The sequence below is a fragment of the Pinus tabuliformis genome, chromosome Q (genome assembly GCF_031772625.1).
Source record: "Pinus tabuliformis cultivar Carrire ecotype Pingquan chromosome Q, CPIR1, whole genome shotgun sequence".
In the NCBI taxonomy this organism is placed as follows: domain Eukaryota; kingdom Viridiplantae; phylum Streptophyta; class Pinopsida; order Pinales; family Pinaceae; genus Pinus; species Pinus tabuliformis.
This window is the reverse complement of record NC_142296.1, coordinates 1,220,917,800-1,220,989,888: the sequence shown is the minus strand read 5'-3', so window position 1 is coordinate 1,220,989,888 and position 72,089 is coordinate 1,220,917,800. Positions and strand designations below refer to the sequence as shown.

At 39.5% G+C, this 72,089-nt stretch overlaps 1 pseudogene; it reads right to left on the bottom strand.

Annotated features, from left to right (window-relative positions):
- Positions 1-48,536: 48,536 nt before the first annotated feature.
- LOC149224175 (putative manganese-transporting ATPase PDR2 pseudogene) lies at positions 48,537-49,992 on the bottom strand (annotated as a pseudogene).
- Between the last annotated feature and the right edge of the window lie 22,097 nt (positions 49,993-72,089).

The following is a 72,089-nucleotide window of genomic DNA, read 5'->3' as shown; positions in this document are numbered from 1 at the left end:
GCTTTCTTCTGAAAACTGCCTCATCATTCTTAGTAATAATGCTTACTCGTTTATCAACGCTAGATTTTTCGAGCTATTTCACTTCTTGGTTATCGTGCTCATCTACCTTCACATTGATGCAGTCAATGATTCTCTTGTTGACTTTCTTGTAGCACATATAACCTTTGTTATTCAAATGATTAACCTAAAACAATTCCTTCATCAGCTCTGGCATCGAATTTCCCAAGTTTTTCATTGTTTCTCTTGATGTAGCATCTGCTACCAAATTTTTTTGAAGTGTTTCACTGTTGTTGGTCTGCCACACCACAACTCATAAGGAGTTTTATCATTGTTGGGTCAAAAACAAGCCTTGTTGAGAATAACCACTGTTGTATGAATTTCCTCTACCCAAAACCTTTGTTGAACTTTCTTTTTTGTCATCATAGCTCTGACTAATTGTTGCACTTCCCTGTTTTCTCTCTCTGCAACACCATTTTGCTGGGGAGTCTTTGTTATGGTAAAACACCTCTTATTTCAATTTGATTTTCAGAAATCATCAAAGTCCTTTGAAGTGAACTCACTTCCATTATCTAACCTTATGCTTTTGATTTTGCAATCAGTTTCATTCTCAACCATAACTTTGAATTCTTTAAACTTATCAAAAGCTTCAGATTTCTCTCTGAGGAATGCAATCCATATCATATTGCTGAAATCATAAATGATTAGCATAAATTATAGCTTACTTGTGGTTGAATGCATTCTGGATTTTCCACACAAATCCATGTTTACCAGTTGTAATAGTTTTCCTGAGGTGTTTTACTTTCCATTGAAAGAAACTTGAGATTTCTTTCCTAGTTGGTAAGATTTTTAAATAATATTCTTTGGCTTTGAAAGCCTAGGAAAATCCTTAAATGCATTTTTCTTGCTAATCTTGACAATCTGGTCAAAATTCATATGTCCAAGCCTTTTGTGCCACAACCAACTTTGTCTTTGATACATATCACTTTTCTATCTTTTCTTTGAGCAGATATACATTATTTTCCATTCTTATAGCTTCAACAACTATTTCTCCTATACCCGTGGACTTGATTTGACAATTTTTAGCTTTAAAAACCACATCATAGCCTTGGTCACACATCAGAGACACACTTAGTAGATTATGTTTTAGTCCATCAACATACAAAACATTCTTAGATTTACCTTTTACATTTGAGAGATTGACCACTCCTTTTGCAATTATTTTTCTTGGAGAATTGCTACCAAAGGTCACATTACCTTTGTCAATAGGTTTCCAAGTAAGAAACTTGCTTCTATCTCCTATCATGTGCCTGGAACAATCACTATCCACATGCCAATGGCTCCCACCACTATGAGCATACAAGGCAATGTCACATTGCTCTATTTTATCTTTCTCTTTCTAGACTTTGGGCTTCTATTCAATTTTCTCAATAACTGGCTTTGTATTCTTTTCTTTAAGCCTGCAATTAACTTCTATATTACCAAAATTTTGGACTTTAAAACATTGCACTTGATAATTCAGGGGAGCAAAGGAATTATTATACTTGGGTCTGCTTCTTCTTTATTGAATTATTCTCTTGGATTCGAGTTGTTTGTAGGAGAGATTAACTCTACAATTTGCTACTTTGTGCCCATAATTTATGCATGTAAAAAATATCCATGGAAGACATCATTGTATCTGGATGGCTTCCTTCAAACTGAGCATAATTTTGAGCAAATTTATTTTCTTGGACAAAGTTCTCCTTTTGCTGCTGCTGTTGTCTTTTCTTAGACTACTTATTATCTTATAGTTGTTGTGTGGACCCTTCTTTTGCTGAGGGAACAAAGGTATTTTCCTTTTTACCTTTTAATTCAGCTACTACGCTAGACTCAACATCAAATCCTAGACCAGTTTGATCTTTAGAAATGCTTTCAACCTCTAATATATCATTTAAATTTTCAGTCCCTTTACTGAATTTCTGATTGAATATGAGTTATGTTTTGGCCTTCTCCACCTCCTTTCTTATAAATACAATCTCTTCTTCCAACTTCACACATACTTGAATTTTTTCATTCAACTACTGGTTCAATGTTTCTTGGATTTTCTTTCCTTCTTCTAATTGCACAAGTAATGGCTCAACACCCTCAACCTTCTCTTTCATCAGAGATTCCTTCTGGATTTTGTTTTTCTTTCTCAGCCTCTCTATTTCTTCAAGTTCACTTACTAACTCTCCTTCACAATCTCCTTCTCCCTCTTCATCATCAAAATTAATAGCCTCAACTTGCAAATTTTCTATAGGCATCAACATAAATTCTTTAGGGATCTCATCATCTCTATCCTCATCTAAGGATTATCTAGTTTCACAATCTAAAGAGCTATATCCTTGAGCATATAAGCCTCTCTTCTTAGCCTTCTTATCTTTCTTAAACTTTTATTTAGGATCATAATCCCTTTTCTTCTTTCAGGACACTTTGATGCATAATGACCAAGTTTTCCACAATTAAAGCATTTAAAGGGAAAATTACCTTTGTACTTTCCTAATCCTCGCTTGAGATTCCTCACAAAGTTAGCTTCTTCTTCATCTTATTCACAACCGTGTCATCATGCTCGTCCTTTCACTTCTTTTCTGCTTTCAAGGTTGATTTTTTAGCTACATACTTTCCTTTAGATCTTGTCATCTGATAGGTAGTGAGTATTCCAAGGAGTTGATGTAGAGTGAGATTGCTCATATTTGGAATTTATTCAATGGTTGACACTTTGGGATTAAACCTTTTAGGAAGAGATGTTAGAAATTTTTGAATTAGCACATCTTCATCTAGCTTCTCATCAAGCCCTCTTATGGTGTTCAAAACTTCATCAACTCTTAAAAAATACTTTGCAATATTTTCGTCATCATGAATGTGTAAAGATTCAAATTTCATCCTAAAACCTTGGAGTTTAGCTTTCTTTACCTTACTGTCTCCTTCATAGAAGTTTCTCATCTTCTCCTAGATAACTTTGGTAGATGTGAAATCCACTACTTTGATAAGCTCTGTTTCAGGTAGGCCAACAAGCAGGGCACACATTGCTTTAGCTTGCATGAGAACGCCAACGTTTGATCGTTGGTTATTAATGTTGGAGGTATTCTATATTATTCTTCCATAACATCCCATACATTAGCTCCAAGTGACTGAATATATGTCCTCATCCTCACCTTCAGATTTTCCATGGTCCTTGATCTTTCGTCCAACTATTAGACTAATCATAAGTAACCTACTCTAATACCAATTGTTGGAAACTGGGATAATACTGAGAGGGGGGGTGAATCAATATTGTAACAATTTTACCAATTAAAAAAATCTATTTTAATTAGTGCACACCATTGAATACTTAATCAATAAATTAAATAAGAATAATAAAGATTTAATATCAATAATAACAAGGGAACACACATGAACAAGTAACTTTCAAAACTTCTCTTCAATTCATTCATGAGGCAAGCTACAACTTGCAATTACAAAGTGCTAGCTTCAACCAACATGAAGCTACAATTTCCTAGTTTATCAACTACAACTGAATGGAGCTACAATCCCACCTATTCTCTAGCACCCACTAGAAGGAGCACCAACCCCTAATTAGCAAGATACAGCTTGCTTCGACACTCATAGTTCAATTTTCATCCATTTTCATACTAGGACCATGAATGACTTCTATTCTTTTCTAACAAACAATTTATACCCGTCACCCCTTAAAAATCACTTACAACAATCTCTGATTATTGTGAAAAAAACCACCTCACCATACCAACACGTCACTGCATTAGAAGCTCTGTCTCAAAAGCGATATGTACATTTTTCCTGATCAGGCATTCTTTCATAGATTTTCTTTTGCTATCTTTGGCTTTGAATTTATGCACGAAGTATTTATTTTTTCCTTTGTCCTACTTCTTTTGTCTTCTAGACTATGTTTGCTATTATAAGCACCATATCTAAGTTAAACTAACCTTCTTTACCTTTTCTACCACTTAAATTGAGTTTTTCTACTAATTCTGGTAAGTTACAGGTTATAGCAGTGTTCCTTCCAATTTTAAATGTAGTTGTATTTTGGCTTAACTACCAAAACTAGCTCTTAACTAGAAGTTCCACCTTTTTTTCTTTAATCCTCTTTCCTTTTGGCCCTTTACATTCTTTTCGCCATAGGACTGGTCTATGCGACCACAACCTAAGCTATGTGCTTAGCCCTTTTTGAGCCCTACGTGGTCCTTTCTTTTTTCTTTTGCTAACAGCTCCACATTGTTGGTCATACCTCTACGTGATGTGACCAAAGAATAACACTTAGTTTCTTCCAAGAACCTCCATAGATCTCTTCAACTACCCAACTATTGTCACTCCTTATGGCATAAGGCATGGCGTGGGTGCTTAGCATGTAACTTTTTATCCCGACTCTTCTATTTAATTTAATTCTTTGAACATTACAGGATTCCAAGATTCAGGGTTGTCCCCACTTTCTATTGCCACCACACCCATGGTCCTCCACTGTTGTATCGAACTTGTGTCTAGCACTAAGGTCAAAGTTCCTTTTAACCGGCCGGGGTCTTGCTGTCAGGTTAATGTGTCTGTGGGGACCACTCGATGCTTTCTCTATTGGTTGTTGCTCTGCCTCTGTGGCCCAGACCCTTATGGCCGATGCTGCCACAAAATGAATTCAACAAACTTGTCGGGGAAATTTATATAGGATGAGCTATCCTATGGGTCCTCCCAATGTCTTTTTAATTGGTTGCCACTGCTATCAACAAGTTGACATGTCCCAACACTCACCACTCGGAAAAACCTCTTGTGCACCATTTTAAATATTTCGGGCTTATTCCACTGGGATGGCATCATCATGACATCACTGCTACCATGTGTCATCCTCTGAGTGGTGTAGGCTTAAGGGGACCTGACCTAGGTTTAGAGTTGTTCGCACCAACCAACAAAACCCTAACTCCTGGCCCTTTTGGCAATAACCTGCATAGCGCAGGCTGCAGTCTCACCCGAAGCAGTATTGGGGGATGCTAGAACTAGGTTTCTGCATCCAGAGACCGTGTGATACGTGATCTTAAGCTCTTGTAGCTCAGATCCACCTTCGTGTAGATCAATATCCTTCTATGGTCCACTACTATAACTATAAGTAAACAACTCTTAGACCTTCACGAAGGTTTGCGATAAGATGTTATATACCTAAAAGAAGTAGACTTTCCACTTTTGCGCACTAAATAGTAACCCTAGATCTGCCTTCATGCATATCTACCTGATTCAACAGAAATCATAACAAATTTAACCTTTTATCTTTGTGAAAATAGATAATTACTTAGTTCATGCATAAATATTAAAGATTCAATAGGTTTGCACAACAATTACACATTATTCCACAGAAAACATATCATTGAATGATAAAACATAACATGAACATAAATAAGAATAAGACGCAGATTCAAGGTATTTGGTCCAAAATTAGTCTTTATTAGGTTCAACATTCAAAATATATACTTTTCCACCCCACACACTCAGCTACATGGGCCCGCTCACTTAGCTGCGGACTTCCCAAGGTCTCCACGCGCTTAGCTGCAGACTTGCCAAGGTCTCCACACACTCAGCTGCAGGAGACTTCCCCTTTCACCTAAGTATAGGAAAACAGAGCTTTCCTACCATAGCACTTGCCCAGAACAATAATCTTCTACCTTAGTTACCCTCTCTAGACTCATAATGACTCAAATATATATAACATTCTTGCTTACAATACCATGGCCCGCTGACTATGGGTGAGTCTCAAAACCGACCTATCACTTACCCAAACAAGGGGCTAGAGTCCCTTTGCCTCCTACTTAGTTGCGCGCTCCACTTCCACATTTCACAAATAATTTACATTGTTTAATAAATCTTTCTCAAAAATTGCTTAAAAACTTAAACTAACCCAAAATTGACCCTAGGGACCCTATCCCAACAAGTGGTGACACATGTCCCACAGAAAAGGGCCAAGTGGGTTCCCAAAAATGCCGAATATGCCTGCCACATGTCCATCTCCTAATGGATAATGCTGACATTATCCTTTGCTGTCATTTTGACCAATCACGAGCTACCATATGTCTTCCTGAAGGAGAGAGAAAAGGTCCTATGAGGCCTTGTTTTGCGACCATTTCCTTTGTTATTTCGTTTTATTGAAAACCGTCAGGTTCAAGACTTTAATATCTAGCACCACTCCTAAGTGGATTGTGGTTTTGGGAGGGGTGCTGCTAGAGTAGCTCTCCACCATTGATCTTCTTGATCAACTATGTGGGAAACCACTTCCAAGACTACAAAGCCAATCTAACAAACTATCCTCAATGCCCCACAAAAATCCACCACGTAGCCCGGCACTTTCCTCTCGGTGCTTATCCGTTTATGATCTCTTATTGAACTGATGCTCTCCTATACTACCTTCTCTGTTATCATGTAGGGATAAGCCTCTAGGGCTCGCCATCTATAGGCTGAGTTGGCAGAGTGGGAATCCTCCTGCTCCCTTTACATTGGTCCATTGCCTTAGCTTCCATGTCCCAACACTTACCTCTTGGTCAATTAGACTTGCGAGATAATATGATTATGCCAGGGTGAACCCTTTATGGTAAGCCCACCGTGCCAACATGTACTTTGGGCTCCTTTGGCCCAATATGATGTTACCAAATCTACCCAGAGATATTGCTTAGAGGCTCTAATGGACTTAGAGATAAGTTTGGCACTTGTGCCAGCTTTGGCTATGTGCCAAAGGCTCTAGCTACTTTTTAACTCTGCTGTGAAGGTCTTGGGGTCACCGGAATTCGATTGGCTCTAACTCTCACACCAGGAGGCCATTTTGGGACTTCCATATATTGTTGGAAATCTCTTTGAGATCTCTATCCATCTGAGAGGCTTCCATTTGATCCAAAGCCTATGCACCTCTTTTCCTCTATGCAGCTCCATATTTCTTCTCCCTTAGACCTTCTTTAACTCATGTGCCTCTTGCTGCCACCTACTACCACTTGCTGCCACTTTTTGACATTAATGACAACCTATTTCAACAAGGGTTTCTATTTCAACTGTGATGGAAAAAATGGAGTAATTGAACTATCGCAGGGTGAAAGATTGTGAACAATAAGGGAGAAAATAGGTTATGATGCATGATGATGAAAGAACTAAGTGTTAGGTTTCCCATGGAGTCTTCTTCAATCCATATGCCAAAATTTTCCTTGATTAGTTTTTTCTTAAAATTGGGCCTTCCTGTAGCAATTGAAGAATTTCTTTTAGTAGTCCATGGAAATTGAAAAAAACATATCGAAAGGAGATGTTCTGAGATGTCTGATGTTGGGGATGATGAAGGTAAATGGAAGATGGTGCAGGGACCCCACCTTGGACCTCTGGGAGTTCTTGGGTTGATGACTTGGACCGTTGATGTAGGATGGACTATTCAATTTTCTTTGTTGTATCCTGTGGTACCTACACATGAATCAAGGTGAGACACAAATATTTTTTCTCTCTTTTTTTTCATTCATCATTTTTTGGGCTTACTAGTTGCCTCATGGAGGATTTTAACTAGTGAGCTTGCTCCAAGTGCCTTGGAAAATATTTTCACCTAGATCTTATTTTTTTTTTTCTTCAAACTTACAAACTTCCTCAAAGGAGGTTTTCACTTGAGGTCATTTTTTTTTTCCTTTTTATTTATTTTTTATCTTTTCTCCCTCTTATTTCTAGTTAGGGACTGGATGGATTGGGAGCTTTGATGCTGTCAATCATATTTAGTTCCTTAATTATTTAATTTGTAAACTTAGCCTTATAGAGGGGCTTATTTTAATTTTACAACCGATATCTATTCACTAGACATGGAATTTGTTCATCAACTGTAGTCCTAATTTTGACTAAGCCATTATCATAACACTTCTCAACTAGATCATGCACCAACCATCTGGTCATGATTTTTTCGTTGAAATCCTTGAAATTGGAGTCATACAAGAGGGCCTAATCAACCTATTGTAAGAATATGGTTTTATTGTGTTTTTCATGCTAGAATTTTCTCTGTAGTTGGACTACTTCATTGTGTAAAAAGGCTTACATTCTATACTCATCTAGTGCATTCAATTGTTGTAACCTATCAACTTGTGCTTTAGTGAAATCATTGTCAAATTAGGCTTGCATCCTAGTGGGTTGTACTAAAATTTAATTGACAATAAAGCCTTCTTTCCATAGACTAACTCATAGGGGCTGAAACTAGTGGTGTTTTTCTAAGTGGTGTTGTAGGCCCAAGTGGCCTCAACAAGCCTTTATGCCTATGCCTTTTTGCTGCCAATGATCACTTTGGTAGGAGTGATATTTAATGCCCCATTAGTGACTTATACTTGCCCATTTATTTGGGGTAGTATGGAGACGACTTATGATGTCAAATGTTGTGTTGCTTCATTTTCCCTTCAATAATATTGGAGGTGAACTAGGAGCCTTTGTTTATGACGAAATCCCTTGGAAAACCAAACTTTTAGAAGATATTTTCCCTTAAGAATTCAACCACTTTCTATTCTATTTCCGCCTTTACTACCTTCACTTCATCCCACTTGGTCAAGTAGTTAGTGAATATAATGTTGTACTTCTTATGCCTGGATGGGGGATCAATAAGACTAATGATTTCCATGACCTACTTCTCAAATGGATTAAAAGACACTTGAGGTTGGAGAGGCATTTCATCCTTTTGAATATGTTTTCCCATCCTTTGGAACTCCTCACATTGTGAAGTATATCTCTGGGCATCCTTGTGAAGGGTTGGCCAAAAGTATTATGCTCGCAATATTTTTTAAGCTATCCTATTTGCAACAAAATGGCCCCCACAAGGCCCATCATGGCAAGATTAGATGATGTCATAAAATTCATCCTCCCTCACACATCTTCTCAGTATTTGATTAGGCTCTAACTTGAATAGGTTATCCCCAATCCAAGCCTAGGAGGAAATTTTATGATAATCTTACTTTTATCCTTTGAAGATATCTAGCAAATTATTTAGTAGCTAGGAAATCGGAAATGTCGAAAACCATGGAGACAAAAGTGATATGGAAAAAAGTCTCTCATCTAGAGCTCTATCACTTATTCATCTATAGACAAGGTTAGTCTTGATAGGAAATCTACAACAACATTCTCTTTTCCAGGTTTTTCAATAATAGTCAGGTCAAATTGTTGCAACAATAATACCCACCTAATTACATGAGCATTCACATATGGTTTATTCATTACGTACTTGATTGCTGCATGGTCAATATGAATGAAGACTTGGTAACTGGTGATGTAATGTCTAAATTTATTTAAAGAATGTACAATTCCAAGGAAATATTTTTCACTTACTATAGTTTATTTCAACCTTGGATATATTTTTTCTAATGAAATAAATTGCGTACTAGAGTTTACCTTCAAATTGTCCTAGAGATTCCCCAAATTCCCTTTTTCATGCATCTATATGAATATGAAAGGGGAGGGTCCAATTTGAGCCTTTGAGGACAAGTATTGTCATTATTTTTTCTTTTGTACCCTCAAATGATTCTTGACATGATTATGGCCAAAAAAAATCGACATCTTTGGCTAGTAATGAAAATAAAGGAGAAACAATCTTATTGAAATCTTTTATGAATATTGGATTATACCTTGCAAGGCATAAGAAACTCTTAACATATTTTTTCTTTTGAGTAAAAGGACTTTCTTTTATGATGACTATTTTACTTGGATTCCTTTTGAGGAGTAGAAATGTCATAAGACAATTCCATCATTCACCAAGAATATGCAGTTTTCATGGCTCAAGGAGAGGCTCATCTTCTCACATCTTTGAAAGACCTTTCTCAAGTTTAAGAGAGCCTCTTGGAGATCATCCCGATAGGGTGTGAATTCATCCATGTATATTTCCACTGAATCATGCACAACATCAAAGAATATAATAAGCAAAACCCTTTGGAAGGTGGCAGTGTCATTGCACAACAAAAATGGGAGGAATATATAAGAAAAAGTCCCTCAAGGACAAGTGGAGATGGTATTATCTTGATCCTTAGGATTGATATGGATATAGTTTTACCCACTGAATCCATCCAAAACAGAGAAGAAAAATTTCCTTGCAAGAACATCAAGGACTTCGTTAATGAAGGGCAAGGGGAAATGGTCCTTCCTAGTGGATTTGTTAAGATATTTGTAGTCAACATAGATTATCCACTTACAATTTTTCTTGGGGACAATGACCAGGGGAGATATGCATTTATTATCCAATATTTGATAGATGAATCTTGAATCTAATAACTTTTGCAATTATTCCTTCACAATATCTTTCAATGCAAGGTTCATTCACCTTTGTTGCTAGAGAATATGTTTTTAATCCTCCTTGACATATATATGGTGAGTGCACACAAAAGGATGTACTCCTTTCATCCCCTTATAGTCACACACAAATACATCAATATGTTATTTTGACATAGTGAGCAGTAGGTATTCTTGGTAAACTGAAAGAAAGGGGCAAATTTTCAATGTTTTAAAGGGGTTGATTTCTACTATTTTCACATTATTTTTGTTAGAACCAATAGCCAAAAAATATTCCCATGAATTGTCTTGGGAACAACTAGGCTCCCATATGGATGATTCTTCTTTTAATCCATCAATATTCATGGAAACAATATATTGGTTTTGAAACAAATTATCAACATATCATCTTCATCAATCTGCTTGCTACTAATGGTGTTTTCTAATGTACACACAAGGTATGATGATGGGAAGCATTAATTCTCTTCTTCTTCTTCCTCTACCCATGTATGAAAGTCATTCTCAACAAGAGGTTGGGCTGGTGGGTATAATACAATCTATTTTTTAGATTGGCCATTAGTGATGGTCATGCTTATAGCCCTACAATTGATGTATGCATAACAATAGCTAAAATTGGTCTCCCTAAGATGAGTGGATAGCCATTAAACTTGGTCTTGGGTTGGATGACAAGGAAGTCGGTGGGATACTCCAAGAATCGTTAGAAACCGAATTGAAAGGCCTATATTTTCCACCAAAGATAGGGGATCTCCGGTGTAAAGTCCCAACTAGACCCTACACTATTCAGAATAGGAGTCCCATCCTGTATATTGGTTCGGCTGCCATCTTGTTTAACTTGTGATATGATTTGGAAAAAAATCAACAACACGTTAGAAAACCACTATCACTTTTGATAAATAAAAGTAAAGATAGATTTGTGAAATACTTACAAATAATGTGCATAAAACACTACTACAAATAAGGTGAATAACATGAACCTTCACTAGAACAATGTTAGCATTACTCTAAATAAAGATCATTTAAATAAAATAATAGTTAATTGATTGGAAAATAGTTTATAGCCAACAGCAATCATTAAAGAACTAAGGCATACAAGTTCAAATAAGATTCGTGTTAGAGATAATAAAATAGTTTGTTTTCTTCAACATGTGTGAATGTAAACACATACCATCAACCATTACAAGAAGAGTCTTACAATGTCTTATGATATATGTGTGAAACAACTACCTAGCTCAAAGAGCTTTCGAGGATTAAGTAGAAGTATTAAGATGCACAGTTACAAGAATTAATCACTCGATTTAATAGTGGAACATGAAAGATACTACTTTCTTCTGAAAAGAATAACAATCTCTCTACAATATGCATATAAGAGAAACAAAAGCTAAAGTCCTTTTGCTTTAGCCATGAGGGCCTGCTTATAAGAAATGAGGTGACATTTCACCTTCCATATGACTATTGGAATTCCCTCATGACTCTTTAACTTCTATGTGACCTTTCTATTGGAAATATGTTTTCATTGATGTCAACAGATGGGAACAGGTGGCACAAGTGTCAGGAAAATGCCTCAACAGAATAGGTTCCAAGCATAAGAAACAGAACTACGGAGCAACATTGATAAGATATGTGTAGAGCCTTTGGAGCTAGTTTTTGTTTAGTAGAACACCTCAAATATAGGTGAAACCAACTTAGATGGAAAGTGCTTGGAAAAATATTTCCATTTATATGTGGAATCTTGAAAATGGCCTCCTGGATCATAAGATAGAGCCGATCAAAGTTTGGTAACCTTAAGTCAAAGATAGTAGAAATAGGAAGATATTTGGGTGAGTCTTGGCACAAAGCCAAAGTTGACAGAAGTGTTAAACCCAACAGAAATAGTGGTGGAGTAACCAAAAAGATTTATGGGTTGACATGGATGGACAATGACATAATGATTAGCGTTTCTATTGGCTCAGGTGGAGCCCACCCAATAGAGACCACTCGACGGAAATACCCCAACAATTTTCAATGAACGCACAAGTTTAAGCACCAAGATGTATGGAGTGGGATGATGCCAACATATGATGCTATCCTAGTGGAGGTGAGCCCAATGGTATAACCTTGACTCAACCTTTTGGCACATAAAAGGTCAAATGTTGGGAGATTGGCGTCGAGACACGGAAACATAGCGTCGTCCAATGAAAAATAAGCAAAGGCCCCATAGAGACAACTAAGCTCATTGAGGGCTAGCCGGAGGTGCATCCCGATAGGATAAAAAAGAGGTAGTGCTAAGGAGAGCTAACCTAGAGGAATTGTGTGAAAGACAAAGAAATGGCTTGAACTCACTGGTTTTTTGTTAAAAACATTAACAAAGAAAGTGATCACAAAATCAAGGATCCGGGGACCCTTTCTCCCTCCTTCGACAAGACAGGTGGCAAAATACAATTATCTTGGATGACGCAAGTGTTGATGTCAACATAGGCCAATAAATAATGGACATGTGGTAGTAATATTTGGCATTTTCAGGTACCCAAAAGGCCCATTCTGGGTGAGACGTGTCACCAACCATTGATTGACACATGGCATAGGTGATGTCATCCCATTGGTTAGAGCTAGGTGGTTTATTGATGGTACACAAGAGGATAACATTAGTCAGTGGGAGAAGGGGCACATTGAAATTGATAGGTTGGAAGATGACAACCAATTAAATGAGGCCCGGAGGACCCTGCAGGATAGCTACCCGCAAGGCCTATCCCAGAAGATTATTAAAGGGACAAAATACAAACCATCAGGCTTGAGAGCTCTAGGCTTAGCACTAGGACATGATGTTTGGTCATTTCATGTAGAAAGAATACTAAAGGTGCAAAACACAAAATAAAGGAATTCAACCCCTGACAGGTAAAAAGCGACTTAGCGCCTAAAGGCCTAGCCAGTGGTCGTAGAGACCTGGTCTAATGGCATAAAACAGGTAAAGGGACAGAAAAAATGGTGCTAAAGGCTAAAACCAATGGAATTGGAAACATTTTAATAGTGGCATAGATGAGTCAGAAGCTATTTTCGGCACCATGTTGAACCATCGGTAAAGTGACAATTCAGTGGCACATTTGACAGTTAAAGACAAATATAGTAGAATGCTAAATGCATGAACAAGTTGACATAAAATTGGGTAGTTAAGTCACAGTTATCTGCAACTGATAATAGAAGAATGTTGGCTTAGTGGGTCCTGACCCAGGTTCAATGTTAAGTTTGCCAAACAAATCCCTACACTACTGGCCCTTTCGGCATCAATCCGCAGAGCGCAGATTGAAGTCTCACCCAAAGCAATATTGGGGGATGCTGGTACCAAGTTTCCACACCCAGAGATGATTGTGATGTCATTTTATGCCCTAAAGCTTCCTTCATGTAGATCAATTAGCCCTTGAGGATTATTGATATAACCCCCTCTTACCAGCTTCTAGACCTTTGCGAAGGTCTACGACTGTCTTTCACGGACCTTAAACAGGCGAATCAACCACTTACATGCCTCTGTAATCACTCCTAGGTCTGTCATTACCCAGATTGGATTAAGTGTCTGATATCTTTAGCATGCATTAAGATATTCTTCGCATAAACAGATATTATTACTTACATTCATATAACAATGTGAATCACGCGGAATCGCGCATCAATATAGTATTAAATCATAAACCCAATATTCATCATAACATAAACACATTCATTCATAACAGAAGTAAATAGGAAAAACACAGATATTTCTAGAATAATCTCTTTATTGATGCTTCATATTTGCTTACAGACTCAAGACTACCCTGCGCACTCAGCTGCAGGGGTCCATGCACTCAGCTGAGACTCTACTCTAGGCCTCTGCGCACACAGCTGCAGAGCCTCTCTTCTACTCTAAGACTCTTCACTCTTCACTTCTAATGACCCATTACATCAACTATGAACTTAACTGAACTACCTTAGACTCTCTAAGACTCTCCTTTTTATACAATCCCATGGTCTGTGGACCATGGGTAGGTCTAAACAAGCTAAAACAACTTACATAAAAGAAGGGAAAATCCCTTTATGACGCTTACTCTCTACGCGCTTCGTGACCATAGCTTATGGAGAATTTACACTTTACATCACAAAAAATTGGGCTTTCTACCCCAAAACTTGGGCTTTTGCCCCAAAATTGACCGCAGGGGACCCTGTCCCAACATAGAAGCACTGCTCAAAACTAGAATTGTAAAAATAACCAGAAAAAAAATCAGAGTTTGAGTTTTGAACAATAGTATTAGAATCTAAAATTTAAAGAGAACATATAGAGGAGCCAGTTGAACATGACAAAGGAAAAAAATAAGAATGCTTGCAACAAACAAAGAAAATAAAACGAATCCAAAAAATATCAAGCCAAATTCTATATAAGAAAGATTGAGTAGATAGAGAAGTGACGTGAGTTCTGTGAGTGAGTTGTGGTGAAGATGCTAGTGTTTTATCAGTGATAAAAGATTGCTGAAGGTGTTGGTGATTGAAGAAATTATTTAATTTTGAAGGAAAAATTTGTAGTCATTGTTTCTAGTATGTAAATGGATGAAATATGAACCAATGAGTTTCAAGCAAGTTGTAGATTAAAAAATCAGGGGGTTGGTGCTCCTTCTAGTGGGTGCTGGTAAATATTTGGGGTTGTATCTCCATTCAGTTGTAGATGATAAATCAGGGATTTGTAGCATCCTACTCGTTGTATCCAGAGAATTGTAACAACAAGTTGTATCTTGTCTTGAGAATGAATTGAAGATAAATTTTGAAGAATTTATTTGTTCTTTGTATGTTCCATTGAGATTGCTGATATTAATTCTAGTCATGCTTATTTCAATTAATTGTTGAAGTATTTAATGGTGTCATAATGCTCCCGCACAAAGTGAAATGATATTTAAATTGGTAAAATTCCTACAACAGTGATTCCCCCCTTCTTAGTATTGTCCTATTTTCTAACAATTGGTATTAGTGCCAGTTACTTCAGATTAGTTTAACAAATGGAAGAATGATCAAAGACCATGGAAAACTATGAAGGAGGTTTTTCCAATAGGGAACCTATGTTCAATGGAACAAACTATGTGTTCTGGAAAGTAAGGATGAAGACCTACATTCAATAACTTGTAGTTGATGTGTGGGATGCTATGGAAGAAGAATATCAAAAGCCTCTAGCAGAGTTTACCAAAGATCAGAAGATGGAATTCACATGCAATGCTAAATTAATGAATGCCTTGCTTGGTAGCCTACTTCAATAAGAGCTTGTCAAAGTAATGTACTACACATCTTCCAAATCTATTTGAGACAAGATGAGCAGCTTCTATGAAGGAGATAACAAGGTAAAGAGAGCTAAACTCCAAGTGTATAGGATGCAATTTGAGTGTTTAATCATGCATGATGATGAAGATATTGAAAAATACTTTTTAAGAGTTGATGAGGTTGTGAACACCATAAGAGGGCTTGATGAGGAGCTAGATGAAGCTATAGTAGTTCAAAAGGTGCTAAGATCTCTTCTTGAAATGTTTAATCCCAAAGTCTTAGCCACTGAAGAGATGTCCAATATGAATACTTTTACTGTAGATCAATTTCTTAGTATGCTCATTGCCTATGAGATGAGGATTTCTAAAGAAAGTCTACAGCCAAAGAATCAACCTTCAAAGCAGAAAAGAAGTGAAAGGATGAGCATGATGACTCATGTTGTGAATCAGATGAAGAAGAAGCCAACTTTGTAAGGAAAATCAAGAAAGTATTAGGAAAGTATAAAGGTAAGCTACTATTCAAATGTTTTAATTGTGGCAAAGTTGGTCACTATGCATCAAAGTGTCCTAAAAAGAAGAAGAAAGATTATGATCCTAAAGAAAGATTCAAGAAATTTCAGAAGGATAGAAAGAAGGCTAATAAGATGGGTTTTTACATTTAAGAGGAGAGATCCTCAAAAAGTTAACCCATACAATCCTCAGACAAGGACAAAGATGATGGCAGTCAAAGAATTTGTGTTGATGGGCATAGAAAATATGCAAGTCGAGGCTATTAATTTTGATGATGAGGAGGGAGAATTCGATCTTGAAGGAGAATTGGTAAGTGAAATTGAGGAATTAGAGAGGCTGAGGAAGAAAATAAAAGCTCAGAAGGAGTCTTTTATAAAAGAAAAAAGTGAAGTTGTTGAGCCATTGCTCTTGCAAACAGAAGAAGGTAAGAAGATTCATGATTCTCTGAACCAACAACTGAATGAAAATGTTCAAGCATGTGAGAGGATGGAAGGATAAATCGTGTTGCTCAAGAAAGAGTTAGGGAAGTCCAAATCACAACTCAACTTCAATCAGAAATTTGGAAAAGGGACTAAATATTTAAATGAGATATTGGAAGCACAATGAGTCTCCTCAGATCGTAATGGTCTTGGATCTTAATTTGAGTCTAATGCAAAAAATGAATTAAAGGGAAATAAACAAATTACCTTTGTTCCAGAAGTAAAATAAAGGCTTTTGCAACAACAAAAGGAGACTACACAACCCAAGAAAAACCAGTAGCAGCAAAAGAAAAATGCTGGCCAAGAAAATTGAATTGCCCAAAATTTAGCCCAATGTAGAAGTCAACCTTCTAGGTACAATGATATTTTCCCATCGTATTGTTTCACATGCATGAATTGTGGTCACAAACCAAGATAATTGTAGAGTCAATATTTTCTACAGGTAGCTCAGATCCAAAAGAAAATTTTAGCAGAGAAAAAGCAGACCCAAGTATAATAATTCCTTTACTCCTTTGAATTATCTGGTGTAATGTTTTAAACGTCAAAATTTTGGGCATATAACAGTAAATTGAAGACTTAAGGAGAAGAAGACAAAGCCAATTATTGAGAAAATTGAACATAAGCCCAAAGTATGGAAAGAAAGTGAGAAATTAGAGAAATGTAGTATTGCTTTATATGCTCAGAATGAAGGGAGACATTAGTATGTGGACAATGTTTGTTCCAGGCACATGTCATGAGACAGATATAATTTTTTGACATGAAATTTTTTGATAAAGGTAATGTGACTATTGGCAACAATGATCCAGGAAAAATAATTGCACAAGGAGTGGTAAGTCTATCAAATGGAAAAGGTAAAGCAAAAAATGTTTTATATGTTGATGGGGTGAAGCACAACCTGCTTAGTGTATCTCAGATGTGTGGTCAAGGCTATGATGTGATATTTAAAGCTAAAAACTGTCAAATCAAGTCTATAGACACAGGTGATATAGTTTGTGAAGCTGTGAGAACATAGAATAATGTATATGCGCTCAAAGAGAAGACACAGAGGTGTTTCTTATCAAATATTGATGAAATTTGGTTATGACTATAATATATTTGACCTATAGTTATAATAAACGTGTGAATATGCTAGAAGAATAACACAATAGATTATAAAAGCTTCATATTTTTATTAATATCAAAACCCTTGAGGTAGGGTAACACCATACAATTACTCCTTAAGGAAGGAGAAAACTCCACAAGCCAATGTTTGTTAATACAAAACCAATATTCAACATCCCTCAATGGAGAATCTCTAGTCTCTATATAGGATTCATACATATAATACCATAGGTAAATACCATGGGTCTCTCAATACCATAAATCCAATACAATGGGATTATCACATTATTTCCTAACTACTTGTGGTCCCTTGCATTATGTGGGTTAACTGCTTTCTTTATTAACTATGACCCATTTATTTATCATCCTTACATCACATTATTACCTTGGGTATCTCCCTTTGTACCCCATATTATCCCCCTAGGTATATTACATTCCACCCCCCTTAAGGATGTTTCCTCCCCAAAACATGAGAAGAATACAAATAATAAGATCTACTCAAAAGAGTAGTCCACTGGTACCATGCACGTGCATCCATCCATCCAAGAGAAAGGGGAACACTCTTTTTATAAAATTCCTTGCTTGCTTGAGATGGAAGCTGCTTCTTATGGTTCCCATGTAGATGTGTTCAGGGTAGCTTTCCCTACCTCTCTGTGTGTCTTTCAGTTTCTGCCATCCTGGTTGTTAATCTTGTGTCATCTTATGGTTTGTTGTCTTGTTGGGTGGTGCAGGTGGTGATATGCTAAAACCTTGACTGATGGTGTTATTGTCTTGATTTACTGACCTAATGGAGCTTGGGTGGTATTGGGTTCCTTTTGTGGTACCTACTTTTATTTCTTATCTTCCATTATTACTTCCACCACGAACTCCTCATCTGATGTGTTAGCAAATGTAGAGCTTTTTGCTTCCACCTCCATAGTCTCTACCTGGTTTCTAATGGAAATATCTTATAGGGTAATTTTCTTATTTTTATACCACAAGTCCAAAAATTTCTTTTGTACATTAATATTGATGGTTCCCACTGAGTCCATCCAAGAAGAAACCAAAACAACATCTACCTCATCCATGTCTAAATTATAAAAATTAGCATGTTTTACATATTTATCCATGGTCATCTTCAAGTCCTTAAATATTTGAATAGATGTCCCATCAACCTGTGTGCTTGCAGTATGTTGTGCTGGAACTTGCAAATGTTTGGCCAATTTGAGAATGATTAGACTTTTCTTGCAACTAGGGAAAATAACAACAATGACATTCTCTTTTTGAAGACTTCCATGAACTTGCAATATGGAGATATTAGTATAAAATAAACCTTTATGTTTCTTATTTTCCTTCTTTCTAGTATGAGACCATTTGTACAAAAGATTTTTTTCAATTTATTTATCAGAAAGTGTCTTCAAAAAATCACTGTCAAGTGACTTCCACCATATAGCAACCTCATCTTCCAAATAATTCTATATGTGGACTCTCCAAAGTAGTGGACATTGATACTTGCGAGCTTGTATAAATTATTTAATAGTAGGACCATCATCGTTTCCTATAAAAGTGATTGCAAAAACCATCTTGCTAGAACCCTTAAAATAGAGCGACAATTTTGAAGAAAATCACTTACTTTGACGAAAATTTAAAATGGGCATAACTTGGTTAATATAACTCAGAATCCTTATTATAGCTTGTTTTTGGAAATGAAACAATCATTTTTCATCTTTCTATGTGATCGAAGTCATGATCTGGGCAATCTAGCAACTCAAACCTTTGCTGCAATTGCATGGTCGTTGTAAAAAAATCTGAAAAAAGTGCTGATTTTAAATCAGTGATATCTCCCTCAGCCAGACTCCGATTCGACTATTTTTTATTTATTTATAAATTGGGTGATTTTTCGAGAGGAGCTCATATATGTGATTATTTTCTTAAAATTTTGCAAAAAAATCCGCTAAAAATGACTAGACATCCAACGTCCAAGAATTTTCGTCTGAAACATTTATGCAAAACAAATGATTTTAAACCAACGATATCTCCTCCGTCTGGACTCTGATTTAGATGATTTTTTTTTGGAATGGGGTATTTTTTCACAAGAAATTCATATATGCAATTTTTTTTTTGAAAATTTTGCATCAAAATTTCCATATCTAATCTGGAAACTCACCGCCCACTATTTTCTCCAAAAAATTCCTGCAGAAAGGAAAAGAAAAATAAAAAATTCTCCCCACTTTTACCAAGAAAACGCTTTGATACCACTTGTGATATATCTGATCTACGATTATAATAAACTTGCAAATATTCTAGAATAATAACATAATAGATGATAAAAGCTTCAAATCTTTATTAATATCAAAACTCTTGAGGTAGGGTAACACCATACAATTACTCCTTAAGGAAGGAGAACACTGTAACAACCAATGCTTGTCAATACAAAACCAATACTCAGCATCCCCCAATGGAGAGTCTCTAGCCTCTATATAGGATTCATACATACAATACCATGGGTAATTGTTGGGATGGGGTCCCCTGGGTCAGTTTGGGGTTCGTTAGCCCAAATTTTGTATATAGTTTTGTAAAATATGTAAAGTCTCTATGATATATGGAAGCGGAGCGCGTAGATGAATAAGAGTCAAAGGGGCTTAGCCCCTTGTTTTAAGTAAAGTTTTGAGTCGGTTTTGAGATTCACCCATGGTCCGCAAACCATGGCATTGTATGGAAAAGTCTATAAATAGTCGAGTCTTAGTGAGTCTTAGGACAAGTTTTAGATAGAGAGTTGGGATCATTGAAGAGGTTTGGGCAGGAGCTAAGGTAGGAAGGCTTTGCTTCGTGCGCTTAGGTAGAGAAGGGAGAGCTCCATAGCTGAGTGCATGGAGGCCTGGGTAGAGTCTGTAGCTGAGTGTGTGGGCCCCTACAGTTGTGTGTGTAGGGTAGTTTGAGTTTGTAATCAGTGAATTAAAGATCAATAAAGACAATTTTCCAAAGAATTACTGAGTATTTCCATTTGTATCTATTTATGTTATATGCTTCCGATGAATGACATGTTTTATGAAATAATGATTGAATGCTACACGAATTTATTGACTCTATCTTAATAATTCATGAAATGAATTCTTAGCTACTTCTGCAAAGTTTAAGATCATTTCTCTTATGCTTTTAGACGAATAAGGTAGATCTATGCAAACTCCAACCTAGGGTTACTTTTTGATGCGTGTAAGTAGGTAAACCGACTGTTAAAAGGTCCACAAGGACTGGTCATGGACCTTCGTGAAGGTTTGAAGGCCGCTTTAACTGAGTTGTAGTAACATGCCCTATAAGTCTATCAATATGTACGAAGGTAGATCCAAGGTGCTGGAAGACATCCCACTAATCGCTGGATGTAGAAACTTGGTTCTTGCATCCCGCAATACTGCTTTGGGTGAGATTGCAGCTTGCACTACGCGAGTTGTTGTTGAAAGGGCCAATAGTGTAGGGTTTTGTTGGTTGGTGCAACTAACTTTGAACCTAGGTCATGACCCCCTAAGCCAACAAATGGTTCCATTTCTGGGACAGAGATATGATTAAAAGAGATATGTGATGTCGCATCATTGGAACCCGAGCAAGAAAGAAATGGAAAAGTGGTTGGATCGAAAGATTCACGAGTTCGTGGCACAAGAAAACAGGAATCCAAACCTACCAAAGGAAGTTTGGTTGTACAAATATCTGTATATAGAGATACACGAAATCTTCTTCTGCACCTTCCCAATTGAACTATACGAGTGGTTAGCTAAATTAATAGACAGTCAAGGAAAGTGGAAGCTTGATAGCCCCACAGTGTGGACTCCAGAATTAGTGTGATGAATAGAAGCCTTTGAAAATAAGATTTCGAGGGTTGTTGATCATTGGCTCAATTGAATTATGGGAGTATTTGTTACAAAATTTGCAGTTGATACCTCAGTCAGCTATAGCGAAGATTCTTCAAAGTACCACCAGGTAAGTATTTAAGATCATTGAATACTTGGATTAAAATGTTATTATGTGAAAAATGGGTAATTCCATTACCTTGATGTTTGGAGATACGTGAAGTGGAAGATTCTTTAGAAATCATGTAGGATCAGGACCAAAGTATAGCCCATTGGTTGGACCTCCCTCAAGCGACAATGAAGCGGTAGTGTAGACTATGCCGCGAATTGTTGTTCAACTAATAACTCAAGGTATTCCTAGGACAAATCATCCGTTGACTCCACCTCCACCTCCACCTCCACCACATACACCTTCACCCACACCTCCACCTCCACCACCACCATTCAACATGGCGAACACAATGAAGATGCCGATCTTCAAGGGCATAGGAAGTGAAGATCCAGAGTAGTTCTGGTTTGTTGTGAATGTTGTATGGATATCACAACAAATCACCGATGATAATATAAAGAAGACTCGGCTAGTTACCACCTTGCAGGATCATGCACTAACCTAGTACATTAAGTATTGTATTGACAATCCTCGTGGATCGTTAGCAGAAACTCAAACGGCTTTGAACAAAGAGTTTAGTAAACCCAAATCTGATTCACAGTCGCTGATTGAATTTAAAGAGATCATATGAAGGTTGAGGAGACACCTTAGGACTTTGATTAGAGGTTGAAGTGCCATATCAGATAGGCTAACACGCAGACCACAGATAGCCAGCATCGCGACTGGTTTATCACGTCACGTTTGCCTCATTTGAGAATCGCTCTATCACAACAGAAGATAACAACACAGGAAGAAGCCTTGGAAATCACGATGAGGCTGCATGCATCACCTATTATGGACACAAACCTAAGGGTGCAACAAATCCACTCACAGACAGCAAGCCTACACCTAGAATTATAGAGTTTGAAGAAAGACAAGGAGACTAATCCTGACATGTGCGCAAATGTTTGGTGTTTGAAGTGCAAGGGCCACAGGCATGATAAGGATCATTGTCCCATGTTCACGAATTATATTACATGGGGGAAATTCCCTTGAAGCCAGAAGCCCTAGTAGGGCCAAGCATGGGGGCCATGCTATGGTGTGACATTTGTAAAGTTACTCGGTAACATGCGATGGATAACTGCCACTTGCTTCAGAAGTTTGTTCAAATACCTCATTCTGTAATTTCTGCAAATTTGTGGGCCACGATCAACACCACTATCGAGGCTATGAGATGATGATAGAAAGAACCCATACTTACTGTATGTAACCAGAGACTTAGCCTCTAGATCAAGGTGTTGGAGGAGCGCACAGAGGTTTTCAGGGCCGAGGAGGAGGACCTGGTAGAGGTCGCAGATAGATTATCTGCTACAACTGTGGACAACTAGGGAACTTCATGTGGGATTTCCCGAATCTAACACACCCTTCGTGTCAATATTGTAGATAGTCAGACCATACCATAAAAGAATGCCTGATGTTAATAGCGAATATGCAAGAGAAGAAAACACAGCCTCAGCAGCTTATGCAGAATTTATAAATGGTGAGGGTTGAGCCCCGCGAGGAAAATCAAATCACTAATATTGTGCTGAGAAGTGGAATGATGACTGACGCTCATAAAGGAAAACAACTTGTTGTGGGGAAAAGTATCCGATGCGGATGACCCTATCCCTACTCTAAAGGTGACAGTCTTTAGCAACAACTGAAAGTAAAGCTTTGATGTTTTCCTTTATGAAAGTACAGAGAGGGGGAAAAAATGATCAACCAACCTGGTATCCTTCGCTTGGTCGATCTTGATCCTCTCTCTTTGTCTCTTGTTCCCAGCTCCTTGCTCTCTTTGCCGGTCCAGCTACACACAAGCCCTGCACAAAACGAGAGAGGAAACTACAAGATACAAGTACTCATAACTGATGCATGGATTAGAAAGAATCAAATATACATGTAAATACAATACATCAATGCAATACAAGTATATAGGAGAACATGCAAAACTTTATTGATAGAAGTAACAGGGTTCTGAGAAGGTTACAACCAATGATGGTTCCAATCCAGCAGCACCTCCCCAGCAGCAAGAACTCTCCTCTTCACCTCTAGTAAGACAATCACCCAATAGCTCTAACTGTAATCCAACAGCACCTCCTTGCTTTACACAAAATTCCAGCCTCCCTAGACCTCATAGAAGAGCTCTATATATAGGAGAGAAGAAGAGAGGATGAGTCAGCTTGAGGCTGGCATAGAGCTGACTAGTGTCCTCTCCCTCTTCAGTTAATCTTCAGTTCTTGAGTCCACTTGGAGATCCTTGCTTACACATGGTGATCAAGTACCTCTTACTCATCACAAGGCGAATCTGATGAACCAAGTGTCAGTTTGGAAGCTTCCTGGGCAGTTGACACCTTGCAGGATGACTGTGCCACTTGGCCAATCTCGCCCAGCGCAGGTAGCCTTCATTACTTTTGACTTCCAGCGCAGGTACAGAGTGGGACAGTTGCATTACAGTGCAGAAGCTCAGTTAAGCAGCTGACATGATCCAAAATAAGCCTGTTTTGAAGTGTTTTCAGGTGGAGAACTAATTGGAAGTGCTGTTGTTTGATGACCTTGTTCTTTTAGGGGTAAGAACAACATGTTTAGGGACTGAGGATCCCTGTAATTATTGACATTCCATGCTCCATGATGCGAGGCACAAAAATGTCTATAACAGTTTCCCCCTAAAGTATGAGGCCGTTTATCGGGTGAAATGCTTTATCTAGAGGATCCGAAGTTCGTTCCAGTGCTGAGGAGAGTGCCCTGTAATACAATACAATACAATACATTATTTTTCATTCATCATTATTCTCATGATCTAGCTGAGGCGGGCATTCCCATGCTCAGCTTTTTATAAATACATTTTGGTACATATGACAGACAATCGTCTGAAGATAGACTGATAATTTTCTGCTGAAATTATCATCCTTTGAGTAGGATGATCATCTGCTGCAATGATGTACATGGCAAATGCTTTTATATTTCCTGAATATATATCGCAACCCGGATGGATGAAACTAGATCCGGGGTCTTCAAACTCGTTCGATCTTCACTCTAAGTACAAGTCGATCCATGTGAGAATTGCGCTGAAGTCGAACATGGAAAGACATCGCTTGATTACCGGTCAATAATGTAAACCGTTAACAAGCGCGAGAGGAATCACCAATAATGACGATGACCCTCAAGGTACTGCAGTACAATTCACGTGGCGTGAATAAAGGACTTGGCGTCGAACGCCACGCAAAATCTTCTGGTCGAAGGTCATTGATGTATACCTGTCGCCGGAAGTGAGAAACTTGCCATTGAGGCATGCAAGCTTCAAAGTACTGATGGGGGTGTTCCTAGATCAACTTCTTGGATAATGAGCTGAAGTCGACAAGAAGCGATCCGTCAAAGGAGGGCCTTAATGAATCCCACATCAATGACACGGAACGGAGCTAATGACTTTAGCTGAGGTGAAAACAAACTGTGACATATGATTCAGGGTGGTGATCATGAATGGATGAAGGATAATGTATGGCAGTGGATGGGACACGGTTGACACTTTCAGAATGACCCCTCTTGAACATATAACGACACTGATGCGATGGATCGGTAGCATTACCCCAAACGTGGATGGTGTGGCGAGGACCATGGTGATGAGACCGGTGAATGAAACAACCCAACCCGATGTGATACGGAGGAAAAGTGTCATGTTCAAGAGTGACTTGCTACCATTAAACTTTGAATGTTCTCCCAATTTTTCCCCAGTCATTTCTGACCAGTACCTCTTTATTTTTGTCAAGCTTGAGGAGGATAACATATGCTTGTTCTATAACCTGCCCTTCGGGCAAGCCCATCGCTATGATTTAACGAGCCTAGCGATAGGGAAACTCGTTCTCGTCTAAAGACAAGTTTGTCGCTATTTAATCATTTTAACGAGTCTAACGACAAAGAAAACTCGGTCCTTTTCATTTTTAGAGAGTCTGAAAAGGTACGGAAAGTCAACTCCATAATTCCTTTTTCGTCAGCAAATCCCTTAAGTCCGAAAAAGTATAAAACAATACAGAAGGGATGGCTGTTCGGTACTTTTAACGAGCCGAACAAGACAAGCGCTCGATCCTTTTGTGCAATAATCCCTCAGGTCCAAAAAGATTAAAATTTAGAGGAGGGATAGCGTTCCGGTCGTTTAACGAGCTGGAAGGCCAAAACTCGGCAAACTTTTCATATTTTACGAGTCAGTGAAAAGAGCTGAAAGAAGACTCGTCTTTTGAGGAACGAGTGATAAACAGGGATAGCATCATATTCCAGGTACAGGTTGGAATTTTCCAATCACGGCAGTGTTACGAGGATGGCTAGGTGGAATCACTCTTCGCAGCTGTTTCTCAAAAGAGGTAAACACACAAATGGAAATGAATAATCGGCCAAATGAACGGTGGAGGTGATGGATGACAACACGATCAAGGTTCTTATGGCTAATGAATTTACGATCTCAAAAGGTTATTTACCGGTTCATTTTTTCCATGAGCTTGAACTCTGGGGGAAACTTTTGCTCACACTTTTCTATTTTTTAACGAGCATAGATTCAGTCATAACACTGCTCGAATTTTGCGTTTATTTTTTAACGAGCATGAACTATATGCTAAAACTGCTCGAATTTGCATGCCCCCAGCATCATAATAACGCATGTCAAAGGAGGGTGCCCCCCAAGCTTCATTGCATTCAACTTGGTGGTTGGAATGAAGGTTTACCTTTGAATTTTGAAAGGGGATTTGTTTCATTTTTTAATGAGGTTGACATAGTAAAAGAACTATCCTCATGACTCCTTGTTTCATTTTTTAACGAGGTTGACACGAGATAAGAACCGTCCTCGGAGCCCACTGTATTTACAGTATTTCCATTAGGGCGATGATCCATGCTGACAAAATGTTTAGGAATCTTCCGAATCCATTAGATATAGAAGATTTCATATTGTAGGTTTCCACTGTGGCCACTTCTGCCAGATTTCTTGCAGGCGGTAGGGAAAAAGTACCCATTAAGGCAGGGTCTTTTAGGAGACCTACTCCAATATTTTGAAGCGAATGATCGCTTCCATGGATCATTGGAATGCTTCCCGTAACTTGTGAACTGTCGGGGAGGAAAGTTTGTTGGTCGACGATTGTAATCCCTCCTTGAAAGGGAAATGCAATCTTCCTGAAGTAGGTCGACACGACTGCGGCCATGGCATATATCCAGGGCCTTCCTAGTAGGATGTTGTAATCGAGGTTTCCATCGATTACTTCAACATCGACTTCTACTGTTTTGCCCCCCAGTTCAACTTGCAAGTTACTTAAAATCCCGTATGGAGTGTATGATCGTCCATCAAACGCTTTTAAGGTCGTTGACGATTTCGACAAGGGTGGTGAGCCTAAATTTTTCCAGCAACTCATCGACATAAGACATGTAGATGCCCCCTCATCAATAATTGTTCGATGAACAGTTTTGTTGAGGGCTTTCACTTGAATAAGGAAAGCTAGTTGAGCTGGTAACTTAGGGTCATATCCTTTATGATCAAAGGCCACAAGATTGGAATCCATTGGGCCAATCCCACCTATTGCTGATAATGAAGTTTGCTCTTGGGAGAGGCAATTTTGCGGTACCTCAAGTGTCGACATAGCGGACGGCGCTTGGGCCAGGTCCTCTATTATATTATAATTCTGTGCTATTTTGGCACGAGGATTAAATGTCGATTTGTGTACTACTCCCTTTGGCAACTTTACCATTGGTTCAGGAATGATGGGTGGCACAACTTTGGTCAAAGCTGTCGTCGAACTACTAGGTTGTTCATTAGCCTTGTTATTTGACAGCCATGGATTCTCGTAATCTTTATTCCTTGTCAAAGCATTATTCTGCTGCTTTGAGGTAGACAACATAAGCACTTGGGATCGGGAAGCATTTTGATTAGCAACCAGATTTTGACCAGGATTAGGAAACGGATCAGTCAACATAGCTGAGGTTTTCGGACTCTTAAAGAATCTTTTAAGCTCAGCTTTGCATGGACAATCTGCTGTCCAATGATCCTCATCGCATATATGACACCCCGAAGGGGGTTTCCCTTTTCTCCCTTTCTTTTTCTTCTTGTCTCCTGGTTGCTTCAGTTGTTTGCCCTTGTCGTCCGACACGGCACTTACTTTCGAGGCAAGAAGTCCTTCATTTGCATTTTGATTCGAAGTCTTACGGGTTTTCTTAGACGAATCCCGTGTTGACTTTGCATTTGCAGTGCCAATCACACCATCGCCGACATGAGAGTCACTATTTGATCCAGGAGGGGGAGGAATTGAAAATTCCGGTCTAGGGGCGTCAGGTATCTTGTCATAGAGCGTGCCAGACTGAGTATATACTAAGTCTAAATACTGGGCACGAGCAATAACTTGCTCCTCTGTTACGACGCCTCCCTTGGCCACATCTTCTGTTATAGCAGGAAGAAGCGACTTTATAAACCACTCAGCTAAAAGCTGATCTGGAACATAAGTCTTTACCATTCTGCGACGACGACGCCACTCATGTATATGATCTGATATATGTGTGGCCGTTGTCTGCTTGAAATTGGTTAAGATCTCGGTTCCAGTTTCGTACCTTATAGGTAACTGAAAGTGTGTTAAGAAAGTCGTGGCTAGGGAACTAAAATTGTCGAAAGAGGCTCTAGGTAATTCAATATACCATTTAGCCGCCGGACCAGTCAATGTCCTCTGGAAAAGGTGAAGCCTAATCGAATCATCATTCAAGGTATTCGACGAACACCACAGATGGAAAGTCATCACATGATTCGACGGGTCTTCGCCAGGATTTCCATTGAATTTAGGAATGTCCGAAGGAAGTTTGTGAGGAATTGCTGGCCACCAATGGGCATAGGCGATTGGATCATTCGTCAATCGATGTAAATCTGGTAATTCTAGAGTCGCCACGAATGGCAACTGCTGATTCAGGTTTGGCGAGGCGTACCCAGGATACGATGGAATCGCCTGAGCAGTAGGCCTTTGCATACCAGCATAATGCAACTGATGTTGATAGGACTGATATGGCTGGTGGGCTTGGCCACTGTAAAGTGGTTGATTTAACCCGTTCTGAATATAGGGTTGCCCACTATTTGCAAAGATCTATTGCTCAGATCCCTGGTACACCTGTTGAAACTGAGGTTGTTGGTATTGCACCATCCATGGCTGCGAAGCCATGTTTTGCTGTGCGATACTAACCGACGGACCAAGATGCGGGGTTATGGTTCCCGTTTGTATCTGTGTCATCCCGGCAGTTGGTGATTGTGGTTGTGTTGCAGGGTCAAGGGGCTGTTGCATTACAACTTGGGGTTGACATACAACAGGCATCGATTGAACTTGCGACACGGTTACAATTGCTGGCGTCGTCGGGATGCTAGACATAGGTACACATTGTTGCATGGAATATACAACTCTCGGTTGTTGGGGTAACATAGGTACCCAACCACTCGTCGTTACTTCAGTCAAACCTGAATGTTGTTGAAAACTGCCGTATGGGTATCCTCCTGGAGGGGGAAGTGAAAGGGCATATTGCCCCCCATACGGTAACAATCCGGAGCTCAAGGGTATAGATTGCCTTTGAGGACTGGATGGTCCAAACTGATTTCCAAAGGGATCAATTTGTCTAGTTTCAACATAAGAATTACCGGGTATTATACCGGAAGAACAAACTGGAACAGACCAAGTTGTCATAATAGTCCCTGGGTGGACTCCTTCTAGCTGTTGAGAGCTAGTCGGGACAGCTGGTATGCCGGCAAACATCATCGGAGTGACAGCAGGAGCTTCTGCTGTCGCTGTGTCATTTGGCACAGTCCTAGATGTCGACGGTTGCTCAGACATTTTAAGTCTATCCAATAAACTGCCTAACGATTCTTCAGGAACTTCTGGTGGCGATAGACAAACTTCTGATGCAGGAGGAAAGAGAGGGGTACCTACTCCAAAATGAATTGGAGTATTTGCTTGCTGGTCCTCTACGATTTCCTCTATTGCAATCAGACCAGGAGGAAGAGGCAGACCGTCAGGTCCGTAAAAGATTTCTGGTGCCGAAGAAGGGGTTGCTTCGACAGCGACAGTTGTTTGAACAACAAGACTCTGTGGACCGGTTTCAGATGGAACTGGTTCAGTTATGCAAGTACTCGTCTTCAGACTAGGATCAGTACAACTGTCCCTCTGTTGCTGTTGAACTTCTTCAATAGAGGCAGGGATTCCAGAAATATTGGGAGTGACCAGAATCTCAGATGTTGTTGGAACTTCCGTTCTAACTTTAAAAGGAGATTTTGACCTGGTCAAGCGAGTTCGCTTCGTCCGTACTACTCTCGGTTCCGGAGACAAAGGTGGTTGACTCGCAAGCCTCCCTGAACGACGGGGGTTTAATTGACTTTCCTCCACGGTTGCGGATTACTTGATCAACTAAAATACAAAAAGGGGAATTATGTTTCCGTATTGAATGAATTTTATTAGACGCTTTTAGACACAACTTTGCTTTTTCATGTTTTAAGAGTCGAGAAAAAGCTAAAGATGACTCTAGTCACCTTCGATGTATTAACGAGCCCGAAGTGACAAATGCTCGGTTGGACTTTTTCAGTTATAGAGTTTGAAAAAGGCCAAAAGAAACTACTCTGGAGATCTAGGCAGAGGGTGTGCCAAACCTTTCGCGAAACCACAGAATACGTTTTACGGTACGGGTGGTCGATCTTCGTGAATGTTGTGTTCACTGCATCGCGATCAGTAGGGCGGTCGACACGGCTTCCTAAGGATAAAGGATAAAAGCCTATAGGGGTCTCCCAATATACGCGACGGTACGCGGGAGCACAAGTCCGTATTAGTGCTATCGTCCCTCAGGAGGAATCACCCACCTTCGTAGAGATCGACAGTCACTACGTTTAACGACGCCGGAACACGTCTCTACCTAGACCTCTATTGTGAGCGTTATGTTACAATGCGTTTTTAGATTCATTCAATATATTTTAAGTTGATCTTGTTTAGCAGTTTGTCTTTCAGGATCACCACGAGATGTATTGGTACAAATTCCTAAATGCAGCTAAAATGATAAGCAAGCTTTTCAATCTTTTTAGCTTTGAAAATCCTAACTACTGAGGGAAAAGAAAGACATCATCTTTTCACACAGATCACAAAGCACAAACTAATGCACTTTCTCCTAGATCAATCACGCAAACTTATCAAAAAATGCAAATGCAAGATGCAGGTATTTCTTTTCTTTTTTCCTTAATGTTGATGTAAGACAAAAAGGAAACTGTTGTATAATTTCGAATTCAATTTGAAGCGTAAACAAACAAGTTTTGTCTAAAATCAAAAGACGCCTTACAGGTACTTGTTTCGACACTAAAAATGTATGAATTCAAACCATAGTATGAAAAACAAACAAACTCAATCAGCTATGAACAGCAATAAAACTAACTCATAAGATCACAAAGACACTTTTACAGTTCAGGATCTAAGAGGTCACAGCTATACTGGTTCGCTTTTCACAATGGGAAACTGTAACTGCAACAAGAAATACTGAAAGAACATTCACAGTTTCATCACACAACTGAGGCGGAATAATGTCAAGGAGAAGTGGCTTACAGCAAGTACAATAACCAGCAAGCAATCAGCCAAAAACAAGTGCAAGCAGGGCCAAGACACAAAGGGAAAGCTAAGCAAGACAATGGCTAACTGGACCAGCGCAGGTTCTAGTTTGCCAATTTCACTCTCAGCGCAGTTCCCGAAGGGAGTACCTGCGCTGTAATGCAGACTGCCTGTGTACAGCCTGCACTGACTCACGAGAGTTTCGTCTACAAAGAATTCCGGGTCATAAAAAGCTCAAAAATGCACTGTTTTTGATGAAATAAAAAGCTATAGGTCAAGTACAGGCTAAGGGATGATCAAGAGGATGAAGATCTATCACAAAGAGTAAAGAGTCTTTTGTAGATAAGCTCTTCAAATCTTGAATCTGCTCAGCAAATGAGCAAGAGTAGCAGTCCCTCTACTTCGCTTTTGATATAGTCAAAAGCTTTTCGATTTGGTACTCTTTTCTTCAAGAAATGAATAGCAAAATACTACAAACACCAACAAGATACTAGGATCCCCAGCGGAGTCGCCAGTTTGTTGTGGGGAAAAGTATCCGATGCGGATGACCCTATCCCTACTCTAAAGGTGACAGTCTTTAGCAACAACTGAAAGTAAAGCTTTGATGTTTTCCTTTATGAAAGTACAGAGAGGGGGAAGAAATGATCAACCAACCTGGTATCCTTCGCTTGGTCGATCTTGATCCTCTCTCTTTGTCTCTTGTTCCCAGCTCCTTGCTCTCTTTGCCGGTCCAGCTACACACAAGCCCTGCACAAAACGAGAGAGGAAACTACAAGATACAAGTACTCATAACTGATGCATGGATTAGAGTGAATCAAATATACATGTAAATACAATACATCAATGCAATACAAGTATATAGGAGAACATGCAAAACTTTATTGATAGAAGTAACAGGGTTCTGAGAAGGTTACAACCAATGATGGTTCCAATCCAGCAGCACCTCCCCAGCAGCAAGAACTCTCCTCTTCACCTCTAGTAAGACAATCACCCAATAGCTCTAACTGTAATCCAACAGCACCTCCTTGCTTTACACAAAATTCCAGCCTCCCTAGACCTCATAGAAGAGCTCTATATATAGGAGAGAAGAAGAGAGGATGAGTCAGCTTGAGGCTGGCATAGAGCTGACTAGTGTCCTCTCCCTCTTCAGTTAATCTTCAGTTCTTGAGTCCACTTGGAGATCCTTGCTTACACATGGTGATCAAGTACCTCTTACTCATCACAAGGCGAATCTGATGAACCAAGTGTCAGTTTGGAAGCTTCCTGGGCAGTTGACACCTTGCAGGATGACTGTGCCACTTGGCCAATCTCGCCCAGCGCAGGTAGCCTTCATTACTTTTGACTTCCAGCACAGGTACAGAGTGGGACAGTTGCATTACAGCGCAGAAGCTCAGTTAAGCAGCTGACATGATCCAAAATAAGCCTGTTTTGAAGTGTTTTCAGGTGGAGAACTGATTGGAAGTGCTGTTGTTTGATGACCTTGTTCTTTTAGGGGTAAGAACAACATGTTTAGGGACTAAGGATCCCTGTAATTATTGACATTCCATGCTCCATGATGCGAGGCACAAAAATGTCTATAACACAACTTGAAGAAGGTGGATGGGTCTGCAAAGCTCTAGAGAAAGAAGTTGGATTTGATCTAAATCACACTAAGGAAACATTCATGGAAGCCAAGAAAAACTTCGATGAGTCCTCCACCTTAGGAAGACAGGACAAGATGCAAGAAATCAGTGTGCCAGCAGAGGTTGATCCTTCTATACTCATTACATTTTTGGAGAACTGCATGAAGCTGCTACATGATAGCAAGGTTGTGGATGGACTAAGGAATTAATAAATAAATGCACCAGTAAATAAAAGGCCCTTGATGAACACCGCACGATTAGAAAGCTTGGTAAGCATAATGCATGAATAGGGCATGAAATGTGGCTAACAATGTAGATAGGTGATTATGAAATGGACCAGGTCATCTTGGATTTGGGGTCCGATATGAATGTTATACTGAAACAAACATGGAAAAGGATGGGGAGACCTACACTGCAGTGGTCTTCGATTCAACTCAGGATGGCGAATTAGTAGAAAATCATCCCCATGGGATGGTTATATGGAGTAACAGTTGATATTGAAGGTGCGAGTGCAGTAGTAGACTTTGAAGTTATAGAAATTGTCGATGACAGTAATCCTTACCCTGCGCTCTTGGGAATTGACTGGGATATTGATATGAATGGGGTCATTAATTTGAAGAAAAGGAAAATGTCGTTTGAAATAAAATCACTTTGGGTTATAGTGCCACTGGAACCTGCAGAAGGAGCACGCTATACTGAACCAGCTCGCAACTATGAAGAAAGTGACGACGAGCTGGATCAAATTTACAAGATAACAACACGAGATCAGGATTGGATCAATCCAGGGATAGATGGATAGATTACATGGGATCGGGAGAGTTCCTACACCTCTGATTCAAATGAGGAATTAGAGCATTGACATAATCGCTTACATGAAGTTTCTACATTGTGATGCAATATGATGACAAAGTTGTTGTGTTGTGTTTCATCAGAGGTAAGAAAGTTACCTTATTATGATGGTTTAACTAACGTAGATCTGTTTTTAGATGAATTTGAGCATGAAGTCCATGAGGACCACTGATTTCAACCATTGGAGTTGGTGCTGCATGCTACACCTACACAATGGTGGGGTACGCATAAGGATAGTTTTGCTGGATGGTGAGATTACAGAAGAATGATGAAGCTATGGTTTGGGTGTGCTAATACCAGAATGACTGAGAAGTATAATGGAAAGGATGATCTACATGATCACCTGGAAAAATGGACTAAGGCATGGGGGATAGAACCACAGCTAGAATGGGTACACATATTTTGTCATACCTTGGATACAATTCCCATGAACTGGTATCTTGAAATGGAGCTCTGCCATGGCACTGTGGAATGGGATGTATTGAAGGAAGGTTTCTTATTGAATTTCAGCTTTGAAGATGGATTTGCAAGCATCAATGAAGTGCTGCAAGAGATTAAAGTGGTTATCTTCAAAACATCGAAGGAACCTATGGAATGGACCCAACCAAATTGGAGCACCCAGCTACACCATGCATTGGAGTGCTATAATGTGACCACTAAAGAGGAGGAAGAAGCCTAGAGGAATATCAATATTTCAGATGTAGAAGGGCATCGAGAAGTTGAAGGCCCACAATTAGAGAACTCGAACATCTTCGCACCTTTGAAAATGAAAACATTGGCATTGAAGAAGAACTGAAGTTCATGAAAATTGGAGATTACTGGGACAACGCTACAATAGATAAAGTTGCTGAATTACTTCACAAATACCAGGATCTCTTCCCCACTAATTTTTTGGATTTAAAGGGAATAATTGGCGATTTGGGCATTATGAAGATCACATTGAATCCAGAGGTGAAGCCTATTAAATAGAGGCCTTATCGACTTAACCCTAAGTATAAGGAAAAGGTTCGCCAAGAGATGGATAAACTGTTAGTGGCAAACATCATAGAACCTATTGAAGAATCTGATTGGGTGAGCCTGATGGTGGTCTAAGAGAAGAAAAAAAGGGAAAAATAAGGATTCACGTAGATATGTGGAAGCTTAATGATGCATGTGTTCACGATCCATTTCGAACACCACTTAGAGACAAATTGTTAGACAATGTTGGAGGGTAGGAGGCCTATTCCTTTACTGATGGATTTTTCAGGTATCATTAGATCAAGATTGCCCCAGAAGATAGAAGCAAGACCACCTTCACAACAAAGTGGGGTTTCTTTTAGTACACTGTTATGCCATTTGGATTAAAGAACATGCCTGCGATATTTTCCCACGTAGTCATAGTAGTGTTCAAGGAATTCATTCATAAGTTCTTGGAAGTGTACTTTGATGACTGGACGGTGTTTGGCTTGGTGAAGTGCCATGTAGCAAGTCTGTGCCTTATGTTGGATACATGTCGCAGATACTAGATAGTGTTGAATTTGAAAAAATGCATATTTTGTGTTCCTTTTGGGATCTTGTTGGGTCATGTTGTGTGCAAGCAAGGATTGATGGTGGACCCTATAAAGAATGTGGTAATTATGAACTTGGAAGCCCTTAGGAACGTCAAGCAACTGCGGGAAATGCTGGGAAATATAGGATACTATAGAAAATTGATTTAATCTTATGCTCAAATTATCGCGCCCATGGAAAAAATGCGAAAGAAGGATGATACATTCTGTTGGGATGAAGAATGTCAGAAAAACCTAGATGCATTAAAATAAAATATGGTAATTATGCCAATATTGGTATTCCCTGATTGGAAAAAGGAGTTTCATGTACATGTGGATGCTTCTTGCATTACGCTGGGTGCAGTGCTAACATAGGCCGTTGAAGTAGAAATGGACCATCCTATAGCCTTTGCAAATAGGAAGTTATCGAAGGCCGAAAAAAATTATTCAATGACTAAGCGCAAAGGGTTGGCCATGGTCTACGCACTGCAAAAATTCAGGCATTATTTGTTAGGAGGGCATTTCAAGATGTATACAGATCATTCTGCCTTAAAATACTTGGTCAACAAGGTTGTGTTGTGTGGGGTGGGGGGGGGGGGAAGATTTTCATATGGCTGTTATTATTTCAGGAGTATGATTTTGAAGTCATTATGAAGCCAAGGAGGTTTAATGCTTGACCTGACCATCTACCAAGAATTGAAACTGGCAAAGAACCTAGTAATTTGGAGGAGGGATTGCCAAATGCATATTTCTCTACAGTGCCCATGGCTAATGACCATTTTGCAGACATTATTCACTTCTTAACTATTGGGATGGCACTTAAAGGATATACTAATCAACCGAAGAAAGAATTAGTAATGCGCTAATTGATTTTTCTGTCATTGTGGGACATTTGTACAAAATGGGTGCAGATGAAACATTGCGAAGATATGTGCCGGACTTTGAGCAAGAGAGAATTCTTGCTGAAGCTCATGGGGGAGCTATGGGAGACCATTATGCAAGAAAAGAAACTGCAAAGAAGATTGGGGAGCTATGGGAGGCCATTATGTAAGAAAAGAAACTGCACAGAAGATTTTGCATGTAGGTCTATGGTGGCCAACATTGAACAAGGATTCCAAGGCATATTGTAAGGCATGCGATGCATGTCAAAGAACTAGTAGACTATTGCAAAGGGATGAGCTACCACAACATCCTCAGGTATCTTTACAGGCATTTGAGAAGTGGGCATTTGATTTTATTGGGCCAATTCATCCCCCTGGAAAGAAAATGGGTGCATGATAGATTATCATTATGACAAAATATCTAACCAGATGGGCGGGAGCATAACTGATAAAGGATTGTACAGGGGCTACGACAACAAAATTCTTGTTTGAATATGTCTTAACAAGGTTTGGATGCCTAAAAGTATTGATGAGTGACAGGGTTACGCAGTTTCTGAATGAAACGATCAGTGTGTTGACTGATGAATTCCAGGTCTACCATCAGAAGAGTACACCATATCACCCACAAGCAAATGAAACTATCGAAGCTTTTAACAAAATTTTGGAGAACACATTGACAAAGATCTGTAACATGCAATGGAATGATTGGGATGTACACGTACCTATAGTGCTATGGACTTATACGACTACTTGTAAGAAGCTGAAAGGAAAAATGCCATTTAGATTATTATATAGGGTCGAAGCCGTAATGCTGATGGAATACATTGTGCCTAGTTTGCGCATAACAACTCTAACAGATATGGCAGATTGCGAGGCCCTAGAAGAATGGCTCGCACAACTCATGGAGCTGAAAGAAGACTGATTTTTTGGAAGGATTCCATCAACAAGTGCATAAGGAACATGAAAAATCATGGAATGATTGCCATATCAACCTTCACACTTTCAAGGTAAATGATCTTATACTATTATATGATAGTAAATTCACTAAAATTCCAGGTTAATTCCAAATGCATTAGTTAGGGCTATATATTGTCAAGGAAATTATAGATGATGGAATAGCTCAGCTCGCGAAGCTGAACGGGGAACCTTTCCCAGGAAAAGTGAATGGGAGCAGGTTGAAGCTGTATGCAGGGGATCTCATGTAATGACTATGTGGTAGCAGGATAGTCTTAGTGCTCCAGGTAGTTGCGAGGGAGAGCGAGCCTATAAACTACATTTTTGGGTTTGGAGGACAAGGCAGCAATCCAGCTGCACGGAAATTGATAAGGATGCACCAGATGAAGCTGCACTTAGGACACTGCGCGAGAGGGAATGGTACCCCACAACCCAACAGGAAAATGATTGTTGGAGTTACTATTCATGATGAGACGACGATAAAGCAGTTAAGAGGAGCGGGAAGGTGGTAATTAAGGAAAAAATATTTGGAGATCTTCCAACAAAACAACATTTATTATCATAATTTAGGGGGAATTGTCCTATTTGAATTCAAATCCCCCTATAAATTGCACATACCGGTCCAACAGAGAACACTTTGCGCTCTAAGATTTGTTGGTGCATTTTGCTGTTTGTCGCATATGAGTCGAGCATTCTGGGAAGAATATCTGTTGCTCGAGAAACTGTTCTCCTGTAGCCCGAGAGTTATTTATGGAAATAATAATTGACACTAACCCTGCTGAAGCCCTTAGTTCAGAAGCAGCTGTGTCTGATGTGCTACGACCAGAAGTGTCTAGTATGGAGGCTACGCCTACTGTGCCCACGATGCTGAGGTTGCCTAGGTTGAAACAAACTATGGCTAAAGAAAAGAAGTATGCTATGAAAGAAAAGCAACCAATCGTGAATGAAATAAGAAGAAGCTGGTGCCAGTGTGAATTTCACCGTGGAAGCATACTGAGACACAGACGAAGCAAAAAAAGGATATTAGGCAAAAAAAGTAGTGGACCTAGAAGAGGAATAATTCCAGGGTATTGAGGATGTTGATGCTAAAGGAGTGGAGCCTATGATGAGGTTGCCTGAGTATATCCCTCCACAAAAGGGAAAAACTAAAGTCACGAAGGATCCCGATACAGGGAAATTTTTAGTTTCGACACCTTTGTTGCCTGAGCAGGTTGTGTTTGAGGGTCCTAGGCTGGTACACATTCCATTGCTTAAAATGGAAGATTGGGACCTCACAGACCATACAAAGTTTCCACACTTGGCGACTCACAAGTATATGCAGAAAATATACTATGATGACATAGGGGTTACAATTTTGGAGCCCATGAAGTGGGTCCACGATGTTGAGCAGTTAGGGTTGCTCAATCTGCTATTAGTGCCGCATTATCATCGTTCCCCCATTAATACGGTCTGTGTGCACCAACTCCTTGCATTGGTGCATGATGGGTGCCTATGGCTAGGAGAGCCTATCCCCATCACTGACATGTTGATCCACAAGATCACAAAGTTACCTTATAAAGGGGTGAACCCTGCCAAAGAGTTTGGAGGAAAAACCAGAGAAAAAGAGTTGGCAGATAAGATGAAGAAGGAGTTTGTAGTAGGGATGATCCTCACTGTCAAGGGCTATGGTTGCCCCTTTGTTACCTCTAGAGTTTCCCCAATCATCTCTGTTTTCCTTCTGCGAGTAGTCCTATGCCTTTTCTACATGAACTCTTCTTAATTCTTGCCCTATTGGCTCAAGGCATCCAGCACGATGAGTTTAATGAGGTTGTGGTTTGTAACACACGTTTCTCGATGTGTAGCCATTTTCACAGCCGAAACCATGTGTCTAATATTTCCTAGCAAGAAATAGGTTAATCCGCTGCTGATGGCGGAGATGGTTCAACAATGGGAAATGGTAATTAAACACAATTGTTGCTCTTCCCTCACAAGTAATGTACTTAATGAGGAAGAGAGAAACATCTACCCATGGTTAGGGGAGTGATAGCCTATCAATTCCCCTACCCTTCTTAACCAACAACTCACTTTCCTGAAGAAAATCCCCTTTTAGTGAGGGGTCATTAACCTTCTTGGCTGGAAATCTTATTACTCTGGTGATAACTTCTTTCGTGACCTCCAATTTTAGTCCTCTGACTTCCATCTAGTTTCTTTCCAGGTTCTTTGTGAATTCCATGGCCACACCATTGTCCGATCCTTCCAGTTTCTGGAAGAATTCGAAACAACCTGCATCTTTGAAGACCTGACATGCCTTAGGACAACTTTCTAAGGATTCTATAGTTCCTGGTTCATGTCGTATCACTGCTCCACCCATTGCTTCTGCAATTCAATGTTGTTCCACATGCTTATCTTCCTCCTGCACACACTCTAGTTGTTTCATCTTAGACTGCTACCTTCCTCCTCTCCGAGCACTCTAAATAGGGATTCAGTGCTTCCATCAAGGGTAAATGATAGGGTGGTAAGGTGGTGCAGGTGCAGATTTGGATTAAGATTTGGCATGCATGGTTTGTAAAAATTAATGAATTTTTCTTTAATGGTGAGTCATGGGGAGGTCTCGTCAATAGTGCCCTTACCCTTTTTGGTATGATTTTGTATTAAGTAACAATAACTCTTGGGTCACGTGCCTTAATTGCTAGATTTTTCCAATAATTACAAATCATGCGACGGTCATGTTGCAACATGATTTGTCGCCCCCCAACTTAATTATGACAGTCGTCCTCGACTGTCGATTAGTCATGTTAACTTACCATAATTACAAAATAAACCAAATGCAATATTACCTTTTTGATGATGTACTTGGGTGACGTGGGGCATGGTGATGGGCGGAGTGATGCAAAATCATACTTGGGTAGCGAGACACACGAACATAGATATGCTAATGAGGCTCATGGTGATGCTTTTGCTATTTATTACAATAAAATATCTTGTTTTATTCCTAACATTTGGTCGGCTGTTACAGGTGTAACAACCAAGACGATTGGTATATATTAATTTAATTTTTACGAAAAGATAAAGAAAAAAATATTGTGTAACAATACTTATTGTATGAAACACTTTAAAGGAACAAATGTTGTTGCAGAGGGTGTAACAGCCATCACCAAGTGGTTTTCAACTGCTACAAAAAGTGTCTATCTGTGCCTGCAAAAGGTTTTCACACCCAGATTATTATATATATATCTATATATATATTAGTTTTATTTTTAGAAATGTTGTAACAACCACCACCAGGTGGTTTTCAGCTGTTACACTTATTGGAAAAGTTAAAATTTTTGTAGCACAGGGGGATTTTCCCCTGTTCCCATAACCTGTAGATCTGAATTTGTGACAATGTTGACAAATGAACCCTTCAAGGTAGGTTTGTGATACAACCGGAGACGGTGCCCATTTGCAAGTAATGGTGTCCTTGCACTGTCAATGGTTACCAAATTTATAGTCCCATTGTCAAAGACTACATCTACCTCATAAGGACCTAGCCATCTGGTGTGGAGCTTACCCTTGAAGTCCTTAAACCTTGAGTCATATAAGAGAGCCCAATCTCCTTTCTAGAATTGTTTCTTCTTTATAAATTTGTCATGCCACTTAGCTCTCTGCTACTGGATAATCTCTATTTGCTGGATAGCAACCAACCATTTCTCCTCCAATTCATTGAGTTGGTTCAATCTCTGCCTTTGTGCTGTAGTCAAATCCAAATTGACCTGCAATGCTATCCTTTGTGTCTTGATTTCAAATTCAATGTGGAATAAAGGGTTCTTGCCATACACAAGTTCATGTGGTGAGAATCTAGTGGTGTTCCTCCATGTAGTCCTGTATGCCCATAACACTTTCGAAAGTTTGTCAACCCAATTTCTTCGATGACTTGCCACAGTCTTAGTAAGGATCCCCTCAATGACTTTATTAGTGCTTTCCACCTAGCCATTCGCTTGTGGATGGTAAGGTGTTTTGATTTTGTGATGGATTTTATATTTCTCAACCAATTCCCGGATCTTATGAGATGTGAACTGCATCCCTCCATCTGTGACTATCTCCCTGGGTATGACAAACCGGATGAAGATGTCTTCGAACAAAAAGTCTGAGACAACCTGCTCTGTGGCTCTGGTTAGTGCCTTCGCCTCGATCCATTTCGTGACATATTCAGTACAGAACAAGATGTAGAATCTTTGTCTGGATGAAGGATTGACTGGTCCTACAAAATCTAGAGCCCACTTCTCAAAAGGTTCTACGATGATCTGGGGCTATAACGACATCTCATTTGATTGTAGTGGTTGGCCCATCCTTTGACAACTATCACATCCCTTCACAAAATTTTTGGCATCCTAAAATATTGTTGGCTAGTAGTACCCTGTTGAAAGGACTTTGTATCATGTCTGTTTATCTGCGAAGTGTCCTCTGCAAGGTTCCTCATCGTAGGCTTTGATGATATCAAAGACCTCATCCTCTCTAACACATCGTCTGATCTGGAAATCAGGTCCAGTGTGGTAGAGGTTCCCATATATCCAGGTATATGTAGCACTTTGTTGTATGATTTTCTTTTTCTCCTTGAAGGAAAAATACTGGGGAAACTTCCCTATATCAAGATAATTGGCTATATCTTCATACCAAGGTGAGTAAGTAGAAATAGCAAAAATATATTCATCAGGGAAAGAATCTTCAATGGGAGTGCAACTGTCATCAATAGTTAGCTTAGAAAGAAATTCAACTACTACATTGTCTTTTCCAGGCTTATCTATAATAGTGATATCAAATTCTTGTAACAATAATAACCGTCGTGTAATCCTACCATTTGTAATTGGCTTATTCATTAATAAACGAATGGCAGAATGGTCAGTGTGTACAAATACTTGATATCCGGTGATGTAATGTCAGAATTTATTGATGGCATGCATGACTGCTAAAAACTCCTTCTCGGTCAATGTGTAGTTGAGCTTAGCTGGAGTTAGATTTTTACTTATGTAGTAAATAGCGTAAGGTTTCTTATCCTCCAACTGGCCCAGAACAACACCCACAGAAATATCCAATGCATCCGTAGCTATGTGAAATGACAGTTCCCAATTAGGTCCTCGCAAGACCAGGGCTGTTGATACACAACCTTTCATCTTTAAGAAGGCCTGCTCACACTTCCCTGTCCACAAGAAATCAACATCCTTCATGAGCAAGGGAAATAATGGCGATACAATTCTTGAAAAAAATTCTATAAATATTATGCAATACCCTGCATGCCCCAAGAAACTATGTACCTCTTTCTGTGTTTTGGGGGTTGGAATTTTTAGGATTACCTCTATTTTGGTAGGGTCTACCTTAATTTCGTCAGCAAAGATGTAATTTCCAAGCACGATCCCTTCAGTTATCACCATGTGAAATTTCTTCGTGCTCAAGGCAACATTGGTCTGTACACATCGTTCTAATACTTTTTCAAAATTGACTAATGCTGCTTCAAAAACATCTCCATAAGGTGTGAAATCATCCATGAAGATTTCCAGACAGTCATTCAATAAGCCGGAGAAAATTCCTAGAATTTCCCTTTGAAAGGTTGCTGGTGCATTATAGAGCCCAAAAGGTAGCACTCTGTATGTGTAGTTCCCCAAGGACAAGTAAAGGTTTTTTTATCCTGGTCTTCTAGGGCAATCTGTATCTGATTGTAGCCATTGAATCCATCCAAAAATGAAAATAATTTCTTTCTGGAGAGAGTATCAAGGACCTGATCTATAAATGGTAATGGAAAATGGTCCTTTTGAGTGGCCTTGTTGAGTTCTCTATAATCAACACAGACCCTCCATTTTCCATTCTTTTCAAGAACGATGAAAAGCGGTGACACCCACTGACTGTCAGATATTGGATAAATAAAATTAGCACTTAGGAGTTTTTGTAGTTCCTCTTTCACTATTTCCTTTAGTGTAGGGTTCATGTGGTGTTATGGCTGTCTGATTGGTTTGTAGCCATCCTTCAAATAAATATGGTGAGTGCATAGGTTAGGGTGGATCCCTTTCATATCTGTATAATCCCATGCAAGTGCATTTTTATACTTCTGCAACAGCTGTAACAACCATTGATTCTGTTCAACAGTCAAATTGGGGTTAACATTAAAATCTTTCTAGCCTCAATCTCAATTGGGCTGCTAGCAGTATTCAGAGTTGTCCTCATTTGTTCAAAATCTATATCTTCCACCTCTTCCTCCTCATTTTCATTTTTAACAGAAGCAACAGACAGGGAATTACTAATAAAACCATTAATAACATCATCTTCTATTTCGTCTTTAAAATACTGGGCTTTCCCTAGAGTGAGGAGTGGTAGGGAAAGATCTGACTCAGGCTCAAACTCATCCCACCAAGGGTTGTACACATCCACATTTGGTTTTGGGGGATAAATATTAAGGTTCTAAGTTGCTGGCCATCCAAGATCAGTATGGATCTCGTGGTGTAGCCTATAAATGCATCCGCAGTGGCCAGCCAAGGTCTCCCTAGGATCAAAGGATGCCCCCCCAAATTGGATTTGGGCTGTAGAATAAGGAAATTAGTCAAGCATCTCTAGGAAGCTATCGTAATCACTATATCTTCTAACATCCCTTTGGGTTTAACACGGGACCTGTCTACCAATTCCAACACAGTGGGGGTGTGTCTAAGTCCCTGTAGCCCGAGAGCGATGAAGAGATCTTTCGTCATTACATTAATGGTAGCCCCAAGATCAATCAATGTATTGGCTATGGGTTGATCATTAATGTAGACGGTGACTATAGGCTTGCCTAGATCATTGTGCTTAGTAAGGAGAGGTTGAGCAGACATTAATTCGGATAACTCTCCCATCACATGTATGGTGGCAGGGTCTTTAGGCTTTCTTCCAGGTTTCTTGATGCACAAATCTCTCACTGTCTTGGCATAGATGGGTACTTCTTTAAGGGCTTGCAACAAAGGGATTCGTACATACAGATTTTGCAACTCCCTAAGGAACTTAGATTCAGGCTAGGAATTCATCCTATGTTCAGCCAGTCTCTAAGGATACGAAGGGTCCTGCGTAACAACAGTTGAATATACTATTATAGGTGTATCAGCCTTCCCTGAATTAGCTGTTAAAGATGTAATAGTTCTTCTTGGGTTGGCTTTTACATATGTAACAACTTCCTCTATATCAGTTTTTGTTGACGCAGTAGCTGCCTCAGAGTCTCCGACTTCTCCTCTGGATGGTTCATAGTCTTCCTCTGTAATGATACAGGAGTGACTGGAGTTAATTACCCTGCCCAATCGTAATTGTATTTCATTAAATTCCACAGGGGTAATAAGGTAGGTCTGGAAGGTCGTAGGAGCCTCTATGCCCTAAGCTTCTTTATTGTTTGGGTTCGGGTTAGGTTGCATAGGTAGTTGAGGTCACACAGGTGGTGGAGGCGCAAAAGCTTGGAAAGGAGGTAACTGCAGCTGTTGCTACATGAGTGGTGCAGGCAGAGCTGAATTCTGGGCATTCCCTCTCTAGTTCTAGTTCCACGGGTATGGTTGGGATTGAGGATATTGGACAGGAGGAGATGGAGACCATTGGTTCCAAGGTGAAGGGAATTGAGCTGAAGGAAGGGCAGAGTACTTCCATGGATATGGTTTATTATTATATGCATTGTTCCATGAATTGAAAGAGGAAAAGTCTTGAGACATACTTGGAGGTCGCAGTTGCCATGGCCTTTGTGGTGCAATGAAGTAAGAGGACTACACCTCTTAGCTTGATTCTCTAAGTGTTGCCTTTAGTCTAGGAAGCTCTGGACACTTCTTTGTCAAATGTTCCAGCTAGCAGATGTTGCAGAGCCTAATGTTGTTCAGTTCGCATTCCTTGTAAGGATGTTTCTTCTGACAAGTCGGGCAGAACATAGCTAGGGGTGTATTAGCTTCTGGTTGTGTCTTTTTGATCTATGCTGTTGTTATCTAGGCTGAGAGAGTACTGAGGATATCGGTCTTGAAATTTTCGAACAAATTTCTGATCTCCACTCTAGTTACTCCTCTGCCTGTAGATTTTTATATGCGAATAGAGGCATCCCGAATTGTACTTCTTCCTCTAGATGATCCTTGAGAGCATCATAGGCAGAGCTTTATAATTTCCACGAATGGATATTGTGATATATCCCCCTTGACTAATAGGTTTAGGGTGTCAAGGCAGTCGTTCCTCATTCCTTTGATGAATATAGTCTTCAAGATTTCTAGGTCTAAATCGATGTGTTTAGACCTCTGCAAATTTTAGTGGAACCGTTCTAAATAATCTTCCAGTATTTATTCATCCTTCTGTGTCATTCTAAATATCTCTTCCCTTAAGTACCTAGTCCTATAATAGTCTTGGTTCTTTGACAAGAACGTCTCCTTCATAGCATTCCATGTTGAAATGGAAGCGGGACCTAATCCCATGAACCATCTCAAGGATGCTCCTTTTAAGGTAGCAGGGAATAGCTTTAACTTCTAAGCATTTGTTGTATAGTCATAACTTCTACACAAGACATCAAACTCAAATAGAAATGAATCTAGATCTTCCACAATCATCCTCTGAAAGGATGGTAAGGATGATAGAGGAATATTGTTCATAGGAGCTTCACCCCTGAGATTTCAAATTGGGAACTCAAAGGTGGTGGTAGTGGTGCCTGTTTTAGCATTGTTATCATTGTTGTCCCCCATGATTAATTCTTCTAATCCTTCCTGTAGTAGTTCTTCCAGCTGCATTTTTGATGGCCCTACAAACACAATTAATGCCTCAGATACTCTTGGGGTTGGATTTTTCACCGCACTACCTGTATCTGGATATTGATAAGTCTCTAAGTGCTTCTCCATCTCAGGTGTCTGATGTTCCCCCCTGGGTTTCCCCTTGGCCCTCGGTCTTCAAATTCTAGCTACTAACTTCCCCTTCCTTCTCATGAATCAAATCCTTGATCTTGAAGGTATGAGTGCTGGCCTTAGAATGATATGGTCCTGAGATGGAGGGATTGAATGTTTCTACTTTTTCTATGGGAGTGACAACCTTCTACAGCCCTGTCTTCCTTGCATTCCTTTGATAGCTAGAATGTTCTTTTTTAGCCTTAGAGATTAATTCCTGGATAAATGACTTCCTTCCCAAATCTTCACCCTTCATTTCTTTTTTATGACCCATCGTTCCTGTGACTTATTAGAGTGGGTGTGATTTCAGTATCTATGTAAGTCCTAAAAAGTGCACACATGGACCCTATGTGTATCAAATCAAACTCTAAGTATCTCAGCCTTCGACAGTGGTGAGCCCGCCTAGGTATGTTAGAGCGATGCGCATGTTCTTACCTCTTGTCTTACTGCCCAACAACTGAAGAGCTGAAGACACACTAATCAAAGCATCAAAATGTCCTAAGTGTCCTAGTGATCACAATGGTGAGTTTGCACAGGGATGTTAGAGTGATGCGCAGGTTCCTCTCGTCTTACTGCCTAGCAACTATGGACGAGGAGCACTCTATATTAAACAAACAACTTGGCTGACTGTATTGTCAACTTGCCATCCCCGGCAACGATGCCAAAATGTAGTGTTGTTTTATCAACCTTAATTGACTCAAACTGCAACATTAATTGTCAACCTAGGGTAGGTCTTGTTGTTTCAATGGAGTTCACACTATCTGTGCCGATACACTCCAGGCAAGCATAAGAAAGTGTAGAAAAATTGTAAAATATGTTGTTGATATAAATTGATGAATCAATCATGCATGCAGATATAAAAAATACTCCACAAAATTAAATCACAACCTGTAGCTATTGAAGTAAAGGCGCGCCACACAAAAATCAACATCTATGCCAGCTGGTTACTCTTCCTTTGTTGTTTAACTCTGTGTAATAGCATAAGATAAATAGAAACAACAACGAACGTAATCGACGATTTGTATAGCAAGAACGAGAAACCATAAATCAATAAACTAAACTGAAAGGTACACTACCTAATCACTATGATCCCTACCAAAGAGGAGGGCCCTTCCTCCTCAGCAGGGTGTAGGAAGAACACGAAAAGTGATTAACGAATCAGTTGGAAAGCAATAATAGCATCACCATGCTAATTGATATTAGAATAAGTTCAGAAATTACAGAAACAAAGTAACAGTACTCCTCTATATGCCGCCTTTGATACATAAAAAGCTGAGACTTTTATAACTATTACATCCCGAAAATTAGAAAACAGATCAGTCATGAGAATCTCCGATTCTCATGCTGATCCAAAAATAAAGAAGTTGCAACCTACTTCTAAATAAATATACATTAGTTACAACTTCTTGAGTCTTGTTGCCTCAAAAATAAACAATCCTACTGCCGACAACTGTTATGTGGAATAGTACCTGTTATCTCAAAATCAAGTCCTGCTAGGCTGCTGGTCAGGTTGACTCTAAGTAACTATTTCAAACCTACTTTAGGTTAAGGCTTAGCCTCCTCAACCTGAGAGGGCTCTCTCTGGGTATAATAATGATTTTGATTTAGAATAAGATGGCTAACTCTTGTAGAACAATTGTGACAAATATGAATGCTGGAAATACATTAAACAAGTATCCATTGGGCCTATGGAGTCAACTACACCTCAAAATAACAAAGATCTTGACCTTACATGGAAGTCAGGGCATTCAACATTTGAATATTCAGAACACACACTCATATGGAACCACACAGTTTACAGATGCATACAGGAAATCAGAGCACATTCAGTGAATTCTGAGTGATTATACATCCATACTACTGTAGACAAAACTAAGAAAAGGAAAACATCACACATTCTGAATATAAGAAATCCTTCGTGAATCCTGAGAAGTAAAATAAAAATTATATTACTGAAAAGTGAGTCTTTACATAAGCCAAATACTATGCTCTGTTATAAAGTTTTCCAACAACCTTGATTACATTGCTGTTTCCGCTATATATAGAGTTTTTATTCTAACTGATCGAGATTCCTCCTCAAGCATGAGGGGAATTCGAAAACTACTTCTAATGACACCTATTAACCTTTTAACTAACTAATAAATACAACAAAGTGTTGACTGGAGTTTTTAAGAGATCTAAATCAACTATGACTCTAACTCCATATTACATGCATGATGGCTTTAATTAAGATGATTTCGTTCTCTGACATCTGGTTCCCTTCTGGCGGTGGCTGTGATGGACCTTTAATGCTTCATGTTTGTCTTCAATGTCACATGTTTTCCAATGCCCTGAAAGATAGGAAACTGCCCCTGTTTACTGGTCTTTAGTTTTCCCCAAAATATTCGAATGCAAAGAAGCATGTCCTCAATCCTTTAATTACCCAAAATAGAGCAGACTGCCACGTCCTTGATGTGCTGTCCACCATTATCAGGTACCTGTGTGATGAAAAAACCTTTCAAAAAGATTTGCCGCTTTGTCAATCATAATTGATCAACTGAATTGTAACATGCAGCTACAGCAGTTTCGTAGCGCGCTACGAAACTGCTGTGTAATTTCAAAAACATAGTCTTCCTTTCATAGCTAAATGATCGCCACTATTCATGGCTTAAACACTTTACTCCCTTGATCATTTTGACAAGATTTGCTTGCAACTTTTCAAGAAACAGATATTTCTCCTGAGGAAGAGATGCAATGACACCAATAACACCATTGACTGTTCCAAATATAACTGTATGAATCTGGCTGGTACCTCACTGGCTGATTAATGGATGCATTGCCTGTTTGCCCTTCATCAGTTGCAATAGCATTTCCAGAATGACCAGCTGAATCAGGTGCTCCACCCTTGGATCTCCTTGATTTCGTAGGTTTACCTGCCCCAGAATTTTACGATTGTGCCAACGTAGAGTTTTGGGATGATTGGGAAGGTGCGATTGCATTTAAAAGAGCTACACCAACATGAGCTTGTTTGATAGCACCAACATCATTTGTACCATCTCCACACATTAATGTCATTCTTCCCACTGTCTTCAGAGTTGTCAATATGAGTTCTTTCTGCTCAGGGGAAACTCTTGCAAAAACCTTCACATATGGGATCACTGAATGTATAGCATTCGTACGTTGCAACATCATGAAACAATCACCACCTACACAGAGATCATGGGAAACTGACAATTCCTCCACATCAGCTTCACAGTAAGGAATTTTCATCATCTCATCAGGTGAAATCCACTCGAACCCTTCACTGTTCTTAATTGGAGTCAAGATTAAAGGAGGTTGTGAAACAATGTGGACTTGACCCGCAACATAACAAGCTGTCAAAGCTTGATCACCTGTGATCATCACTAAATCATGTGACGACTCATTAAGTTCCTTAAGGACGTCGGCAGAGTCAGCACGAATAGGACAATTAAATACCGCAAATCCTGCAGAAGTAAGTCCAGTCTCCACAGTCTCTCTATCTAAACTCCTAGCCTCACCAACCGCCATTTCAGGAAGATGCTTGTATGCAAGGGCAAGAACTCGAGATCCTTGCCGAGTATAGTGCTTGTAGGTATCCACATATCCTGGGGCTATATCTGTCAGCCTCTCCTGAATGGTTTCTGGTGCGCCCTTTACAAAAGAAAGAAATTCTTCTTGAACTCGTGCTACAACAGCCATTCGTTTCAAGTGAGATGCCAAAATGATGCCTTTGCAATATCTGCACAGGTTGTCCATTACCCTTCCGAGGCATTTCTTTTTCATCAGAAGTATATATCCAATCAATTCCTTTGAGTGCTGCCTTTTCTAGAGGGTCACCAACCAATTTGTTATCCACAAACACCAGAGCATGGCACACAGACAAAACTTCCAAAATATGCTCTGGCACATTATTCATGTCTGTTTCTAAATTCAAACTGCCATCAAGACCAACAATTCCTCGAAATTCCATGTCATCTGTTGTAAGAGTGCCAGTTTTGTCAAAGCAACATATATCCACCTTCCTAGCAAATGGAATTCGGAATGGTTCTGTACAGAATATTCCACGTAATTCAAATAATGAAGCCTGTGAGATATCCTTGATGCATTCGCATTGTTGCCGAAGATCATAATTAAAGCATGAATTCGTGGCCATTGGGTCTTCTCTTGAGCATGAGTCTCGAATTCTTAGTAGATATCCATCAACAGAAATAGGCAGAAGGGCACCCCAGTCAACAATGGCTTCAACGCGCTCCGGGCCACCGCATTGAGGCCCTTTCCCAGGCGGTCCAATCCGGGTATTGTTAACATTAATAATATTATGGCCTCTGCTGCTGCAGTGTACCCCTGATGGCCACATTTAGACTGCAATTCTCTTGAACCATCATCACGGAGCTCCCATTTGTATAACTGAATCTTTTGATTGATGCCAGCAAGCAACTTTCCATTTAATGCATTCAGATCGTAAACAGAACCCTTTGTCTCCTTCTCAGCAACAACTGCAACAGGTGCTAGTACCAAGACACCTAACGACCTAAAACACAGCAGATTCTGATAAGTATGACAGTTGGGTGAGATTTGCTATGGATCAGCACAAAATCACCTAGACCGGGTTTCTACGCTACGAAATCACATGAAACATGTTGCGCTGCGAAAACACCTAAAATTGACTTATGCGCTACGAAATCACTTAAGGAGCTTTGTAGCACATAATAACCTTTGAACAAGGTTGACACATGGAAATTGTGTAAATTATGAGACTAGTGGTGAATGAGGATGCATAGTGGACTCCTTAGACTCAGACTCTAAGGCAAACAAAAACTCAAACCTAGACTCACCGAATTTTTTACCATCAAACTAATGTGAGCAGTCTTGAAATTAGAATTCTTAAGTGATAACAGTACCCACATTTCTAGCATTGATGCAATAGTATTGAGTAAATGATGGTTTGGGATGACGCAGCATGATTGATGACAGCACTGTTGGTGTAACGGTGGATCCATGCAAGGTGTAAGAGCATTAGATGTGTAACAACAACTTGTAACAACACCGATATGTAGCAGCAATCTGTAACATTAGCCACCTGTAACAGCAGTGATTTGTAACAACACCTAGTATGTAACAGCAATACGTAACAACAGTCAGGGAATAATAGCGAACTATTCTACCCTTTCCTGCAGTTAACTCCTGTTGCCTGTCTACTTCCGTGAGCCAACACTTGAAAAAGATGAACTTCCCAACATGCTCCTTCAATGCTTTTCCATTTAGCCTCAAAAAGAAATAAAGCCTCATATTTATTCAGTAAAATACAACAAATTAACATGATAGTGAAATGGATTAAAAAGGTAATAAAACAGGGAGTTTGGTCATATAAGGGCACAAGTCTGAAGGAAAGAAAGGTCAAAACAAGGGGAAGAAGGTGCAGAAAATGGGTGAAAAACCACACCCAACAATGGACATGCACATGGTGGTTAACCAGTAGCTAAGGTTGTCTCCCACCTTGTACATTCAACTATCAGAATATGTAGAATTCAAAGCCATTTTTCATAGGGTCTTGATCAAAGCGCACAAAGACCCTGAGTAGAAATGGAACCCATTGCCTTATATGGTGACGGATACAGATATCCAAGAATTTTTGGGGCTTTGGCCGCATGAGTGGTGCATCCCTACAAAGTTAGATGCCATAACAAACACAAGTGCTGAAAGATCTACTGCACAAGAGCAGGAGGATTCCACTCAAAAGGCTACGTGTGCACTAATAGAACAAAAGAAGAAGGAAGCTGCTAAGCTAGCTACGGAGAAGGCCCGAATGGACAAAGAGTGTGTTGCTAAAGAGGAGGTGGACAAAGAGAAGCATAAGTCATAGGAAGGTGAAAAATAAGCTTCGCCCAAAACAGAAGAACATGAGCTGTCAAAATAGGAAGGAGGTAGTAACGAGTGACATAGCACTCTGTTCATTCTGAAGAAGTGAGGGCAAGAACATACAGGAGGACCGCAGAAGAAACAAAAATCTGATAAGAAAAAACATGTAGATCTGATGATATTAATAAAAGATGATCTTGATGAGATCGACGACAAGATACATGACACCACAATAGAAGTGTTGTAGCAGTTTGAGCAACAATACATTTAGACGATAGGTAGTGTCCAGAAGGATCTAATGAGTTGCAGATCCAGGAAAATAGGATTCAACAGGATGTTGGAAAGGTGAGTGGCACGCAAGCGAGCCTGACGCAAGGCTGTAGCACTGCCACAGAGATTGACTACCCTTTGGATCTTAGAGTCTTTCCTCTGCCAGAGAGATCAGTTCGGGTGGAGTCGTATGAGGATCGTGTGGTGCTTCATGCAGTAAAAGATATGGGGTTGAACCTTGCTGTGCTACCACTCAAGTCTCTTCATGCGCTACATCAGGGGGTCCCTGGTGAGCTAAAGATCAGGAAAAATCACCCACTCACTTCCGTTAGTGAGTTAAATGTCAACAACCAGCAGATTTTTGCAGAAAAGACTCAGGCCCTAAAGGAGCAGGAGGAGTTGTGGACACAACGTTAGAACCTGGTCACAACAATTGAGCAGGCCTACAAATACATACCTGAGTTGGGTATACCTGATGATGCAGAGGCTTCAGCCAAGGTAAGGAAATTGGCTGCTGCAGTGCGTGCTTCAAAGGAGAAGGTTGACAAGGTGAATTTCGACCTATGGATGCAGATAGCTGAGCTGCAGTTGAAGTTGCAGCCGACCACACCACCAGAGGTTTGAGAACAAAGAGGTGCAACGATTAAATATTCCATGACTCAGCTAGATGTCATCGTTCAAGGGTGTGACAAGATCTTTACTTAGGCAATGGGCCTCTGGGATACACTGTAGGAGGATCCTATGTTGCAACGGTTGAACACAGAAATCAGGGAAGCGTAGTAGAAGTACGATGAGATCAGTACGACAGTGTAGACATAGGCACTAGTCCAACATTTCACGCACTTATAGGAAGGAAAAGAAAAATTGCTGCAGATACCGGATTTGCAGAAGAAGAAGTTGTGCTCAGTGCACGAATTGAGCCTTGGATAGAGGAAGCCAGCCAGTTTTCACAGATGATTCATGAGAAGCTAAAGGCAATGCAACAGACATAGAGGAATAAGCAACTTGTAGTAGATGGGCCAACCACTGAGAAACTAGTCCATGAAGTACAATAAGCAGCTAAGAAGAGTACCGTGGAGCTTCAGGCACTGACCAAGGCATTCAGCGAACTCTGCTAGAAAGTGGAACAACCAACTGAGCGACTTGAGGGAGAGTCATGATATTTGTGTTGGGGGCCTGTTGGGATGGGGTCCCCTAGGTCATTTTGGGGTTAGTTAACCCAAATTTTGTATACAATTTTGTAAAAGATGTAAAGTCTCCACAATATATGGAGAGGAGTGCGTAGATGAATAAAAGCCAAAGGGGCTTAGCCCCTTTCTTAAGTAAAGTTTTGAGTTGGTTTGAGATTCACCCATGGTCTGTGGACCATGGAATTATATGGAAAAGTATATAAATAGTCGAGTCTTAGTGAGTCTTAGGACAAGTTTTAGATAGAGAGTTGGGATCATTGAAGAGGTTTAGGCAGGAGCTAAGGTAGGAAGTCTCTGCTTCGTGTGCTTAGGTAGAGAAGGGAAGGCTCCACAGCTGAGTTCATGGAGGCCTAGGTAGAGTTTGTAGTTGAGTGCATGGGCCCCTACAGCTACGTGCGCAGGGTAGTTTGAGTCTGTAATTAGTGAATTAAAGATCAACAAAGACAGTTTTCCAAAGAATTACTGAGTATTTCTGTTTGTATCTGTTTATGTTATATGATGTCGATGAATGACATGTTTTATGAAATAATGATTAAATGCTATGCAAATTTATTGAATATTTCTTAATAATGCATGAAATGAATGCTTTTCCACTTCCACGAAATTTTAGATAATTTCTCTTATGTTTTGTGATGAATAAGGTATATCTACGTGAACTCCAACCTAGGGTTACTTTTTGATGCATGTAAGTAGGTAAATTGACTGTTAAAGGTCCGCAAGGATTGGTCGTGGACCTTCGCGAAGGTCTGAAGACCGCTTTAACTAAGTTTCATTAACGTGCCCTAGAAGTCTATCGATCTGCCTGGAGGTAGATCCAAGGAACTGGAAGACATCACACTAGTCTCTGGATGTAGAAACTTGGTTCTTGCATCCCCCAATACTGCTTTGGGTGAGGCTGTAGCTTGTGCTACGCGGGTTGTTGCTGAATGGGCTAGTAGTGTAGGGTTTTGTTGGCTATCACAACTAACTTTGAACCTGGGTCAGGATCCCCTAAGCCAACAATAATTACCATGGGTCTTTCAATACTATACATCCAATGCAATGGGCTAATCACATTATTTTCTATATACTTGTGGTACCTTGCATTATGTGGTTTAACCACTTTATTTATTAACTATAACCCATTTATTTATCATCCTTACATCACATTATTACCTTGGGTACCTCCCTTTATACCCCATATTATACCCCTTAGGTATAATACAATGGCATAAAATACTTGGACATCTGAACTTTGATCAGATAGTCAAGCTTAGAAAGGAAAAATTTTGTTAAGGATTTGCCCAGGGTTTCAAAACCAAAGAACACAATTTGTAAATCTTTCCAAATAGGAAACCAACTTCGAGTTTCATTCAAGGCCAAAGATAACTCATCAAAAAATTCGTTGCATCTGGTACACATGGATTTGTGTGGACCATCTAGAATGCATTTATCCACAGGTAAATTATATTTATGCTAATAATTTATAGTTTAATAAGGATGATGTGGGTTTCCTTCCTTAGTGAGAAATATGAAGAATTTGAGAAATTTAAAGAGTTCAAAGCCATGGCTCAAAATGAAACCGATTACAAAATCAAAAGCATAAGGTCAAATAATGAAGGAAATTTCACTTTGAAAGAATTTGATGAATTTTGTAAAAGGAATGACATTAAAAGGTAGTTTACAATAACATAGACTCCCCAAAAAAATGGTGTAGTAGAAAGAGAAAACAGATTGGTGCAATAATTAGCTAGAGACATGATGAACGAAATGAATGTTTAGTAGAGGTTTTGGGCAGAATTTATTCATATAAGAGTGGTTATCCTCAACAAAGCTCATTTTATATCAAATAGTGAAAAAACTCCTTATGAATTGTGGCATGCTAGACCTACAAAAATCAAACACTTCATATTTTTTTGGTAGCAAATGCTACATCAAGAGAAATGATGAGAAACTATTCAAATTCGATGCAAGAGTAGGTAAAGGTATTTTTTTGGGATATTCACACAACAAAAAAAGATATAGGTGCTATATATAAATACCAAAAGGATCATTGAATATATTAATGTCAAGTTGGATGAACATGTTGAGAAAGAAGAGAAACAACTAGTAAAAACTAGCATTGATGAACTAGTCAACGTTAGTGAAGAGTATGATGAGTCACCCACATAAGAAGATGATGAAGAGTTCCCCAGTCCTCAAGCCAAAAATCCCTCAAGGTATATACAAAAACACCACCTAGCTGATTAGAATGTTAGTGAATTAAATACTGGTATGCAGATAAGAAGGAAGCTGCTAAATCCCCTTGCAAAAGCACATGTTACCCTATTGTCCAAGGAGGAACAAAATGATGTTGTACGAGCTATTCAAGATCAATTATGGTTAAAATCAATGAATGAAGAACTGAACCAAATAGAAAAAAATTAGAGTTCTAAACTTATTTTAAGGCCTACTATCAAGAAGGTTATTGGCACGAAGTGCGTATTCATAAATAAATTAAATGATCATGGAAAAGTGGTAAGAAACAAATCTAGATTGGCTTGTAAGGGCTATGCTCAAATAGAAGGACTGGACATTGATGAAACTTTTGCTCTTGTTGCTAGACTATAACAAATAAGAATGTTTTTGGAAATTTCTTGCTTTAATAAATTCAAAATCTATCAAATGGATGTCAACTCTTCCTTTCTCAATGGAGAGTCACAAGAGGAAGTATAAATAGAGCACCCTGAAGTTTTTCAGCTGACAAAAAAACTAGATTATGTTTGCAGAGTCAAGAAAGCCTTGTATGGTGTCAAGCAAGCCCCTATAGCTTAGTATTTTTAGCTAGAAAACTACCTACTCAAATGTGGATTCAAAAGAGGTGCAGCTGAAAACAACTTATATGTCAAATAAATGCAATGAAAAATTATAATTGTGGTTGTATATGTTGATGACATTATCTTTGCTAGTGATTCTTATTTGTTGACCAATGAATTTGTAGTTGATATGATGGCTGAGTTCAAGATGCCAATGCTTGGATATCTTTCCTACTTTCTTGGATTGTAGATTTCACATACCCCTAAAGGAATTTTGATCTCTCAAAGAAAGTATCTCAAATAAGTGCTAAGGAAATTTGGCATGGAAGAATGCTCTTTAGTGAGCACTCCAATGGTAATAGGTTGCAAACTTTTTCAAGATGGATGAATCTCCAACAGTGGACCAAAATTTATATAGATCCATAACTGGTAGGCTCTTATATTTGAAAAATTCAAGACCAAACATCATGTAGGCCATTGTTATAGTTGGAAGATTTTAAGTAGGTCCCAAACAAAGCCATCTACTAACAACCAAGAGGATTCTTAGATATCTCAGAGAAACAACAAATTATGAACTATGGTAACCTAGAGGTAAATATATTTCATTAACTATTTATATGGATGCTAATTGGGTAGGCGATGTAGATGATCGAAAGAGCGCAATTGGTGGTTCTTTCTTTCTTGGAGAATGTCTAGTTTCATGGTTGAGCAAGAAGAACACATCCATTTCCTTATCTACAGCTGAAGCAGAGTACATTGCAACAACTTCTTGTTGCACTCAACTTTTGTGGGTGAAGCATACCTTGTAGGATGTACAAGTGTTCTATGATCAAACCATTCCCATTATTTGTGTTAACAAAAGTGCAATAGGCATGTCCAAGAATCCTATTTTTCACTCTAAGACAAAGCATATTCCAATCAAGTATCACTTCTTGAGAGAGTAGGTTGCAAATTACATTGTAAAGCTAGAGTATGTTCCTACCAAAGAAAAAGTTGTTGATATTTTCACCAAGCCACTTCCTAGAGAACAATTTGAGTATTTGAGGCAAAGATTGGGAGTTGTTCCTCTTGCCTCCCTTCACTAGCTCTTCCTTCAAGAGGAAGAAAGGAAGGTGTTGTATTTTTAGCATATCAAAATGAAGCTTCCAGATCCACAGGAATAACATGATAGAGAAATATTATTGAGAGAGGAGTGTGGTGACAGGGGGCTCATGTTTGTGGTTTTTCCATTGATGTCAAAGGGGGGAGAATATACTCAAACAAAACAAATAAAAGGGAGAGATAATAGTGATCAAACAAAGAGTAAAAGGAGAGATGTTAATGTCAAGCCATAATAAGAGAAACAACAAGAAAGAACAACATCAACATCAAAAAAATAATAGCAACAAAGCATAAGAGAAGTACATCTTAGGGGGAGTAGTACTCAAAAGAGGCAATCATATTTAGATAAGAATGTTTTGTTTGATCTTGGTGTTGCCACCAATGCCAAAGGGGGAGAATTCTGGAAATATGTTGTCATTGATGTCAATAGATGGCAACAGGTGGCATAGGTGTCAAGAAGATGCCTTAACATAATAGGTTCCAAGCACAAGAATAAGAACTATGAAGCAACATGGATGAGAGGTGTGCAGAGCCTTTGGAGCCAGTTTTTGTGTAGCAGACTATTGTTGCAATAAGATGTCTTTTTACAGGAAATCTTAATTCCTACATTAATTGTCAACCCAAGGCAAGACTTTTTATTTCAAGAGTGTCAGCACTATATATGCAGTGAATTAAGAGGTTAACTAATAACAAATCATTGCAATTTCTAATGACTATCTTCTTCAAACTCAATCCAAAAAAATCTAAAAGAAGTAACTCTGAAACAAATTCATAACATACTCTGCAATTCTACTTAACCTATATTGAAAGCAAATGTATCTGAATACAACTCATAAATAATCATGCTTGGCAGTCTTAAATAGAATTGAAGCTAACTCACTCACTCATGAAAGAGAACTGTAACAATTGACAACAATGATAATTGAACAACAAATCCTAATTGAACAACAAATCTGAATTGAAAAACAAATCCTAATTGAACAACAAACGATACTGGAATAAAAAATGGTATTTGAATAGAAAATTACTGTATAAGGATAAAGTGATCAATTCTATCTCTGAAATCTATGATAACATGACTTGAAATGAACAACAATCTGAGCTGGAACTAGCATAACCAATTCAATCAAAAGTATTAGTCACATATAACACACAGATCAATTTGAATCTCAAATGAACAACAAAAGAAAAATGAATCGACAATCCTTACGATAATCAAAAGTAATATTGACTTAACATTAAAAAGAAGTAAAGAATAAAATAGAAAATATTTTGACACAGGTGAAGCAGTAGATCTTCTCTTGACTGGTCCCAGAGTTGCCAGAAGTCTCCGCTAAGAGATACCCAAAATATAAGTATGAGTTAAACACAGTCTTTCTTCATTAAAATAAGTAACCAAGTTACAACATCCAAGATAACAATATTATATGTCCAAAAGAATAATTACAAAATGTGAAATTTTGAACTCCCATGGATTTTTCCCTTTCGGCCTTATATATTACATTTATAAAGTAAATATATAAAAGCGAATCCTCAGGATCAGGGGATCCTGAGGATTTCGCTATACTTGATCTAATTCTATCATAAAATAGTCATTGGTTTTCCTGGTCTTTCGCTATCCTGCCTTGCCTCTAACGCCACCTCTTTCTCTTATGATATGTTGTTGTTCTTTCGATTGAGCAGCTATCAACCAATTCACATCTTCTGAACATAAAGATAGTAAAAATTAGTTTTTCCTGCTTAGATTCATCTAATTTGTTACTGATTACTTTTACCTAACTTTAGCTATTATTTCCTCTACTTTTATTCATAAACAAAGATAATCATATGAGGATGAGTGCTAAATAAAGCTATTACCAAGGAGAAAACATACCTTTTTCTTGACCCAACATACTCCCCAGCTTACCTTGTTGCATGACCTCATGCAATTAAATGGTTTAGGTGTAGCTGAGTTAGGGAATAGGTAGGATATACCTCCTCCCTATTGTTATCGGGAAATCTAGTGTCTATGTAGAGCTGCTAGTCCCACTAAGGCTGGTAGCTACCTTAGAAACAAAAAAACTAAAACCACTTTCATTTTCCTTTATGAGAAGTAGATAAGAGGGGAAAAAAGGAGACCAACCTCTGTCTTGCGCTTGGTTCCTTACTTGATTCCTCTCCCTTCTGATAGGTCTTTGCCACTTGCTTCCTCATCTACCTAGCTTCAAAGAGCACCCGTGGAATCAAAGCAGCATAACACTATACAAGAACAGAGATCTACTATCATAAACAATATATGACTAGATATATATTGACCACACAAATGCATATATCATCAATCATACAAGAATGTGGAGGAAAACTTGAATAGCTTTATTAATAATCAAGAATAGCAAAGAGGATTACAACCAATCGTTCTGACCCAGCGTCATCCTCTCAGCAAGAAAGCCCTTCTTCACCTCATGAAAAGCTTAGATCACCCAACACTATGATGTTGCACCAAGAAACCAGCAGCACTTCCTTACAAGATACAAAATTCCAGCCTCTAACCTCTGGATCTCTGGGATGAGAGATCTATATATAGATGTTTGCAGAGGTGTGAGTTAGCTTTGGGTTTTTGATTGGTGTCTTCTCTCTGATAGTTCTTGATTCCACTTGGAGATCTCATTGATCTCTTACTCATCCTTGGGCAATTCTGAAAGGCAAGTGTCACAGGAGAAGTTTCAAGAAGATTCCATGATCATCCACCTCACAAACTGTCTCCACCACTTGTCTATTCTCATCCATCGCACCCCATAGAAGGGCTTTTCAGTATGCATCGCACCTCCCGTGTGCATTAGGTGGGATGCATCACACTTTGACCATGGAGCAGGTGAGATGGTCCAGTTTTGACCAGTTCTGAGCAGTTTTTCATGGAGAGCTTCTGGGAGATGATGTAATCAGCTGACCTTGTTGTTTTAGGGGTTGGAACAAAACTTTTAGGGACTTAAGAGCCCTTGGTTTATGGACATTTATGATTGGGGTTGCAGTGCCCAAAAATGTCTATAACAGTTGCCCCCTAAAGCATGAGGTCGTTAATCTTTTGATGTTGGGTGAAATGCTTTATCATGAGGATCCGAAGTTTTTTCGAGCTGGAAGGCGACCTATAATAAGATACAATACAACACATTATCTTCATTATATTTTCATGATCTAGCTGAGGCGGGCATTCCCATGCTCAACTTTATAAATTCATTTTCATGTACATAAGACAGACAATCGTCTGAGTGCAGACTGATGATTCTGGTAGAGCCATCATCCCTTGGATTGGATGATTATCTGTGCAGCAATGATGTACATTTGATGTCTTTATTTTCCTAAATATATATCATAGCCCGGATGGATGAAACTAGATCCGGGGTCTTCAATCTCGTTCGATCTTCACTCAAAGTACAATTTGATCCATGTGAGAGATGTTCTGGAGTCGAACATGGAAAGACATTGCCTGATTACCAGCCAATGATGTAAGCTGTTAACAGGCATGAGAGGAATCACCGATAATGATGATGACCTGCAAGGTACTACAGTACAATTCACGTGGTGTGAATAAGGGACTTGGCGTCGAACACCACGCAAAATATTTCGGTCGAAGGCCATTGATGTAAACCCGTCGCCAGAAGTGAGAAACTTGCCATTGAGGCATGCAAGCTTCAAAGTACTGAAAGGGTTGTTCCTAGATCGACTTCTTGGATAATGAGCTGATGTCGACAAGAAGTGATCCGTCATAGGAGGGCCTTAGTGAATCCCACATCTATGACACAAAATGGAGCAAATGATTTTAATGGATGTGAAAACGATCTGATGATATAAGATTCAGGGTGGTGGTCATGAAAGAATGGAGCGTGAGTGTATTGCAGTGGATGAGACAGGTAAATTCTCTGAGCGACTTCTCTTGAACATACCGGCGACACTGACATGATGGATTGGTAGCGTTAACCCCAAATATGGATGGTGTGACGGACCAATGGTGATATGACCGGTGAACGGAACAACCCGACCCGACTCGTATGCGGAGTGAAAGTGTCATGTTCAAGAGCGACTTGCTACCAATAAAGTTTCTTCAAGTTTTCTTCCAATTTTTCCCCAGTCATTGCTAACCAGTACCTCTTTATTTTTGTCAAGCTTGAGGAGGATAACATATGCTTGTTCTATAATTTTCCCTTGGGGCAAACCCATCGCTATGTTTTAATGAGCCTAGCGATAGTGAAACTCATTCTTGTCTGTATGGACAAGTTTGTCGCTGTTCGGTTTTAACGAGTTTAACGACAAAGATAACTTGGTCCTTTTCAATTTTAGAGAGTCTAAAAAGGGACGTAAAGAAAACTCCAATAATCCTTTTTCTTCATATAATCCCTTGAGTCCGAAAAAGTATAAAACAATACAAAAGGGATGAATTTTCGGTAATTTTAACGAGCCGAACAAAACAAGCGCTTGATCTTTTTGTGTAATAATCCCTCAGGTCCAAAAAGATTAAAATCTAAAGGAGGGATAGCACTTCCGGTCACTTTAACGAGCTGGAGAGGCCAATTGCTCGGCAATCTTTTCATATTTTACAAGTCAGATGAAAAGAGCTTAAAGGAGACTTGTTTTTCGAGGAACGAGTGATAAATTCGGGTAGCAGCTAATTCCAGGTAAGGTTTGGAATTTTCTAATCATGGCAGTGTCACAAGGATGGCTAACAGGATCACTCTTCGCAGCTGTTCCTCAAAAAGGGTAAACAATCAAATGGAGGTGAATGATCAGCCAATACAGAGTGGAGGTGATGATGAGAACATGACCAAGGCTTCAAAGGCTGATGATAATGCATTCACGATGGTTATTTACCAGAAATTGGTTCATTTTTTAATGAGCTTAAACTCTGGGGGAACGTTTGCTCATTGCTTATGTTTATTTTTTAACGAGCTTGAATTCCACGTTAAAATTGCTCGAGGCGGGTTTATTTTTTAACGAGCTTTAACCCTGCGGTAACACTGCTCGTGATAAGTTTGCATGCCCCCAGCATAATAACGCAAATCGAGGTGCATGCCCCCAAGCTTAATTGCATTCATCTCGGTGGTTGGAATGAAGGTTTACCTTCGAGATCTTTGAAAGACTCGACTTTGATTTTACAAGATCGTAATCAAAGACTCGATTTAGAAAGGGAGTCGTTTCATTTTTTAATGAGGTTGACACAGTAAAAGAACTATCCTCATGACTCCTTGTTTCATTTTTTAACGAGGTCGACACGAGATAAGAACCATCCTCGAAATCCACTGTATTTACAGTATTTGATAGAAAATAAAAAACTGAAGGATGATTAAGGTTGCTGGAATAATCTTCGTGGTAATCCGGAAGATGGGAGCGATGGTGGTAATCTTCCCATGGTGCCTCTCCTATCATCATTGATTGAATGATTCCTTCGTCTGTAGAATGTACATGCGACCAAGGATCTGAAGAGGTGCCATATTCCTTAGACCTATCTATCCAAACACTCGATGAGCATTGATTTGGGTTTGCCCCCCAGGCCAAGAAAATTGATTGCTACAATATTTCTAAAATGGTGATGATCCATGCTGACAAAATGTTTAGGAATCTTCCGAATCCATTAGATATAGAAGATTTCATATTGCAGGTTTCCACTGTGGCCACTTCTGCTAGATTACTCGGAGGCAGTAGGGAAAAAGTACCCATTAAGGCAGGGTCTTTTAGGAGGCCTACTCCAATATTTTGAAGCGAATGATTGCTTCCATGGATCATTGGAATGCTTCCCCTAACTTGTGAACTGTTGGGGAGAAATGTTTGTTGGTCGATGATTGTGATTCCTCCTTGGAAGGGAAATGCAATCTTCCTGAAGTAGGTTGACACAACTGTGGCCATGGCATATATCCAGAGCCTTCCCAGTAGGATGTTGTAATCAAGGTTTCCATCGATTACTTCAACATCAATTTCTACTATTTCCCCCCCCAATTCAACTTGCAAGTTTCTTAAAATCCCGTATGGAGTGTATGATTTTCCATCAAATGCCTTTAATGTCATCGAAGATCGCGACAAGGGTGGTGAGCCTAAATTTTTCCAGCAACTCATCGACATAATACATGTAGATGCCCCCTCATCAATAATTGTTCAATGAACAGTTTTGTTGAGGGCTTTCACTTGAATAAGGAAAGCTAGTTGAGCTGGTAACTAAGGTTCATATCCTTTGTGATTAAAGGATACAAGATTGGAATCCATTGGGTCAATCCCACCTATTGCTGATAATAAAGCTTGCTTTTGGGAGGGGAAATTTTACGGTACCTCAAGTGTCGACATAGCGGATGGCGATTGGGCCAGGTCCTCTACTATATTATAATTATGTGCTACTTTGGCATGAGGATTAAATGTTGATTTGTGTACTACTCCCTTTGGCGGCTTTATCGTTAGCTCAGGAATGATGGGTGGCACAACTTCGGTTGAAGTTGTTGTCGAACTACTCAGTTGATCAGTAGCCTTGTTGTTCAACAGCTGTGGATTCCCATAATCTTTATTTTTTGTCGATATCAAAGCATCATTTTGCTGTTTTGAAATGGACAACATAAGCACTTGGGATTAGGAAGCACTTTGATTAGCAACCAGTTTGTTTCCTGGGTTTGGAAACGGATCAGTCAATACCGCTGAGGTTTTTGAACTCTTAAAGAGTTTCTTAACTTCAGCTTTATGTGGACAATCTCTCGTTCGATGATCCTTGTCGCATATCTGACACCCCGCAGGGGGTTTCCTTTGCCTAGAAGGGTTTGCAGAAGGTTTTTTAGGAGATGACTCATCCTGCTTCTTTTTTCTCCCTTTCTTTTTCTTCTTGCCCCCTGGTTGCTTCAGTTGTTTGCCCTTGTCGGTCGACACAGCATTTACCTCCAAGGCGAGAAGTTCTTCATTTGCATTTTGATCAGAAATCTTACGGGCTTTCTTAGATGTAGCCTTTTTTGATTTCGTGCTTGTCGTACCTATCACGCCATCACCGGCATGAGAGTCTTTGTTTAATTTATGAGGGGGAGGAACGAAAAATTCTGGTCTAGAAGCATCAGGTATTTTATTGTAGAGCGTGCCAGACTGAGTATAGATCAAGTCTAGATATTGTGCACGAGCAATAACTTGCTCTTCAGTGACGACTCCTCCCTTTGCCACATCTTCTGTGATAGAAGGTAATAATGACTAAATAAACCATTCAGCTAGCAGCTAATCAGGAACATATGTTTTTACCATTCTGCGACGACGTCGCCACTCATGAATATGATCAGATATGTGAGTGGCCGTTGTCTGTTTGAAATTGGTAAGAAGCTTTGTTCCTGTTTCGTACCTTATTGGTAACTGAAAATGGGTTAAAAAGGTTGTGGCTAGGGTGCTGTAGTTATCGAATGAAGCTCTAGGCAATTCGATATACCATTTTGCTGCCGGACCAGTTAACGTTCTCTGAAAAAGGCGAAGCCTAATTGAATCATCGTTTAGGGTGTTTGATGAACACCACAGATGAAATGTCATCACATGATTCGACGGATCTTCACCCGGATTCCCATTAAATTTAGGAATATCTGACAGAAGTTTATGCGAAATCGCTGGCCACCAAGGGGCGTAAGCAATTGGATCGTTCGTTAGCCAATTTAGATCCGGTAACTCTAAAGTCGCCACGAAGGGTAACTGTTGATTCATGTTTGGTGAAGCATACCCAGGATAAGATGGAATCGCCTGGGCAGTTGGTCTTTGCATACCAGCATAATGCATTTGATGCTGGTAACTTTGATAAGGTTGATGGGCATAACCATTGTAGAATGGTTGATTTTGACCGTTTTGAATATACGGCTGCCCATTATTTGCAAAGATTTGTTGCTCAGATCCTTGGTAAACTTGTTGGAATTGTGGTTGTTGATATTGCACCAGCCATGGTTGTGAAGCCATGTGCTGTTGTCCAATACTGGCTGTTTGACCAAGATGAGGTGTAATTGTACCCGTTTGGGCCTGTGTCATTCCACTAGTTGGCGATTGTGGTTGAGTTGCAGGGACAAGAGGCTGTTGCATTACAACCTGAGAAACCTGAGGTTGGCATACAACAGGCAAAACTTGTACTTGCGACACTATCACAATAGCCGGCGTAGTTGGTATATTTGACACAGGTAAACATTGTTGCATTGAATAAACAACTCTTGGTTGTTGAGGCAGTATTGGCACCCAACCGCTAGATGTAATTCCAGTATAACCTGAATTTTGTTGTGAACTCTCGTATGGTTGTCCTCCTGGAGGAGACAATGAAAGGGTATATTGCCCCCCATATGGCGGTAATCTAGTACTCAAAGGAATGGTTTGTCCTTGAGGACCGGACTGCCCAAATTGACACCGTGAAGGATCAATTTGCTGAGACTCAACATAAGAGTTCCCGGATATTATTCCGGATGAACAAACGGGAATGGACCATACTGTCGAAATAGCCCCTGAGTGGGCCCCATCTAGCAATTGAGGGATAGTTGGGACAGATGGTATGCCGATGAACATTGTTGGAGTGACAACAGGAAGTTCTGCCGTTGCTGTGTCGGATGACACAGTCCTAGATGTCGACGGTTGTTCAGACATTTCTAGTCTATCCAAAAGATTTCCTAGCGATTCTACAGGAGCTTCCGATAACGGTAGACTAATTTCTGATGAAGAAGGATATAGGGTGATCCCGACTCCAAATTGCGATGGAGTACTAGATGGAGGATCCTCCACAATCTCTTCTATAGCAATCAAATCAGGTGGAAGAGGTAGACCGTTAGGTCCGTAAAATATTTCTGGTGCCGAAGAAGGTATAAAATCTGCAGCGATAGATGTTTGGGGAATAACACCTTCCGAATCAGCCATAGATGGAGCTGGTTCAGTAATACAAGTGTTTACCATCACACTAGGATCAGCTCTACTGTCCTTTGGTGGCTGCGGAACTTCTTCTGTACAGGCAGGGATACCAAGAATGTTTGGAGTAACCGGAGTCTCCGATGGTGTTGGAACACTTGTTCTAACTTTACCAGGGGATTTGGAACTGGTTAAACGAGTTCGCTTCGTCTGTAACAGTTTTGATTCTAGAGACAAAGACGATTGACTCGTAAGCCTCCGCGAACGACGGGGTTTCAATTGACTTTCTTCCACGATTGCGGATTACTCGATCAACTAAAAATCAAAGGGAAATATGTTTCTGAATTAAATGAATTTGAGATGCTTTGACACAACTTGTTTTTTCAGTTTTTAAGAGTCGAGAAAAAACAAAAGATGACTCTAGTCGCCTTCGATTTTTAATGAGCTTGAAGTGACAAGTGCTCATATGGACCTTTTCCTTTAAGGAGTCTGAAAAGGAACGAAAGAGACTACTCTAGAAATCTAGACAGAAGGATTACCAAACCAATCGCAAAACTGCAGAATACTTTTTATGGTACGGCAGTCAATCTTCCTGAATGCTGTGTTCAGTGCATTGCGATCGATAGGGCGGCAGACATGGCTTCCTATGGATAAAGGATAAAGCCTATTGTGGTCTCCCAATATATACTCGACGGTACGTGGGAGCACAAGTCCGTACTGGCACTTATCATCTCAAAGTGGAGGAATCACCCAACCAGCAATGAAAACAACAGTTACCAGGCTTTACGATGCCGGAATACGTCTCTAGCCTAGACTTCTAAATGTTGTGCGTTAGGTTCCAAAGCGTTTTAGATTCATTAAATTTATTTTACAGTTGATCTTTCTTAAGAAATTTTCCTTTCAGGTTCACCGCAGGATGTAGATACACAATTCCTAAAATGCAATCTAAGATGATAAACAATCGTTTAATCTTCTTTTTGCAATGAAAATCCTAGCTACTAAGGAAAGAGAGACGATATTCTTTCAACATAGAGCAGAAAGCACACACTATATGCACTGTCCTAAATCAAACCAAGAAACAGTCTAACTGCAAATGCACATGCATGTATTTGTTTTCAGCCTTCTTAATGTGTGAATGATAAAAAGAAAGCTAAGTGCAAATCTGAATTATTTTTCAAAGTGACATTACTAACAAGTTTCTTTTCAAGACAAAATGAAGACAACGACGACACTTTGCGATTTGGAATTGAAAACTTGCTTTCGACACTTGAAAAACTACTAATTCAAATCAAATACAAGAGTAACAGTGTAATCGACTATCAAGAACAATTGGATTCTCTTCTATGACTGAAAACGACACTTGCAACACTTCCAGATCAAGAAACGACAGTTCAATTATGCTACTTCTTTGTAAAAGAGAACTGAAAATGGCTCACAATACATAAAAACATTTACAGTTCTTTGCACAATGGAGGTGGAATAATGGCAAGGAAGGGGGTTTCCAACAGAGGTATACTGACTACAGACAGCAAAAAATCCTGAATAGAGCTGAAAAGAGTGAAAAAACCAAAGTCTGGAGGCAAAATTAGCCCTTTCTGATCAGTGCACCTATTACACAGGGATTCCAGTATGCATCCCACCTACAACACACGGGAAGTGTGATGCATACTGATATCCTTGAAGAGAGGGTGCGATGGTACAGTGCGAGACTTTTGATCGAGTTCTTGATCACAGTTCAGGATTTTGGCCGAGCAAGTGGTAATTAGTAAATAAATCACAGGGGTAGATCTAAAGAGGTTACTAGATCCACCACAAGGGCAATTAGAGAGCTTGTAAATCAATTGTTCAGTTCATAAACAAAACCCGGAGATAGACTGAAGCAACATTGATCTACTTTGCACTTGCATAGCAAATGCAGTTCGAAGGCTAGCTGGCTTGACTTCAGGCTCTATCTGTAAGTTTATAAAGCAAACAAATATAGACAAACAAACAATCTATTCGCTCCCTAGTGGAGTCGCCATTTTGTTATCGGGAAATCTAGTGTCTATGCAGAGCTGCTAGTCCCATCAAGGCTAGTAGATACCTTAGAAACAAACAAACTAAAACTACTTTCGTTTTCCTTTATGAGAAGTAGATAAGAGGGGAAAAAAGGAGACCAACCTCTGTCTTGCGCTTGGTTCCTTTCTTGATTCCTCTCCCTTCTGATAGGTCTTTGCCACTCGCTTCCTCGTCTACCCAGCTTCAAAGAGCACCTATGGAATCAAAGCAACATAACACTATACAAGAACAGAGATCTATTATCATAAACAATATAGGACCAGATATATATTGACCACACAAATGCATATATCATCAATCATACAAGAATGTGGAGGAAAACTTGAATAGCTTTATTAATAATCAAGAATAGCAAAGAGGATTACAACCAATTGTTCTAACCCAGTGTCATCCTCTTAGCAAGAAAGCCCTTCTTCACCTCATGAAAAGCTTAGATCACCCAACACTATGATGTTGCACCAAGAAACCAGCAACACTTCCTTACAAGATACAAAATTCCAGCCTCTAACCTCTGGATCTCTGGGATGAGAGATATATATATATATATAGATATTTGCAGAGGTGTGAGTCAGCTCTGGGTTTTTGATTAGTTCTTCTCTCTGATAGTTCTTGATTCCACTTGGAGATCTCATTGATCTCTTACTCATCCTTGGGCGATTCTAAAAGGCAAGTGTCACAGGAGAAGTTTCTGGAAGATTCCATGATCATCCACCTTGCAAACTGTCTCCGCCACTTGTCTATTCTCGTCCATCGCACCCCATAGAAGGGATTTTTAGTATGCATCGCACCTCCCGTGTGCATTAGGTGGGATGCATCGTACTTTGACCATGGAGCAGGTGAGATAGTCCAGTTTTGACCAGTTCTGAGTAGTTTTTCATGGAGAACTGCTGGGAGATGATGTAATCAGCTGACCTTGTTCTTTTAGAGGTTGGAACAACACTTTTAGGGACTTAAGAGCCCTTGTTTTATGGACATTTATGATTGGGGTTGCAGTGCCCAAAAATGTCTATAACACCTATAAATTATGAAGCCATTTTTTTCATAAGTATAACAAAAGCTTTCTTAACTTCTTGATCCTTCAAGTTGTAGTCACTCCGATACTTATCTAGAGGATACCATATGATTGGAGTTCTATACTAACATCCTATCCATTTAGGCCCCATGGTTAAAACCATGTTACTGTACTTATGGAAATGAGAGGAGGCAGATTTAAAGTTCCAGTATCCAAATGGTTCTTGGTTTCTAACCATAGTGTTGGAGACTTCCCACCTTTGTCTAATTGCAGACAAGGCTTCCTCCTTAATCTCTTGGAAGTACTCCTTTCTAGCTTGTATAATATCTGTGTGAAATGGCCCCAATTGGCCTACAACACCATCTTGCTTCATAAATTTCTTGTGCCTGACAGAGAGATACAGAGGTTTGGTAAGTTCCCCTCTAACCGATAGGTCGATTGCTTATTCATGATTTCTAAAAGTATTGTGAACCTTGGCCCATTTGAGTTGTTTAGTAGCAAAAGAGAAATTACTGGAATTGGACATCCCCTATAAATGGGCCAGGGTTGTTGTCTCTGTCATCTTCCGAAAAGAAATTGTGCATATAAAGTTCACAGAGGAGGCACTGTACCTGCTCGTTCTACTCTCTGAAGCACTTGACAAAGTTTGGGGTAGTTTTTATTTACATAGACTTCCTAGCCTTAACAACTTTGATTTTCTGCAGGAGATAACTTTCCAGGAGGAATAATGCATAGTTTGTAGCAGGGACTCTGCATGACAGGGTGTCTGAATAAAGAGAGTAGACAATTTCCAACTGTTCTTTATTCTTTTGTAATTTGTCCTATGCTTTCTCAACATTTTTATGTTCAGCCTTACTGAGCGAAGGTCTCATCCTCAGTCACTGTGAGTGCCTCAAAATTTTTCCTTGATTCTTAATGTATAAGTAGGGGCACTATCTCCTCCTTGTGCTGAGTTAATTCCTGCTAAACCTTCAGTAGTTCATTTTGCAGCCTCCTAATAAATGCCTCCCTTACTAAGGGAATGTAAGTTTCTCCTCTGTTTGAGCTTCATTATCTTGTGTCTCCATAACCTCAGTTTGGACAATGGCCACAACTACTTCTTGAGTTATGCAACAATCATTTGGGATGATTTCTTCAACATCAGTCTGAACAACAACGTTCATAGTAGGGTAGTCCATTTGGGTCTCCTGTGAACAAACATAGGGGTCTTTAGTTTGCATTTCAGTGTCCTCTATAAGAAATGACTCTGTCTGAGTTTCCTTTGAACAAACCAAAAGAATCTTAGTTTGGGTTTCAACATCCTTTCCAGAACAATGTTTTGTCTGTGTTCTTGTGGTCTCCCTTTCCACTTTCAAATTTCTGGCTCTGATTTCCTCTTTTAACCACTGTCTTAGCTGCCCAATTGTTCGCTTCTATTTTCTATATATTTTTAAGCATTTTTCTAAGCCTTTCCTTATAGGACTTCTTTATTCTGGGACTTCCAACCGGCGGTGGTGCAACTGCATTTTCCTCAGGTTCATGCTTGGGTGGTATTGTGTCAACATCAGGGAAGGTTTCAACTAGAACTATGTTCCTGATGGAGCTTCACCTTCTAGCTCTTCTTTGTCATGAATTTTTCTCTCAGGAGACCCCAATACAATGGTGTCTCTTGAGAAGTTATCGTTCTCTAGGATTTCTTCTGGGTAGGCCTTGCCCTCAGGGGACTTAGAAAAAATAATATTTCCTAGTTGATTTTCATCTCCCAGGGTTTCATCTGCAGGATTTTCTTTAGCTGGGGGATCCACTGGACTGGTATCTGCTGTTTGATTTTCTTCTCTAATGGCTTCTTCTTCATGCACCTCGGCTTCAAGGGGTTTTTCCACAGAAGGGACTGGTTCCCTCTATTCTTCCAAGAAATCAGTAAATGGCAGGGTTTGATCACAACCACGACTATCAACAGAGGAAGATTGGTTTGGGGTACAATTCTATCCTTCAACATTCTCAGATTGTTCTCTTCCCTTGCCAAACATCCCCATGTTTTCCAATACCTTAGCCACCTCTTCCTTATAGTCTTGCAAAGGGGTATTCTACGGACTTAGAGGTGGTGTGAGCGATGGCCCGACCTCATTTGTTTGAATTTGGGTATGTTGCTGGGATTTCACCTGCAAAGAGCACCTATGTTTTACTAGGTTCAAGGGTACAGAGGAATTTTACCTCTTTAGTGTCCTTCTCGAACCTGGGGTTCTAGGCCCTTGTTGTTTTGTTACTGGTTTTTCTAGAGGTGGGGCTAGAGTAGGATTTACAATATTGTCCTAGGTTAGCTGTTTCTAGCCCATTCCATGCATGATAATCAATTTTATCTGTCCATGATGACTAATGATAGTGCATGGGACCTTAGCTTTCCTAACTCGTCGAGCGACATCATGTAATAGAGAATTGAAATAAAATGGCAAATTAACTGAATTTTTTGTTTTAGAATGGCTAACAATTTGAGTTGGTGGGGCTTACCACATCTTGGTGACCATCACATGTGATGTACCATTGCACAATGATTTCCAAGTCCTTCCATGGATGTCTTAATGTTGAAGGGTGAATCCCTTTCCCTGTTCACGCTAATTTCTCACCTAGGTCATGGAACACTGTGACCGCATTGTGCAGAAGGATGTGCTTGTCTGTCCACTTTGTTCCCTCAGCCAGAAGTCTAGTGACTTCAGATATGACCTCTTCAGAGACTGTTATGTGCCTACCTCTTAATGTGGTGCTTCCATTCTACAAATTCTGCAAGAATTCGAGTGTCATTTCTCTGTGAAATCCTTGCAATTTATTCAAATATTGCAGCCAGCCAGCGCACTCGAGAATTGAATGAGCCTAGTCCTATACCATGAGTACCGTGGGTTCATTTTCGATAGTTCTACCTCCCATGGCTACTGTGTTCCTGTGACTGGTTCACCTACATGGACTTCTCTTTCACTTTCGCAATTTAGAACAACAATAAAGATCGTTAAAGAAATTAACAGGAAAATGACGTTGATTTGGGAATTAACAACATATATAGTCAAGTCATTTGTCTCATCAACCATATTTGACGTAGGCTCATAATAAATTAGCATGTCATCCATAATGGTTGCCGTTGTTTCTCCAATCGAAAATACCTTCATAA